Source organism: Sminthopsis crassicaudata, chromosome 3, assembly GCF_048593235.1.
Source record: "Sminthopsis crassicaudata isolate SCR6 chromosome 3, ASM4859323v1, whole genome shotgun sequence".
In the NCBI taxonomy this organism is placed as follows: Eukaryota; Metazoa; Chordata; class Mammalia; order Dasyuromorphia; family Dasyuridae; genus Sminthopsis; species Sminthopsis crassicaudata.
Window position 1 is genome coordinate 425,472,471 of NC_133619.1, and position 72,089 is coordinate 425,544,559.

At 32.7% G+C, this 72,089-nt stretch overlaps 1 pseudogene; it reads left to right on the forward strand.

Moving 5' to 3' along the window:
- Positions 1-14,635: 14,635 nt before the first annotated feature.
- Positions 14,636-44,065, forward strand: LOC141562205 (protein FRG1 pseudogene; annotated as a pseudogene).
- The last annotated feature ends 28,024 nt before the right edge of the window (positions 44,066-72,089 follow it).

Genomic DNA, 72,089 nt, shown 5'->3' on the forward strand with positions numbered 1-72,089 from the left:
CTTGCTGTTGCATTTTGTTGGTGATATATAAGAATGCTGAGGATTTATGTGGATTTATTTTGTATCCTGCCACTTTGCTAAAATTCTGAATTATTTCTAATAGCTTTTTAGCAGAGTTTTGGGATTCTCTAAGTATACCATCATGTCATCTGCAAAGAGTGATAGTTTGATTTCCTCATTTCCTACTCTAATTCCTTGAATCTCTTTCTTGGCTCTTATTGACGAGGCTAGCGTTTCTAGTACTATATTGAATAGTAATGGTGATAGTGGGCAACCTTGTTTCACTCCTGATCTTACTGGGAAAGGTTGCAGTATATTTCTATTGCATATTATGCTTACTGATGGTCTTAAATATATGCTCCTGATTATTCTAAGGAATAATCCATTTATTCCTATACTCTCAAGAGTTTTTAGTAGGAATGGATGTTGGATTTTGTCAAATGCTTTTTCTGCATCTATAGAGATGATCATATGGTTCTTATTAATTTGATTATTAATATGGTCAATTATATTAATAGTTTTCCTAATATTAAACCAGCCCTGCATTCCTGGTATGAATCCTACTTGATCATAGTGTATTATCCTGGAGATGATTTTCTGAAGTCTTTTTGCTAATATCTTATTTAATATTTTATCATCAATATTCATTAAGGAAATTGGTCTATAATTTTCTTTCTCAGTTTTTGATCGACCTGGTTTAGGTATCAGTATCATGTCTGTGTCATAAAAGGAGTTTGGTAGGACTCCTTCATTCCCTATTTTTTCAAATAGTTTATATAGCATTGGGGCTAATTGTTCTTTAAATGTTTGGTAGAATTCACATGTAAATCCATCTGGTCCTGGGGATTTTTTCCTGGGGAGTTGATTAATAGCTTGTTCTATTTCTTTTTCTGAAATGGGACTATTTAAGCAATTTATCTCCTCCTCTGTTAATCTAGGAAGCCTATATTTTTGGAGGAAGTCATCCATTTCACTTAAGTTATCAAATTTATTGGCATAAAGTTGGGCAAAGTAACTCCTTATTATTTCTCTAATTTCTTCTTCATTGGTGGAAAGATCCCCCTTTTCATTTGTAAGACTAACAATTTGACTTTCCTCTTTCTTTTTTTCTGATCAGATTTCCCAAAGGTTTATCTATTTTATTGGCTTTTTCATAAAACCAACACTTGGTTTTATTTATTAATTCAATAGTTTTTTTTTTTTACTTTCAATAATATTGATTTCTCCTTTTAATTTTTGTATTTAAAGTTTAATTTTTGGTTGGGGGTTTTTAATTTGGTCTTTTTCTAGCCTTTTAAGTTGCAAGCCCAATTTGTTAATCTTCTCTTTCTCTATTTTCTTCAAATAAGCCTCTAAAGATATAAAATTTCCCCTTGTTACTGCTTTAGCTGCATCCCAAAGATTTTGGTATGATGTCTCATGATTGTCATTATCTTGGGTGAAATTATTAATTGTTTCTATAATTTGCTCTTTCACCCAGTCATTCTTTAAGATGAGATTATTCAGTTTCCAATTACTTTTTGGTCTATTTATCCCTAACTTTTTACTGAATGTAGCTTTTATTGCGTTGTGGTCTGAGAAGAAGGCATTTATTATTTCTGCTTTCCTACATTTAATTTTGAGATCTTTATGTCCTAATATATGGTCAATTTTGTATAGGATCCATGAACTGCTGAGAAGAAAGTATATTCCTTTCTATTGCCATTCAGTTTTCTCCAAAGATCTATCATACCTAGTTTTTCTAATGTTCTATTTACTTTTTAAATTTCTTTCTTGTTTGTTTTGTGGTTTGATTTGTCTAAATCTGAGAGTGCAAGGTTGAGATCTCCCACTATTATAGTTTTACTGTCTATTTCTTCTTGCAACTCTCTTAACTTTTCCTTTAGAAAGTTAGATGCTATACCACTTGGTGCATATATGTTTAGTATCGATATGGCTTCATTATTTATGCTACCTTTCAGCAGGATATAGTTTCCTTCCTTATCTCTTTTAATTAATTAGATCAACTTCTGATTTTGCTTGATCTGAGATAAGGATAGCTACCCCTGCTTTATTGGCTTTACCTGAAGCATAATAGATTCTGCTCCAACCTTTTACCTTTACTCTATATGTATCTCCCTGCTTTAAGGGTGTTTCCTGTAAACAACATATTGTAGGGTTCTGATTTTTGATCCAGTCTGCTATCCGTTTCCGTTTGATGGGAGCATTCATCCCATTCACATTTATAGTTAAAATTACTAATTCTCTATTTCCTGCCATCATATTATCCCCAGATTATGCTTTTTCCCTTGACCACGCTGAACCCCTTCCCCAATATTCAATTTATAGACCCCCCCTTGTGACGCGCAGCCCTCCCTTTTTTTTTTTAGTATCCCTCCCCCTTCCCTCCGCGTCCCTTCCCTTATTCTCCTTTTCCGTTTCCCTTTTCCTCTCCCCCCTTTTAATGAGGTGAGAGAGAATTCTATGAAAAACAAATATGACAATTATTTACTCTTTGAGCCTCTTCTGATGAGAGTAAGATTTACACAATGATTCTCCCCCTCTCTAAATTCCGTCAGATATGGTGTATTTTCTATGCCTCTTCCTGGGATGTAGTTTCCCACTTTTTATCACTCCCTCCCCTTTTTCTGATACTACCCCCTTCCCTTTAGTACACCCCCTCCTTTTTTTTCTATTACATCAGTAAAATCAAATTATCCATGCGTACTTTCTATATACCCACAAGAGAGATATAGTTCTCAAGGATTCTGTGTACCTTTTTCTGTTTCTCTTCAGTCTTGTGGATGTAGATCAAATTTTTTTTGTTTAAGTCTGGTTTTTTTTCTTAGAAACATATGGAATTCCTCTATTTCATTGAATGACCATCTTCTTCCATGGAAAAAGATGCTAAACTTAGCTGGGTAGTTTATTCTTGGTTGCAATCCTTGATCTTTTGCCTTTCAGAATATCAGGTTCCAGGCCCTTCTATCTATTAATGTGGAGGCAGCCAGATCTTGTGTGACCCTTATTGTGGCACCTTGGTATTTAAATTGTTTTTTTTCTAGCTGCTTGCAGGATTTTCTCCTTTGTGTGGTAATTCTGCAGCTTAGCCACAATATTCTGTGGTGTTCTTTTTTTAGGGTCTATTTCAGAAGGAGTTTGATGAATTCTTTCAACATCTACTTTCCCCTCTGTTTCTATTATCTCTGGACAGTTCTCTTTGATAATTTCCTGTAAAATAGAATCTAGGCTCTTTTTTTGGTCATAGTTTTTGGGAAGTCCAATGATCCGCAGATTATCTCTCCTAGATCTATTTTCCAGGTCTATAGATTTTCCCAGTAAGTATTTGATGTTGTTCTCCAGCTTCTCATTTTTTTTGTTTTATTTGACTGATTCTTGGGTTCTCAATGAATCATTCATTTCTATTTGTTCCATCCTGACTTTTAAGGAGTTATTTTCTTCATTCACAGTTTTTAGTTCTTTTTGTAAACGCCCAATTTCATTTTTAAATGAGTTATTTTGCTCTATTGAATTTTTTTCCATTTCCCTAATTTTTTTTTTGAGAATTATTTTCTTTTTCCAATTCAGAAATCCTATTTTCTTGGGACTTTTTTATCTTCTCCAATTCAGAAATCCTATTTTCTTGAGACTTTTTTTATCTTCTCCAATTCAGAAATCCTACTTTCCTGTGATTTTTTTAACCATTTCTAATTCACTAATTTTGTTTCCCTGCATCTCCTGTGAATTCTTTATTTTTTCCAACTCTAATTTCATAGCTTCTCTTTCCTTTCCCCATTTTTCTTCAAACTCTCTTAACTTTTTAATAGTCTCTTCAAGGAGAGAGTTATGTGATGGGGGGCAGGAATCGTTCCCCTTTAGGTTGTTATCTACTGACTCTCTGCTGTTAACTTTCTCGGGGTTGGATACGCGCTCTTTCTCTGTATAGAAGGAATCTATAGTTTTTCTTGCTTTTTTGTTCATACTTAAAAAATCTTTTGGTGTCTGACCCTGCGTTAGGAAATTATTTATATACTTCTTTACCAGCTTCCTCCCAGACCGGATGGATGCAGTGGCCCCTGTGCCTGAACTAAGAGAGAGCTCTGGGAGAGAGTTCCTCACCCTCTCCCTGGAAGTGCCTCAGAGGTGACTAGCACTGCTGTGCTTTGAGGGCGCTGTGTTTTAGCGGCTTCCCTGAGGTTGAGACTGAACAGTAAAGGCGACTCAAAGCCTAGCCTATGCTTCCCGATGGGCCGTGGATGTCTGCAGCAGGTGACGTGAAAAGCCCCTGTGCTCAAATTGGAAGTGTCTGCCAGAAACCGCGGTCCCTAGTTCAAAGGTTCAGCTTCTCTGGGACTTCCGTTCCACTGCCTCCAGCTGAGCCAGGCACTATGAGTTACCGCCCCGCCCACTCTTCAATCTCTTAACTACCCAGAGGTAAAAGCCTGGATTGCCTATGTCAGCCACACCCCCAGTGCCGAGATCTGCTGAGTCACCCGGGAAGATCCAATCTGGTTTTAAATTTTAAAGTGGCTTAGATTCCTCTTCTGAATTGCTGTTTTATAAGCAGAGAAGAGCTAACAGCCTGTGCCAGATTCTTTTATCTCAGTGGATTCTCTGATCCCAGAGCCCTCCCCAGCGCGACTGGCGCAGTGTGCCACTACCCCACCATCTGCGCTGGCCTCTCTTCTTCCTCCCCTGGGAGTTGACCTTTCCTGCTGCAACTCCAGATTCTCTTCAGCTGGTAAGTCGTGCTTCCAGTCCTTGTGGATTCTATCAGTCCAAAGCTATTTCTGTGGCTGATTAAATCTAGTTGGTTGTGAGGGAAGAAAGGAGCTTACATAGTTGCATGTATCTTCTCCGCCATCTTGGCTTCGCCCCTCTCGTCACAAAATTTCTTATATGAGAAATGTCTTTTGATTGATTCTGAATCTGATTGTGATATTCTGCCATATACATGGCTTCTTTTGTTTTGTTTTGTTTTGTTTTTGCCTAAAATTCATAGATACTTAGCATGCTTTATCTAGTAATACATGTGTTGAGTAATTCTATACTCTTGTGCTTAGACCTCAAAGACCAGGATAGAAGTTATTATAATCATGTCCCTGCTTCTTTCTTTCAGACAATATCTGTCTCAACAAGGGAACTTAAGCTCTTATTTTATTGGGAATCTGGTTACTATATTCTGAAAATCTAAGTAAGCATTTGGCCTTATCATCTGCTTGTTTATAGATAAATATTTTTGTATAAGATAGAATCATTAAGTTTTTTCAGAAAGATATGTAAATTATTAAATGATGTTGCATGAGCTTATTAAAAATAATATTTTATTAATTTATCATACTTATATCAGAAACGCCTTCAATTTTGTTTTAATGAAAATAATTTAGTATAATCAGTTTTCTTAGAGGAGAACAATCTGTATATGTTGTGTTACCTGAAAGGAAAGGTTATTTAGTTTTATTATTTAATATGGAATCAATATCTATTTGAAGGACATGCTCTGTGGTGTATGTGGTTTACTCAAAAAACTTATTCCATATACATTGTTTTGAACTAGATTGCTTAGCATATTTGCATTTTCCATCCCACAACTTTATTGCTATATTTAAAATTAATTTGATAACTTTTAAGTAAATTTATGTATTACTGGTCTTCTTATAAAAATGTTGTTAATATTGTTTTTATGTAAGGATTAAATACTTATTAGTCTCTTTTCCTCTTATGGGAATAATTGAGTGTGAATTAAACTGTAATTGATAGAAGATCTAAAAGAAAAAATGAAATTGATTGAAAATTGTGTAATCCTACATAATATTTAAATAAAAAAGTAAAATTTTTGAATAAAATTTTGATAAACCAAAAAGATCAAACAGACATATGAGTGAATTTAAAAGGTTTGCAAATTCTAATTTCTGTGACATTTTAAAAATGATTTTGCTTTTGATCTTTAGCTTGTATTTATTTTTTATTATCATACCTTTTTTATTTTTAAAACATAAGCATGGGTAGTTTTTTGACATTGACCTTACAAAACCTTCTGTTCCAACTTTTTCACTGACTTCCCCACTCCCTCCCCTAGATGGCAGTTAGTCCAATACATGTTAAATAAGATAAAGTATATGTTAAATATAATATGTGTATACATATTTACATAATTATCTTGCTGCTCGAGAAAGATCAGATCTAGCAAAAAAATAAAAGAAATGCTATGTTGTGATCCACACTCATTTTGCATAATTCTCTCTCGGGGTATAGCTGAACAATTCTTCATTACTGAACAATTGGAACTAGTTTGGATCATCTCATTGTTAAAGAGACTACATTCATCAGAACTGATTATCATAAATATTGTTGTTGAAGTGTATAATGATCTCCTGGTTCTGCACATTTTGCTTACCTTCAGTTCACGTAAGTCTCTTCAGGCCTCTCTGAAATAATCTTGCTGGTAATTTCTTATAGAACAATAACATTACATAACATTCATATACCATAATTTATTCATTCATTCTCCACTTGATGGGCATCTATTCAATTTCCAGTTTCTAGGCACTACAAAAAGGGTTGCCACAAACATTTTTGCACATACTGGTCCCTTTCCATTCTTGAAGATCTCTTTGGGATATAAGCCCTGTAGTAACACTGCTGGATCAAAGCATATGCACAGTCTGATAACTCTTTAAGCTTAATTCCAAATTTCTCTCCATAATGATTGGATCCATCACAATTCAAGCAATAATGTATTAGTGTCCCAATTTTCACACCTCCCCTCCAAAATTCGTCATTGTATTTTACTGTCAGTCCTGAGTTGGAGCCCCTTTTCATATGACTAGAGATAGTTTCAATTTCTTCATCTGAAAAATGTCTGTTCATATCCTTTGACCATTTATCAATTGAAGAATGGCTTGATTTCTTAAAATTAGAGTCAATTCTCTCTATATTTTGGAAATAAGGCCTTTATCAGAACCTTTGACTGTAAAAATGTTTTCCCAGTTTATTTCCTCGCTTCTAAAACTGTCTGCATTAGTTTTGCTTGTTCAAAACCTTTTTAATTTGATATAATCAAAATTTTCTATTTTGTGGTCAATAGTGATTTCTAGTTCTTCTTTGGTCACAAATTCTTTCCTCCTCCACAGGTCTAAGAGGTAAATTGCCCTATGTTCTTCTAATTTATTTATAATCTCATTCTATATGCCTAAATCATGAACCCATTTTGCCCTTATCTTGGCGTGTGGTGCTAAGTGTGGGTCAATGCCCTACACACTTCTCAGATTGGCTAAGATGACAGGAACAGATAGTGATGATTGTTGGAGGGGATGTAGGGAAAGTGGGACACTGATGCATTATTGGAGGAGTTATGAATGGAACCAACCATTCTGGAGAGCAATTTGAAACTATGATCAACAATTTGTCATACTGTGCATACCCTTTGATCCAGCAGTTGTTAATACTGGGCTTGTATCCCAAAGAAATCTTCAAGAAGGGAAAGGGACTTGTATGTGCAAGAATGTTTGTGGCAGCCCTTTTTCTAGTGGCTACAAACTGGAAATTAAATGGATCCCCATTAATTGGAGAATGACTGAATAAATTGTGGTATATGAATGTTATGGAATATTATTTTTCTGTAAGAAATGAGCAACAGGATGATTTCAGAAAGGCCTGGAGAGACTTATATGAACTAATGCTGAGTGAAAGGAGCAGGACCAGGAGATCATTGTATACTTCAACAACAAACTATATGATGATCAATTCGGATGGATGTGGCCATTTTCAACAATGAGATGAACCAAATCAGTTCCAATAGAACATTAATGAAATGAACCAGCTACATCCAGTGAAAGAACTCTGAGAGATGACTATGAACCACTACATAGAAATCCCAATCCCTCTATTTTTGTTTGCTTGCATTTTGGATTTCCATCATAGGCTAATTGTACACTATTTCAAAGTCCAATTCTTTTTGTACAGCAAAACAACTGTTTTGACATGAAAATATTTTGTATTTAATTTATACTTTAATATATTTAACATGTATTAGTCAACCTCTATCTGCAGGGGGGGAAGGAGGGGAAAAATTAGAACAAAAGGTTTGGCAATTGTCAGTATTGTAAAATTTCCCATGCATATATCTGGTAAATAAAAACTATTAATAAAAGAAAGAAAGAAAGAAATGACCAGCAGGGTGAATACAGAGAGTCTTGGAGAGACTTCCATGAAATGGTGCTAAGTGAAATGAATAAGTGAAAGAGATCATTATACACTTCAACAACAATACTATATGAGGATCAATTCTGATGTAAGTGGCTATCTTCAACAATGAGAGGATCCAAATCAGTTCCAATTTTTCAGTAATGAATAGAACCAATTACACGCAGTGAAAGAACAATGGGAAATGAAGGTGGACCAAAACATAGCATTTAAATTCTTTCTGTTATTATTTGCTTGCATTTTTGTTTTTCTTCTCATGTTATTTTTATCTTCTTTCTAAATCCATTTTTTCTTGTGTAACAAGACAACTGTATAAATATGTATACATATATTGTATTTAACATATTTAACATGCATAGCACCACCTGCCATCTAGAGGAGATGGATGAAGGATGGAGAAGAAAAGTTGGAACAGAAGTTTTTGCAAGGGTCAATGTTGAAAAATTATGATTGCATATGTTTTGTCGATAAAAAAGCTGTAATAAAAAAGGTGTGGGTCAATGCCCAGATTCTGCCATACTAGTTTACAATTTTCCCCACAGTTTTTGTCAAATATTGAATTCTTATCCCAAGAGCTGGGTCTTTGGGTTTGTCAAACACTAGATTGCTATAATTATTGACTATTTTGTCCTGTGAATTGACCCTATTTCACTGATCAACTACTCTGTTTCTTAGCCAATACCAAATGGTTTTGGTGACTGCTGCTTTATAATATAGTATTAGAACTGGTACAGCTAGGCCACATTAATTTGCTTTTCTCTTCATTAATTCCTTTGAAATTATTGATTTTTTTGTTCTTCCAGATGAATTTTGTTATTTTTTTAGTTCAATAAAATAGTTTCTTGGGAGTTAAATTGATGTAGCATAAGTAAATATATTAATTTAGGAAGTATTATCATCTTTATTATATTTGCTTGACCTATCCAAGAGCAATCGATATTTTTCCAATTGCTTACATCCAATTTTATATTTTGGAAAGTGTTTTGTAGTTTTGCTTATATAGTTCCTAACTTTTCCTTGGCAGATAAATTCCCATATATTTTATATTATCAGCAGTTATTTCAAATGGGATTTCTCTTTGTATCTCTTATTGTTGGATATTGTTAGTGATATATAAGAATGCTGATGATTTATGTGGATTTATTTTGTATCCTGCAACTTTGGAAAAGTTGTGGCTTATTTCTAACAAATTTCTAGTTGATTTTAGTTGATTCTCTGGGGTTCTTTAAGTGTACAATCATATGATCTCCAAAGAGTAATAATGTGGTTTCCACATTATGTACTGTAATTCCTTTAATTTCTTTCATCCTCTCTTATTGCCAAGGCTAGCATTTCTAAGAAAATATAGAATAGCAATGGTGATAGTGGGCAACTCTGTTTCACCCCTGATCTTATTGGGGATGATTATAGTTTATCCCTATTGATATGATGCTTGCTGATAGTTTTAAATAAATGCTACTATTTTAAGGAAAAGTCCATTTATTCCTATATTCTCTAGTGTTTTTAAATGGAATGGATGTTTGATTTTATCAAATGCTTTATATGTAACTGTTGAGATGATTATATGTTTTTTTGTTAATTTGGTTATTCATATAGACAATTAGGTTAATAATTTTCCTAATATTGAACCAGCCCTGCATTTCTGGTATAAATCTGACTTGGTCATGGTGTATTATCCTGAGGATGATTATCTGTAATCTCATTGCTAATATTTTAATTAAGACTTTTGCATCAATATTCATGAGGGAGATTGGTCTATAATTTTATTTCTCTGTTTTCATCCTACCTGATTTAGGTATCAGCACCATGTCTGTATCATAAAAGGAATTTGGTAGGAGTCCTTCAATGCCCACTTTTTTTCAAATATATAGTATTGGAGTTAATTGATCTTTAAATGTTTAGAATTCACATATAAATCCATCTGGTTGTGGGGATTTTTTCTTAGGGCATTGATTAATAGCTTGTTTTACTTCTTTTTCTAAAATGGGACTATTAAAGTAATTTATTTCCTCTTCTGTTAAACTGGGCAATCAATATTTTTGTCCATTTCATTTAGGTTGTCGAATTTATTGGCAGAAAATTGGGCAGGACTTCTGACCAAGATGGCCGCATGGAGGCAGACAGCTGCTTGAGCTCCATGTTTTCTCTCAGGAATTACTTCATGACAAGCCTCAAAGTTAATGCTTGACAGGAAAAGAAACCCTCAAATAATCACCAACAAAAGACATTCTTGAAATTCGCCAGAAAAGGTCTGTGTTTGCTGGGGGAGGGTCAAACAGACTGGGCACAGACTGGAGGCAGGCAGCCAAAGCAAAACAGGCAGCTCACACAGCTTAGACCAGAGAATACAGGATGAAGGAGTCCTACCAAACTCCTTTTAGGACACAGACATGATACTGATACCTAAACCAGGTCGATCAAAAACTGAGAAAGAAAATTATAGACCAATCTCCTTAATGAATATTGATGCTACAATCTTAAATAAGATATTACAAAAAGACTTCAGAAAATCATACCCAGAATAATACACTGTGATCAAGAAAGAATTATACCAGGAATGCAGGGCTAGTTTAATATTAGGAAAACTATTAGTATAATTGATCATATTAATAATCAAATTAATAAAAAAACATATAATCATTTCAATAGATGCAGAAAAAGCATTTGATAAAATCCAACATCCATTCCTACTAAAAACACTTGAGAGTATAGGAATAAATGGACTATTCCTTAAAATTATAAGGAGCATATATTTAAAACCATCTGTAAACATCATATGTAATGGCGATAAACTGGAACCTTTCCTTGAAAGATCAGGAGTGAAACAAGGTTGCCCACTATCCCCATTACTATTCAATATAGTACTAGAAATGCTAGCTTCGGCAATAAGAGCCGAGAAAGATATTCAGGGAATTAGAGTAGGAAATGAGGAAATCAAACTATCACTCTTTGCAGATGACATGATGGTATACTTAGAGAACCCCAAAGACTCTGCTAAAAAGCTATTAGAAATAATTCAGAACTTTAGCAAAGTGGCAGGATACAAAATAAATCCACATAAATCCTCAGCATTTTTATACATTACCAACACAATCCAACAACAAGAGATACAAAGAGAAATTCCATTCCAAACAAATGTTGAGAGTATAAAATATTTGGGAATATATCTACCAAAGGAAAGTCAGGAATTATATGAGAAAAATTATAAAACACTTGCCACAAAAATAAAGTGAAATTTAAATAATTGGAAAGACATTCAGTGCTCTTGGATAGGCCGAGCGAATATAATAAAGATGACAATACTCCCTAAACTAATCTATTTATTTTAGTCCTATACCAGTCAAACTCCCAAGAAATTATTTTAATGACCTAGAAAAAATAACAACAGAATTCATATGGAACAACAAAAGGTAAAAAATTTCAAGGGAAGTAATAAAAAAAAAATCACAAGAAGGTGGTCTAGCTGTACCTGATATAGAACTATATTATAAAGCAACAGTCACCAAAACCATTTGGTATTGGCTAAGAAATAGACTAGTTGATCAGTGGAATAGATTAGGTTCACAGGGCAAGATAGTGAATGAAAATAGCAATCTTGTGTTTGACAAACTCAAAGATCCCAACATTTGGGATAAGAATTCAATATTTAACAAAAACTTCTGGAAAAACTGGAAATTAGTATGGCAGAAATTAGGCATGGACCCACATTTAACACCACATACCAAGATTAGATCAAAATGGGTTCAAGATTTAGGCATAAAGAACGAAATCATAAATAAGTTGGAGGAACATAGGATAGTTTACCTCTCAGACTTGTGGAGGAGGAAGGAGTTTGTGTCCAAAGGAGAATTAGAGATAATTATTAATCACAAAATAGAAAATTTTGATTACATCAAATTAAAAAGTTTTTCACAAACAAAACTAATGCAAACAAAATTAGAAGGGAAGTAACAAATTGGGAAAACATTTTTATAGTTAAAGGTTTTGATAAAGGCCTCATCTCCAAAATATACAGAGAATTGACTTTAATTTATAAAAAAATCAAGCCATTCTACAATTGATAAATGGTCAAAGGATATGAACAGACAATTTTCAGATGATGAAATTAAAACTATTTCTACTCATATGAAAGTGTTCCAAATCACTATTATTCAGAGAAATGTAAATTGAGACAATTCTGAGATACCACTATATACCTGTCAGATTGGTTAAGATGACATTAAAAAATAAAGATGAATATTTGAGGGGCTGTGGGAAAACTGGGATACTGATGTATTGTTGGTGGAGTTGTGAAAGAATCCCACCATTCTAGAGAGCAATTTGGAACTAAGCTCAAAAAGAAATTAAACTGTATATTCCCTTTGATCCAGCTGTGCTACTACTGGGCTTATATCCCAAAGAAATACTAAAGAAGGGAAATGGACCTCTATGTGCCAAAATGTTTGTGGCAGCCCTTTTTGTAGCGGCTAGAAACTGGAAAATGAATGGATATCTATCATTGGAGAAAGGTTGGGTAAATTATGGTATATGAATGTTTTGGAATATTCTTGCTCTGTAAGAAATGACCAGCAGGATGAATACAGAGAGGCTTGGCAAGATTTACATGAACTGATGCTGAGTGAAATGAGCAGAACCAGGAGATCATTGTATACTTCAACAAAGATACTGTATTAAGATGTATTCTTATTGAAGTGGATATCTTCAAAATAGAGAAGATTAAGTTCCAGTTGATCAGTGATGGATAGAATCAGCTACACTCAGAAAAGGAACACTGGGTATTGAGTTTGCACTATTGTCTTTCTTCCCAGGTTACTTTTACCTTCTGAATCCATTTTTTACTGTGCAATAAGAAATTCGGTTTTGCACATGTATATTGTATCCAGGATATACTATAACACATTTAACATGTATGGGATTGCTTGTCATCTATGGGAAGGCGTAGAGGGGAGGAGGGGAAAATTTGGAACAGAAGTGAATACACAGGATAATGTTGTAAAAAAAATTACCCATGCTTATGTACTGTCAAAATATTATAATTATAAAAGTAATTTAAAAAAATTAAAAAAACACTATCTTTTCTATATCTAGTTCCTTTTAATATAATAAAAGTAAAATCAAATTATACATGTACTCTTTATGTATACCCATAACAGAAATAAAGTTCTCAATAGTTTTTTTTTGTCTTTTTTTTTTGTTGTTGTTTTGTTTTTTTGTTTTTTTACTTTTTTATGCTTTTTTTTTTTGAGTCCTATATTTGGAGGTTAAATATTTTGTTTAGCTCTGTTTTTTTTTTTTTTTTTTTTTCATCACACATAAATGGAATATACCTGGTTCATTGAATGTCTATCCTCTTTCCTGGGAGAAAATCTCAGTTTAGCTGTATAATTTATTCTTGGTTGCATTCTAAGTTCCTTTGCCTTTGTGAATATCAGATTCCAGGCCCTTCTGTCCTTTAGTGTGGATGCTGCTAGATCCTGAGTAATCTTTATTTTGCCTTCTCACTATTTGAATTTTTTTTTTTTTCTGGATGCTTGTAGTATTTTTTTTCTTGGTCCCATAGTTCTGAAATTTAGCCACAATATTCCTTAGAATTTTGATTTTGGAGTCTCTTTCAGCCGGTATTTCAAGGCAGTTTTTCAATGGCTATTTTACCTTTATTCTATAACATCTAGGCATTTCTCTTTGATGATTTCCTGAAAAATAGTGTCTAGGTTCTTTTTTTCATCATGATTTTCTGGGAGTCCAATAATGCTTAGATTATCTCTCTTAGATCTATTTTCCAGGTCTGTTGGTTTCCCAACTAAATATTTAACGGCTTTTCATTGTTTTTTGGTGTTATTTGACTGTATCTTCTTGTCTTTCATTTCCTTTTGTTCAGTTCTTATTTTTAATGAATTAATTTCATTTACTTTTTAAAATTTCTTTTTGTATTTGTCCAATTTAATTTTTAAATGAGTTTTGTTCTATGGAATTTTTTTTTTCATTTTACCTTTTTTTCCAGGAGTTATTTTCTTTTCCCAATTCACAAATTCTGTTTTCCTGGGAGTTATTTACCTTTTCCAGTTAACAAATTCTTTTTATTTTTTTCAGGGAGTTGTTTCATTTTTCCATTCTGTCTTTTAATGTGTTCTATGAATTATCCAGATCCTCTTGCAAGGGTTTCCTTTCTTTCCCCATTCTTCTTCTAGCTCTCCTTTAAGATTTTTTTTCCATTTCTGTTATGAGAGTCTTGTGTGGTGAGGATCAGGTCATATTCCCCTTTGTGGCATCATTTGGAGACAATCTAATTTTAGTTTCCTCAAGGTTTGAAATTTGCTTTATTTCACTATAGAAGCTATATTTAGAGCCTGCTTTACCTGTTTACTCATTAAAAAAATGCTGGTGTTTGCTTTTGGGGTAATTTCCAAGCTTTCTCAATAGCAACAAGAAGTGGCAGTGAAGCAGCAGCAGAATGGCAGCTGCATTTGGATCAGCAGCTGTGCTGGGATTTCACTGTGTTACTCCAGGTGCTGGATGGGTGTGGTCAGTCTCTGTACAATTACAGCACTTTGGGGTTCATTTTTTACCTCCTGTGTTTATGTTAGAAGTTTTGTAACTTCTTTGCTCATCTACTAGCTTATAATCATAGAAGAGTAGATAACACTGCAGTAGAGTCCTCCCTGTAGATTCTGTACCCTGCGGAGACCACAACCCACCCTCTGTATGCTCAGTGTGTGCTGGCTTCCGTGCTCTGACTCCCTCTGTACTTGTGTCTGTGCCTGGCTCCTCCCATGCTTTTGACCCATCAAAACACACCTTTTCTGGTGATCTTTGAAATCATCTTCTGTTGGTAATGTGTTGTACTCCCATTATTTGTGTGTTATGACAATCCAGCAGTAATTCAGAGGCTGAATTTCATAAATATTTTGAGGGTAGTAGGGGAGCACAGAAAGAAGTGTGTATCTTCTCTGTCATCTTGGCTCTACCCTCTGTATTTCAATTTATTAAATAAAGCAATATAACACTTTGTTTGTCATATAAAGTTGAATATTAATGAAATCAATCATAATTTAGAAAAGCTCCCTTAGCTGTAGCTTATAAGTTCAATTTGATATATTTTAATAAGTCTTTATCAAGTTATATTCTCAGAAATTCTAAGATGTAATGTTTAAATATAAATTAAAAACAAAACAAAACAAAACAAAGGGATATTTGAAAGCTTAGGGCAGCTGGAATAGAGTGCCAGTTCTGGAGTTAGGAGGACCTAAGTTGGAATCTGTCTTTTGGCATTTACAAGCTGTGTGACAATAGGCAAGTCATTTAACCTTAATTGTCTCAGTTTTATATCTGTAAAATGAGCTAGAGAAGGAAATGGCAAACCACTTCAGTATCTTTGCCAAGAAAACCCTCAAAATAAGTTCACATAGAGTCAGACATGACTTGAATAAATTAACCAGAACAATTAAATTTGAAAACTAAAATTTCACATACTTTTAAGTGAAATAATTTAATGGTTTACTTATAACTCTATTAATTGTAAAACCAGAAACACAAAGTTTGGTGTCTGTTAAATGAATTACTAGGGCGTTTAAGAGATTCTACTAAATAGTTTTGAGATCTGTTTTATTAAAGATTTTAGCAAAAACATTCAAAATTTTCTGCAAGTAACTCTACTACTAAAGAGGACACCACTTTAAAGTTGCCATAAAAATAAACAAAACATATGTTTCCCAGACTTGACGACTATATTGGATATTTGAGATTCAAAATGAAATGTGTTGATAAAATGGACTTTAAGAATATGTTACCGGGATATTAATAGACTTAATGCTAATTAATATTGATAATCATATTCTATTATTTTGGCTTTTGTTACTCCTTATGTTTGCTGAATTTTTTCTTTGTCATGTCTAAATTTAGTCCATGATTTTAGATATTTTTACTATGGCTTTTACTATGATTGATCAGTCTTGCTAATTCTTCTTCAACTTTGTATTAGTGTTATAGCTCATTGTGAACTTTTCCCAGAGAAACTTGTGCTAGTGTGCCTTACTTTTGATAATGGTCATATTAAATCCCATATGTGTTTAGATTATGAATGTGATCTCTGAGACACTTAGATCTATCATTGATTAAATCAAAGGATTAATGAAGATTAAGATTAATGCTGTTTCATGTTCTTTTTATCCTATTCTATAACTCATAGGTTTTGTCTTATAACTGTTTATGTCATAGTTCTTTATCTCTAAACTTAGTTCAGAGTTCAGTTTGCCTGTAATGGGTTAAATGGGTTAAAAAATCCAACTTTTCTTCCTCAAGGAATTTAACTTACTGTTCATGTGAAGACAAAGGTAGTTTGAACCTTATAGTTTTACACCATCATGCTATTCTTGAAGCTAGCCACAGTAACAGCAAACTTAAATAGTTTTATAACCCAGTGATTCTATAATCCCTCTAGTCTTGGCCAGGAATCATATGATTCATTGTAACCTCCAAAGAATTTTGGCTTCCTTTGTCCACTTAGATATTATTTTTATTGTGAAAAAAGGTAAGGACAGATGTGTAGGAGTAGCCACATTATTATTTTTCAGCAAGGAATAATTATTGAGAGTTAATTTAAGAGACTGACAGTCTGTGGGTCTTCCTTGAATTCTTGGAATATTGTAGACACTTAATATATGCTTATTGGCTTGGCAAGTAATAGGCAGATAATAAATGTTACTTTTGTTGCAGGTTATGTTTTGTTTAGGAAATATTGAATTATAATATTTTTATTTAATTATAATTTTTTCCTTTTCTGAGAGAGGAAAAGATTGATCAAGCCTAACAAAGAGGACCAATTTTATTATGAGTATATTTTCTGTAGTCAAATTTAATCATAATCCATGAATAGGGTGGAGTAAAAATACATTTTCTAAGCATATATTATAGTTTATTTTAAATGTTAATTACCATTGTCAGCATTTTTGACATGATTAAAAGCCCAGGATTCATGACAATTTTGAATACCCTAACATAATCCATAAAAGATTCTGAATGAGTCTTTTTGGAACTTTTGGTGCCATTATAAATACAATTAACTTGAGCATGGAAAACATTTTTGATGAAGAATTTATATCTCACAGACATATTCTTAAGATAGTTGGTTACATGACTGATGATAGATTGAGACTAAATCCAAGGTACCTTTCTGAGGGATTTGGGTATGCTATATTGTAGAATAACATATTTTCTCTTTTACCATCTTTTTTGAAATAGTTTTTTTTTTAGGAAAATTTTTGGCGGAGTGCAGTTCTACTATATATATATATATATATATATATATATATATATATATATATATATATATATATATATATATATATATGAATAAAGGGATTAGAATAGTTAGGTTATTAAATTTGAACTTTGAAACACTGAATTAAAGTGTATAGAATTTGATCTAGTTCTTAAATTAGTGATTATTGAAAATTTACTGTATTTCCACTTAGATAATTAAAATTAGAGGAAAAAAAAACTTGTTCACTTTTGTTATAGTGATTTTTATAATAATAGATAACATTTATAGAACATTTTGTTTTCAAAGTACTTTTCATGGGGGTGGAGCCAAGATGGTGGAGAAGGCATCTGTGACTTTCTGAGCCTCTCTCATAGCCTCACTAATATTTATTAAATTCAGTCTCAAAAAAATAGTTCTTGACTGGTAAAATCTACGAAGATTGGAAGTGCAACTCACCAGCCAAAGATAATCTGGAAGATCACCAGAAAAGGTTTGTCCTGAGCTGGGGGAATAAACCAGCACAGGCAGGGATAGAACCAGAGGCTAACATTTGGAGTGAACCAGGAGTAGGGACAACCTCTGTGGTTGGAAGGTTTAACAAAGAGCTCTCTGCCATAGGCTGACTGCTGGGACCATCACATTTTGCTAGGAAACATAAGAATGACAATTAAAAGATATACCAAATAATTCACAGGAGAGGAATTCAGGACAAGGGTTTACCATAATATTCATCATCTCAGGTATTTACACAGAATTTTACAAAATACAAGAAATAAAAAGTGTAATTCTGAGAACATAAAAATATGAAAGCAATTTAATTACATATGTGTCACTGGATATGACATCATTGTTTAAAATAAAATTATATTTTAATTGTTTGCAGAAATAAGAAGACAGAGTAGAAAAATGAGCAAATGAAGGTTGAGTGACTTGCCCTTTAAATTTATTTTGTATTTGAAGTCTTTCTGACTTTAGACTAGCAATCTATTTTGCCATCTAGCTGCTTCCCAGCAAGCGTAGAAGGAATCATAGGAGAAATATTTTTATGTGACTAAAAATATAGAACAAGAGATAATAAAGTGAAATAGACCAGGTCCATTGGCCAATAGATTGTAAGCCTAATTAAAGACTGTGATATAGGTGATAAAAGCCTTTTTTTTTGTCAAACAAACAAACAAACAAAAAACCATATATTCCTGATTCACTTTAATGATAATTTCATTCTTCAAACTGAGGAGAAAATGACAAGGTAGACTTTTATCTAGCACATGATTCTATCCAAAGACAATTCTAAATCTACCTTTTGTAGCCTCCCATAATGTTAGTTTTGTCCTCTGAGAACACTCGAGATGTTTTTTTTGGGGGGGTCAGCATTTACATTTTTGTCTACCTTCCCAAGCATTCTTTTTCTCCAAGCTAGAAAACATGTCAAACCAAATTCTAATTGGGAAATACAAGAAAAAGTCACTGTGAGTCATTTTTTTCAAGCTCAGGACAACTTGGAAGACAGATGAAGAAGTCTGCAGATCCTGGAGTGGGGACAAAGCAGGAGTGTGGCACAATAGCAACAGCCACATCTAGCTAAAGAGCCACAAAAGACTGAAGTTATAGAAGCCTGTGGAAGCAGAATGAGATGCAAGGAAGCAGTACTATGCCCCACAAGAGTAAGGGGACTGAACACCTGCTCAAAAAGAGATTCTAGAATTATTCTTTGTGACTATTAATGACTCAAAATTACCAACATTATGCAAGGAAAAAAGAGAGTGCTGAACTCATACTTAGCAAGAGCTTGGGTATGAATCTCATTCACAACATTTCATAATGGACAAGACTTGGATAGAATCTGACAGGTAAAAACAATTGATTAAATCTCAGATGCAATTTAACAAGTGAGATTAAAAAGACTATGTTTGGATTCAATACAGCAACTTAATATGTACAATGTAAGCACATATACCTTGCCAATAATTCATGTGAAAAAATCTATAATTTTAGTAGACTTTCAATTTAATAGGAATAAACAATGGAAAGTGGTAACCAATAAAATTAATACAAAATTAGTCCACAAATGATGTAATTACTAAAATAGATAGTAGTTTTGTAGTGATCGTTAAATCATTTTGAGAATATTTTAGTCAATTTGTCAATTATATTTGAGAAAGAATGTTGACAATCATGAGAATACTCATGTAAGGTCCTGGTTGACCTTAGGAGGTCTAGATTATGCATTTATATACCATCTGTCTAAGTATTTGGTTTGTTCTGTTGGGCCCCCAAAGATGGAACTAATAGCAACGGGTGGGCATTGCAAAGTGATGTTTCCTAGCAAGAAGAACTATCTGAAAGTTCAATTATCCATATTTGGAAGGAGTGACTTCCTATTTATTACATAGCTTTACATGTTATAGAAGTTAATCTTGTCTTTGCACAAGTTGATTTGGCCTGGATTACCTATATCCTCTTCCAACACTGAAATTTAGACATCATTTTTATTTAAGTAAAATAAAAACAGTGATCATATTATATATTTAAACATATTAATCTCTCAGGAAAACATTTCTGTTCCATGAGTTCTATTTAGTTTACATCAAGATAAAAAGTATTAAAATAGACAGAAATAGACAATATTTAAAGTCTATACAGTATATAATGTATACATGCATATATTAATTACACATGCACATATATTTCACATATATATATAATTAATCCACACATATAATCATCTATATCCATATCCATACCTGTATACATAAACATATTTGTGTTAGAAATCAGGCCACTATTTAAACTAATTAGTATTCCCCAAAGTAGTTATTGTGGATAGAGGGTCTTGCTTGGATTTCAGGATATGGATTATATTCACTTTCTTAAAAATACTTTTTTATATGTAGACTTTTCAGCTTATACTGATCTAACTTAACAGGACCTGACTTTCAGTTAGGAAAGGCATTGTTTTGTATATCAGTAGGGCAGATAAATAGATCTTTAAGAGGACAATTTTTATTACTACAAAATTATTTGGGCTAATCCTTCACTCTAGATTTATTTCAATTTCATTTTATTTTATTTTAGTAATAACCAGCAGTGTTTATGATAGGTTGCTTAGTTTTTGTTTCATTTACATTTATAATTTTGAAGTTACTTTTAAAAATGTTGTGCATGCATAGTCTATATCCTGAGCTACAAGGAAAATGAAAATAAACTGATAAACACTCTGGATTTGGCAACCTGCCAATCTGAATAATTCGAGTTTAAAAATAAAAGTTGTTTTCACAAATCATGTAATCTCCAGTATCATCAGAAGTATTTACCACTTACAAAGAATTATAATAAGCTGCTAGAGTAAGAATGAGTTTCAATAGGTTCCTTATTTCTAAAACTATTACTATGTATGGATCTTAGCATTACCTTTTTCTTCCCCCTTCTGTTATATCTAGTAATAACTTTATAATTTAACTTAAAACATCTATACCAAAATTTAGTCCTTTATCATCTCCTACCTTAAATCATTGCTTTCTATTTGTTTTTGTCACTTGTAGAATATTTCCTTTCTCTAATATATTATCCTAGCTGACAATCCTTCCATCCTATCCTAGCTGACAATCCTTCCATCCATGGAAATTTTTCCCTCAATAATTTTAGAAACTCTCTATGCAAAGATAATATACTAATCCTCAGTGTGACATTTGAAATATTTCCCTAATCATCTCTCCAGTCTTGTTACGTATTATTCCCCTTCATTCACTTGTCATTTCAGTCAATCTGCCCCACTAATTGTATCCTATTTCTTGCCTCTATGCTTTGCAAATCTGGAATGTACTTTAGACTCTTTCAAAGGACAGTTCAGTTGCAATGTTCTACACAAGTTCTTTCCTGATCCTCCAAATACATTATCTTTTCCTATTGAAATTACATTTTATAGCTATGTAAATTCTTTGTTTCATTCATTGTGTCATATATGTCAGTCACCTTTAATAGACTTACCAAGGCCTGGCAAACAAGGAATTTTCTTTTTTCTTTTCTTTTCTTTTTTTTTTTTTCTTTCCCAGTCCCTAGTACAATTCATTGCACATTAGAGGCACAATAAACATTTCATTTTTTATTAAAGCTTTTTTTATTTAAATAGCATATGTATGGGTAATTTTTTCCAACATTAACCCCTGCATAACCTTTTGTTGCAATTTCCCCCCTTTATCTGCTAATAAATGTTTTTTGCACATCTGTTACCATTATCTATTTCTTTTGCATATAGACCTATTGGTGAAAAATTTAATGGTATTTACATTTACTGACACCGTTGGATAATTCTCAATTGATTTTGATAATAGTTGAATTGATTCACAGTGCCACCAATAAGACTTCAATGTGCATGTTTTACAAAGGCTACTCTAACATTTTCCTTTATAATTATCTTTTGAAGCCTGTTAGTGGAGAATTGAATCACAGAGTTGCTTGGAGAAAGTAATTTTGACCAGTCATCCTTATTTAACTTATTAGACCATCAACTATTCAAATTGCATTTAAATTTGCCAAAGTCCCTATCTATCAATCTGGGTCCTAATGCCATTGTAGTCACTTCTTCCAGGATCATTAAATTTTCCACTTCCACAATCACTGAACAAATTGTACTTCCTTTTTTTCTTACTTCTAGGAGAGCCAAAACTGCTGTATGCATTTTAGCAGATTTCTACCCCAAATGATCTTTATCACAGAATTCCTTAGAAGTGTCTGTGTTCCTTAAATATAGACAAATATAATACTCTTTGCTCATTATACTTCCTTCACTCTAATTATCTGAAGTAGTTTAGTATTTTATTGGGGGCTTTTAATTTGGTCTTTTTCTAGCTTTTTAAGTTGCAAGTCCAATTTAATGATCTTCTCTTTCTCTATTTTATTCAAGTAAGCTTCTAAAGATATAAAATTTCCCATTATTAATGTTTTGGCTGCATTCCATAGATTTTGGTATGATGTCTCATCATTGTCATTATCTTGAGTGGAATTATTAAATGTGTGTATAATTTGCTATTTCACCCAACCATTCTTTAAGATGAGATTATTTAGTTTCCAATTACATTATGGTCCATTTACCCTTAACTTTTTGTTGAATGTAGTTGTCATTGCATTGTGATCTGAAAAGAAAGTATTCCTACATTTAATTTTGAGTTTTGTATGGTCATTTTTTGTATAGGTTCCATGAATTGCTTAGAAAAAAATATACTCCTTTTTATCACCATTCAGTTTACTTCAAAGGTCTATGATACCTAATTTTTCTTATATTCTATTTACCTTTTTAATTTCTTTCTTATTTGTTTTGTGGTTTGATTTATCTAATTCTGAGAGTGCAAGGTTGAGATCTCCCACTATTATAGTTTTGTTGTCTCTTTCTTCTTGCAACCCTCTTACCTTCTTTAGGAAGTTAGATGCTATACCATTTGGTGCATATATATTTAGTATTGATATTGATTCATTGTCTATGCTACCCTTTAGTAGGATATAGTTTCCTTCCTTATCTCTTTCAATTAGATCAAATTTTGCTTTTGCTTGATCTGAGATAAGGATGGCTACCCCTGCTTTTCTGACTTCACTTGAAGCACAATAGATTCTGCTCCAGCTTTTTACCTTTACTCTGTATGTATCTCCCTGCTTTAAATGTGTTTCTTGTAAACAGAATATTGTAAGGTTCTGACTTTTGATCCAGTCTGCTATCTGCCTCTGCTTAACGGGAGAGTTCATCCCATTCACATTTACAGTTAAAATTACTAATTCTGTATTTCCTGCCATCATATTATCACCAGATTATTCTTTTTTTTTTCCTTGCCCAACCTTACCCCTTCCCTAATATTAAACTTATGGGCCTCACTTGTGTCACATAGCCTTCCCTCTATAGTATCCCTCCCTCTTCCCCTTAAATCCTTTCCCCTTTCTGTACCCTTCCCTTATTACTCTTTTCCTTTTCCCTTCTCTTCTCCATATAGGCGTGTAAGCATATAGGCATATATGAATAATTTATAATAATTTGTAATCATTTTTTACTGCTAAACCCCTTTACCCCCCTTACTAAATTTTATTGCTTCCATATTCTTAATAAGGTGAGAGAGAATTCTCTGTAAAACAAATATGTCAATTATTTTCTCTTTGAACCAACTCTGATGAGAGTAAGATTCACATAATGTTCCTCCCCCTCTCTAAATTCTCTCAGATATGATAGCTTTCCTTTGTCTCTTCGTGTGATGCAAATTCCCTCTTTTTATTTCCCCTTTTCCCTTATTCTGACACTATCCCCTTTCCATTTCTACTTCCCTTTTTATGTTATATCAGTAAAATAAAATTATTCATGTGGTCTTTATGTATATCCACAACAGAAATACAGTTCTCAAGAGTACCTTTTACCTTTTTCTGCTTCTCTTTAGCCCTATGATTGGAGATCAGATTTTTTGTTTAGGTCTGGTTTTTTCCTTAGAAACAAATGGAATTCATCTGTGTCATTAAATGTCCATCTTCTTCCATGGAAGAAAATGGTCAACTTAGTTGTGTAGTTCCTTCTTGACTGCATTCCAAGTTTTTTTTTTTTTTTTGTTTTGTTTTGTTTTGTTTTTTTTGTTTTTGTTTTTTTGCCTTTCATAATATCAGATTCCAGGCCCTCTGATCTTGAATGACCCTTATTGTCGGTATTTGAATTGTTTTTCTTGGCTGCTTGTAATATTTTTTCCTTAGTCTGATAATTCTGAAATTTGGCCACAATACTCCATGGAGTTGTTTTTTTAGGGTCTTTTTCAGAAGGTGTTTGATGAATTTTTTCAAAGCTACCTTTTTTACATTCTGGTTCTATTAGCTCTGTGTAGTTCTCTTTGATAATTTCCTGTAAAATAGATCTAGGCTCTTTTTTTCATCATAATTTTTAGGAAGTCCAATAATCTTCACATTATGTCTTCTAGATCTATTTTCCAGGTTGGTTGATTTTTCAAGTAGATATTTAATGTTTCTTTCTATTTTTTCTTTTCTTTTTCTTTTTCTTTTTTTGGGGGGGTTGCTTGACTGATTCTTGGTGTCTCAATGAATCACTCATTTTTATTTGTTCAGTTCTGATTTTTAATGAGTTATTTTCTTCATTAGTTTTTTTTTTTTAACTTCTTTTTATATGTGTCCAATTGAATGTTTAGATGAGTTGTTTTGCTCTATGAAATTTTTTTCCATTTCACTATTTTTTTTAGTAAATTATTTTCTTTTTCCAATTCACAAACCCTACTTTCCTGGGAGTTCTTTACCTTTTCCAATTCACAAATTCTGTTTCCCTGCATTTCCTGGGAGTTTTTAAACTTTTCCAATTCACATTTCAGAAAGTTGTTACTCTCTTGCATAGCTTCTCTTTCCTTTCTTCATTTTTGTTCTAGCTCTCTTTTAATATTTTTAGTAGTCTGTTCTAGGAGAGCCTTTTGTGTTGGAGACCAACAATTGTCTGGAGACTCTCTGCTATTAGTCTCCTTGGAGTTGAAAACCTGTTCTTTTTCTGTATAGAAGCTATTGATTGTCCCTTTGATTTTTTACTCATTTTTTAAAGTCTGTAGGGTCTGCCTTCAGGGTTAGGAGGTTACCAGCTTCCTCTGCAGAACAGAAATTGGTGTATGGACCACCTGCCAACCAGCTACAAAGAGTGGCCAAGAACTAGAGTGCTCTGGGAAATAGTTCCCCAAAGAAGTGACTGTGGCCTGTAAGGCTGAGCTGCAGGGGTGCACTGCAAAGAACCCCACTGTGCAGAGTAAGGCAAGAGGCTGAGCAGTGAAAGTGTCACTATCCCAAGCCAAAGCCTACTGTGGGGCTGTGAGTATTATCAGTTGCCCAGTGAATAGTCCCACAAGGCACTGGAAGTGGCTCTTCCCAAGGAAGCACAGTCATGCTGGGGAAGTTGTATTGCCCTAGACCAAGCCCTATATTGTGTAGATTAGAGGCTGCCCCGGGCTATGCCCTGGCTGCCTTGCAAATTTGCAACTGCCCTGGCTGTGCTGCAGAATGTAGTTGCATAGTTGTGCTAGTCTATTCTGAGTCACTTCTGGTTTGGGTGGGGGGAGGTACAGCCAGATCCTAGTAGGTTCTGGCATTTTTTAGAGTACCTTGTACCTCTGGCGCTAATCTCTCTGCTGATCCACTCCTTTACAATCAAGGCAAAGCTGTAAGCCTGTGGCAGAGTTGTTTCTACTACTTTTTTAGCCACTGAGGCTACCCTGGTCCCTGGTCCACTTAGGACGCAGTCTTTCCTATCTCCCTGCCTGCCACTCTTCTGTTCCCGCCACTCAGGACAAACCTGCTCTGGCGGTCCTCCAGATTATCTTCAGCTGGTAAATGGTTGTACCTTTAATCTTCATGAGTTTCGACAGTCAAGTGCTATTTTTGAGGCTGAATTCAAAGATTGGTATTGAAGGCATAAGAGAAGCTTACAGAGTCGCATGTGCCTTCTCTGCCATCTTGGCTCCACTAACTATGGATTATTTCTAATAGGTTTTTTGTTGTTTCTCTATTGGTGACTATCATCATATCATCTGGAAAAAGTGATAATTTGATTTATATATTATCTACTCTAATTCCTTCAATAACTTTTTATTCTCTTATTGTCAAAGTTAGCATTTCTAATACAATGTTGAATAATGGTGAGAGTGGGCAATCTTGTTTTACCGCTGATGTTACTGGGAATGAGTCCAGTTTACCCCCATTACATATGATGCTTCCTAATGGTTTTGAATAGATGCTACTGACTATTTTAAGGAAAAATCCATTTATTCCTATCCTCTTTAGTGTTTTTAAGAGGAATCAATGTTGGATTTTATCAAATACATTTTCTGTACATATTGAAATAATCATATGGTCTTTTTTTAGTTTAGTTATTGATAAAGCCAATTATACTAACACTTTTCCTAATATTTAACCAGACCTGCATTCCTAGTATAAATCCTACTTGGTCATGATGCATTAACCTTTGTGTAATCTCTTTACTAATATTTTATATAATATTTTTTCATCAATATTCATTAGGCAAAAGGATTTTTAACTTTCTATCTCTGTTTTTAATCTTACCTGGTTTAGATATTAGTACGATGTCTTTGTCACAAAAGGAAATTGTTAGGAGTCTAATTTTCTTTCTTTTTCAAATACTTTATATAGTATCGGAGTTAATTATTCTTTAAATGTTTGATAGAATTCACATGTCAATCCATGGGGCCCTGTTCTATTTGTTTTTCTAAAATGGAAATATTTAAGTAATTCATTTCCTCTTCTGTCAATCTGGACAATCTATATTTTTGTAGGTCCTTTATTGAATGTAATTTTTATTTCATTGTCATTAGGAAAAATGAATTTATTCTGTCTGCCTTTGTGCATTCAATTTTGAGGGTTTTATGCCCTAATATATGGTCAATTTTTGTATAGGTCCCATGAACTACAGAAAAAAAAACATACTCCTTTCTGGCTTCATTCAATTTTCTTCAAAGATCTATCATACCTAACTTTTTCTAGTATTCTATTTACCTCTTTAACTTCTTATTTATTTTGTGGTTCAATTTATCTAATTTTGAGAGACCAAAATTGACATCTCCCACTATTATACTTTTGGTGTCTATTTCTTCTTGCAGTTCTCTTAACTTCTCCTTTAAGATTTTAGATGTCATACCACTTGATACATATATGTTTATCATTGATATTGCTTCATCATCTATGGCCTTTAGCAAGATAGTTTTCTTACTTATATCTTTTATTTAGATCAATTTTTGTTTTTGCTTCACCTGAGATCATAATGGTTAACCCTGCTGCTTTTTTTTTTGCTTCACTTACAGCATAATAAATTCTGCTTCAGCCTTTTATTTTAACTCTGTATGTATCACTCTGCTTTAGATGTGTTCTTTGTGAACACCATATTATAAGTTCCTATCTTTTAATCAGTCTGCTATCCACTTTTTTTCTTTATGGGAGAGTTCACCCTATTCATGTTTACAGTTAAAATTACTAATGCTGTATTTCCCACCATCTAATTTATCCCAAATTATACTTTTCTTTTTCCTTTTTCCCCTTCCATCTTCCACAATATTTTAATTATGAGCACCACTTGTCTCATGTAGGCCTTCCTCTGTAGAGCCCCTTCCCCTTTCTTCTACCAAAGAAACAAAACACTTTCTGTTTTTTTTTTTCTTCTATTTGCCTACTCCATTCTTTTTCCCATTTCTTTTCTCATTTTCCTATAAAGTGAAAGAATTCTCTCTGTGTAACAAAATATATCTAATATTATCTCTTTAAGCCTAATCTAATGAGACTAAGATTCACACAATGTTAATCTCCCTCCCTTCTTTCCTTCAATTATAATGGATTTTCTTTGCTTCTTTTCCTCATTTTACCTAAAATTAAAAGGACAAATTAATCATATTGAAAGTAAAAAAAAAAACTTTTGAATTAATGAGTAAAACTAAAAGTTGGTTTTATGAAAAAACAATAAAATAGATAAAATATGATTAGAAAAAGGAAAGAGGAAAATCAAATTGTTAGTCCTAAAAATGAAAAGGGGGAACTTTCCACCAATGAAGAGGAAATTAGAGCAATTATAAGGAGTTACTTTGCCAAACTTTTTGCCAAAAAATTTGATGACCTAAGTGAAATATAGGCTTTTCCGATTAATAGAGGGGAAGTGAATTGCTTAAATAGTTCCATTTCAGAAAAAGAATTAGAACAAGTTATTAATCAGCTCCCTAAGAAAAAAATCCCAAGTACCATATAGATTTACATGTGAATTCTTCCAAACATTTAAAGATCAATTAGCCCCAATGCTATATAAACTATTTGAAAAGATAGGGAATGAAGGATTCCTAGCAAATTCCTTTTACGACACAGACATGGTACTAATACCTAAATCAGGTAGGTTGAAAACAGAGAAAGAAAACTATAGACCAATCTCCTTATTGAATATTGATGCTAAAATCTTAAGTAAGATATTAGCAAAAAGACTACACCGTGATCAAATAGGATTTACACCAGGAATGCAGTGATGCTTCAATATTGGGAAAACTATCAGTGTAATTGGGCATATTAACAACCAAATTAACAAAAATCATATGATCATCTCAATAAATGCAGAAAAAGCATTTGATAAAATCCAACATTCATTCCTATTAAAAATGCTTGAGAATATAGGAATAAATAGACTCTTCCTTAAAATAATTAGTAGCATCTATTTAAAACCATCACTAAGCATCATATGTAATAGGGATAAACTTGAACCATTCTCAATAAGATCAGGAGTGAAATAAGGTTGCCCACTATCACCATTACTATTCAATATTGTATTAGAAATGTTAGCTTTGGCAATAAAAGATGAAATAAATTAAAGAAATTAGAATAGGTAATGAGGAAACCAAACTATCACTCTTTGCAGATGATATGTTGGTATACTTAGAGAACCCCAGGGATTCTACTAAAAAAGTTATTAGAAATAATCCACACCTTTTGCAAAGTTGCAGGATATAAAATAAACCCACACAAATCATCAGCATTCTTATATATCACTAACAAAATCCAACAGTTAGAGCTACAAAGAGAAATTCCATTTAAAGTAACTACAGATAGTATAAAAAATTTAGAAATCTATCTGCCAAGGGAAAATCAGAGATTATATGAGCAAAACTACAAAATGCTTTCCACATAAAGTCATATCTAACCAATTGGAAAAATATTAAATGCTCTTGGATTAGTCAAGCAAATATAATAAAGATGTCAATATTACCTAAACTAATATATTTATTTAGCACTATACCAGACTTCCAAAAAACTATTTTAATGACTAAAAATAACAACAAAGTTCATATAGAAAAACAAAAGGTCAAGAATTTACAGGGAATTAATGAAAAAAAAATCAATTGAAGGTGGCCTAGCTGTACCAAATTTGAAATTAAATTATAAAGCAGTGGTTACCAAAACCATTTGGTATTGGCTAAGAAACAAACAAGTTGAGTAGTGAATAGATTAGGTTAAAATGAACAAAACAGCCAATAATTTCAATAATATAGTGTTTGACAAACCCAATGATCCCAGCTTTTGGGATAAGAACTCACTGTTTGACAAAATTTCTGGGAAAATTATAAATTTGTATGGCAGAAATTAGGCACTGACCCACACTTAACACCATACACCAAGCTCAGGTCAACATAAGTTAATGACCTAGGCATAAAGAATGAGATTATAAATAAATTAGAAGAGCATAGGATAGTTTAACTCTCAGACTTGTGGAAAAGAAAGAAATTCAAGAACTAGAAGTCATTATTGATCACAAATTAGAAAACTTTTATTATATCAAATTTAAAAGTTTTTCTACAAACAAAACTAATGCAGACATGATTAGAAGGAAAGTAATAAACTGGGAAAACATTTTTACAGTTAAAAGATTCTGATAAAGGCCTTATTTCTTAAAAAATATAGAGAAATGACTCTAATTACAAGAAATCAAGTCATTCTCCAATTGGTAAATGGTCAAAGGATATGAACAGACAATTCTCAGATGAAGAAATTGAAACTATTTCTAGCCATATGAAAATATGCTCCAAGTCATTATTAATCAGAGAAATGCAAATTAAGAGAACTCTGAGATACCACTACACACCTGTCAGATTAGCTAGAATGGCAGGGAAAGATAATTTAAAATGTTGGAGGGGATGTGGGGAAATTGGGACACACATTGTTGGTGGAATTGTGAATACATCCAGCCCTTCTGGAGAGCAATTTGGAACTATGCTCAAAGAATTATCAAACTGTGCATACCCTTTGATCCAGTAGCATTACTACTGGGTTTATATCCCAAAGAGATTTTAAAGAAGGGAAAGGGAGATGTATGTGCAAAAATGTTTGTGGCAGCCCTGTTTGTAGTGGCCAGAACTGGAAACTGAGTTGATGCCCATCAATTGGAGAATGGCTGAATAAATTGTGATATATGAATATTACGGAATATTATTGTTCTGTAAGAAATGACCAACAGGATGATTTCAGAAAGGCCTGGAGAGACTTATATGAACTGATGCTGAGTGAAATGAGCAGGACTAGGAGATCATTATATATTTCACAACAATACTATATGATGATCAATTCTGATGGACATGGCCTGCTTCAACAATGAAATGAACCAAATCAGTTTCCATAGAGCAGTAATGAACTTAACCAGCTACATCCAGTGAAAGAACTCTGGAAGATGACTAATCCCTCTATTTTTTGTCTTCCTGCAGTTTTGATTTCCTTCATGGTCTACTATTAGTCTAATAGTACACTATTTCAAAGTCTGATTCTTTTGTACAGCAAAATAACTGTTTGGACATGCACACATATATTTTAACTTATAATTTAACATATTTAATATATATGGGTCAACCTGCCATCTGGGGAAAGGGTGGAGGGAAGGAGGAAAAAAGTTGTAATGAAAAGTTTTGCAATTGTCAATGCTGAAAAATTCCCTGTGCATATATTTTGTAAATAAAAAGCTATAATAAAAATAATATAGAAATGTTAACAGAAATCAATAAAAATGAATGTGAATAAGAAAACCACTTTCAATTGTTTGGTGCTGTTTTAAGAGACCTTAAAGCTGTGAAGTAAATAAAATTAAAACCTTTATTTCACTTCCTCTACCTTGAAGAAAAAGGTACTATTTTAAAACATCTTCCATCAGGAGAAGCACCTCAGATTTAACCATGATTAAATTAAAAAAAAAAAAAGAAGCAAACAAACAAACAAACAAACAAAAAACTTCTCCTTCCTCTTTCTTTTCATCCAAAGGAAAGCGTATTAACTAAGGCTGATCTCAGGAGAGAAGAACTATATCTGTGGTGAAGGAATACTTAATCTGAAGAAAGAGAGAGTATGACCTAGAAGAGCAAATAAAGGTTGCCAATATGTAATATTCATAAATTCCTCTCATATATAGAGACCTAAAGTTCTGTTATTGTATGGTATAAGTTTCCATTTTACAGTATAGGGATAATTTAAGACTTTATAGAACACAGGGTATATTTTATCCTAAAGTTCCAGGTGCTTCTTTGGGCCAAAGTCAAGGAGATATTCAAAATTTCATTAACACAACAGTATACTGTAGAAAATCTAGATTTAGCATATTTCTGCCTTTATACATTTTTTTAAAAATCAGGAAAACTGTTCTTGAGGTTATTTCTCTTTTTTTTTTCTCTAAATCAATCTACTGAGATAATTTTATTCATGATTAGGAGGAGTAATGGTTACATTTGTGAGGGAAAAATGCCTGTTATTGCTGAACCTTGTCTTTTCTTCTCATTAACAAGGCGAAAATCTCTTACCAAACAATTAGAATTAGAATTAGCAGGGACATTGAATATCATTGAGGTCCGGTTTTTTCTTTTTAAATACAAGGAAACTGGGGCATAGAGAAGGCAAGTGACTTGCTCAGGATTTCTTATCAATGAATTATCTGGGGCAGGATTTGAACCTAGGTCTTCTTTCCAGTAATTCTAGTGCTCTCCCCTCAATCCACCACATTACTTCTTCTGTTTCCCAACAATGTATTTACAACTGCTCAGTCTACAAATTGCTTCTTGTTTTTCTTAGACTCAAATAAATCAATAGTATAAATAATGCAATTAGAAATATTAGTAGTTTTATGCGATTTTTCCCCTATAGGAACATTTTTTTTCTTTTAAAGATAACAAAATAAAAGAAAAGGGCAAAATATGACCCAAAATTTCATTCTCTACTGCAATGTCAGATAGAAGAGGAATGTTTGGATAATATTAGAGTACCTCAAGTCACACATATTAACCACAATCTACTATAGTTTAATTGAGTTGGGTATGCCAAAGAATTTTGAAGAGATTTAAATTGAATAAACTATAAATTTTCTGCTGGCAAAAATAAATCAATATATTTAGGATGCTTTTTGAGATGTTAGGATGTATGAAAGGAAATTAGTCACAGAGTCAGGAAGAAAAACCTACATTTAAATTGAGCAGCATACACTTATTAGCTATATTTTCTTGGGAAGGTCACTTAAACTATACCTGTCTCAATTTCCTCATCTTTAAAAGTGGAATAGAAATATCAATTACCTCTCAGGATTCTTATAAAAATAAAATGAAAAACATTTAAAAAGCACTTTGCAAACCTTAAAGTACAATATAAAGTTAGTTGTTACTAGAAATGAATTGAATAATCAAATTTGTATTTTGAAATTAAGTGATTAATTGATACATCTGATTACCAATCATTACTGATGATACAAAGACAATAAAAAACTCTTTACTTAAATCACAGCCAAAAACGATTAAATCCTGCACTTATATGCACTTCACATTAGAGTAGATCTGTAAATACATACTTTTTCTATTCCCCAAAATGATATGTGTTTAGCCACTTAGTAAAATATGATTTTGGTTTCCAGATGAATCTAATATTTGGAAGGAAAAATTGGATAAAATTCTTCCAACTTTTTTGTAATTATTCATTATGATGTCTTGTATCTATGCTCATGGCTTCTGAATTAAAAAAAAATAGCAAGTTAGGCCAAAACTAAGAAGAAAGGAGAAAGGAATCAATTTTATAATTAGAGAATAATTGTAACAGAGAACAGCAGCAAAGAAAGTAAAACACATTTGTTATAGTATTGGGTAGTGAATAAATGAATTCATGAGGAAAGGAAAGGATGATCCTTTCTATTCCAAACATTATTGCCATAAATTACAGTTATATATAATTTTGCTAAGTGAAATTTTAATCTGCTACTTCACCAGTGTTGTGCTTTTTTCCAACACTCTAGAAGTCAAAAGAAGCACAAAATTCCCCTTATTTATATAACTTCTTAGCTGGGGTAAAAGTCTAAGATCATATATAATTATGTTCTTAACTGCTGCATTTCATTTTAAATAATAACTATATTTTCAAAATATATGCAAAGATAGTTTTCGGCATTCATCATTACAAAACCTTGTGTTCCAAATATTTTCTCCCTCTCTTGGCCTAACCCCCCTTAGATGGCAACTAATCCAATATATGTTAAACATGTACAATTCTAATACACACATATATATGCATACATGTATATATATGCATATATATGTGTGTGTGTATATATATATACATATATATATATATAATTTTCACAGTTATCATGTTGCAACAAGAAAAATCAGACAAAAAAGACAAAAATGAAAAAGAAAACAAACAATAACAAAGAAAAAGAAAACAAACAATAACAAAGACAGGTGAAAGTACTATGTTGTTATTAATATTCTGTCCTGACACTCAGATTTGTGGATACATTTGAAGCTTTCCATTACAACTCTATTAGAATTGGACAGAATCATCTCATTGTTCTGTTTATTTATTTGATCACCTCATTGTTAAATAGAGCAACGTATATCAGAATTGATCATTGCATAATCTTGTATTTGCTATGTACAATATTCTCACAATTCTATTCATTTAATTTAGCATCACTTAATGTATGCCTCCCTAGGCTTTTCTGAAATCATCCTGCTAATCATTCATATACCATACACATTCACATACCACAACTTATTCAGCCATTCATCAACATATAGGCAACCACTCAGTTTCCACTTCCTTACCACTCCAAAAAAGGGCTGCTACAAACATTTTTGCACAAAAAAGTCCTTTTTAATGATCTCTTTGGGATACAGGCCCAGTAGAGACAAAGCTGGATCAAAGGGTATGCATAGTTTGCTAATCTTTTGGGCATAGTTGCAAACTTCTCTCCAGAATCTTTGAATAAGTTCACAACTCCACCAGCAATGTATTTGTGTTCAAGTTTTTTCACATCCCCTCCAACATTTATTGTTATCTTTTGGTTTCATATTAGCCAATCTTAGAGGTGTGCAGTGGTACTTCAATATTGTCTTAATTTTCATTTCTCTGATCAGTAGTGATTTAGAGCAATTTTTCATATGACTAGAAATGATTCTAATTTCATCTGAAAATTGCCTCTATATATGCTTTGATCTTCTTTCAGTACTCTTAACTTCTCCCTTAGGAATTTGCATGCTATACTACTTGGTGCATACGTGTTTCATGTTGACATTATTTTATTATATATAATACACTTTAGCAAGATATGGTTTACTTCCTTATCAGCTTTAATTAAAGTTATTTTGGTTATTTTGCTGTTCCCATTTCTTGTCCTTTTTCCTTTCGCATCCTACTTCCCTATAGAATGAGAGAAGTTTTTATTTTAAATTAAATATGTTTGATATTCTCTAGTTGAGCCAAATCCAATGAAATTAAGAGTCAAGCATCTCTCTTTCACTTAACTGTAATAAATCTGTTTTGTCTCTTTATGTGATGTAATTTACCCCATTTTACCTTCTCTTTCCTCTTTTTCCAGGAAAATTCCTCTAACATCACTAGTTTTTTTCTTTAATATCAATTATATCATTTATATCATTGACAATAAAATCAAAGTATACCTACATTTTAAGTAACAAAGATACAGTTCTCTAGAGTGAAACATATCATCTTCCCATATAAGGATATAAAAATTTGAACCTTTAAAAACCACAGTATTTTTGTCTTCCCTTTTTACCTTTTTATGATTTTCTTTAGTTCTGTATTTGGAGAACAAATTTTCTGTTCATCTCAGTTCTTTTTATCCAAAATAAATTAAAATCCCTATTTCATTTAATATCCATTTTTTCCCCTCAAAGATAATGCTTAATTTTGCAAGATGGTAGATTCTTTCCTGTACTCCAAGGGCAACTCCACAGTGTCTTATGATCTCCTCTAAAGAAGCATCTTTGTCTAATTCCTCATATAATTATCTTGCAAATCTCATTGGCATTTTCCTTAGCCAGATGTCTGGTCATTATTTCTGTAGCTGCATTTTCTCCAATAGTTCTTTTGACAGCAGTTTGCAGACGTCCCACAAAATCCGCAAAAGGTTCATTGGGACCTTGCTCTATTTTAGTGAAAGCCTCCCACCCGATCTTTCTGTCCGTGGAGGGAACCCCATGGTATATTTAATCTGTTCTGACTTCTTTCCATACTGACCTTCACTAGCTAATTGCTCAAAAGTGAATTGTGTGTTAATTCCTGTTTTCAAATTGCATCTGGCTTGGTTCTTACATAATTCATGAAACTCCCCAAGCCACAACAGATTTTGTCCAGGTTCTAAACATGTCCTTGCTATGGATTTTCAATCATTCAGGGTTAGGACTTCATAAGACAAACCATCTAGTAACATTTTAACATAAGTTGATATAATCCCATAAAGGGTACAACCTTTTTTCAAATCTTTAATTTTATTCAAATCTAAAGGTGTATATGCACAGTTTGATAACTTTTTTGGGCATAATTCCAGATTGCTCTCCAGAATGGTTGGATTCTTTCACAGCTCCACCAACAATGCATCAGTGTCCCAGTTTTCCCACATTCCTTATTATATTTTCCTGTCATCTTAGCCAACCTGACAGGTATGTAATGGTATCTCAGAGTTGTCTTAATTTGCATTTCTCTGATCAATAGTTGTCAAGGTCTGGGCTAGCTCCTTTGAAGGGCTCAGAATAAGTCCTTGCCAGGATAAGCAAAAGTTCTTGCCCCACATTGGGTGCCAAATTGTAAAGGTCCAGTCGTCTCTAAGTTATCCTTCCAGACCACTGTCTAAACTCAATCTCCCAGTCAGACTTTCCTCCAGGGCCAATGTTGTCTTTTTTATCCTCCCAGAGAATGAGCATGTGAGAACTCAGGGGCTTGTGGGAAAATTACTTCAACCAATGAACTTGCTCCTTTTAAAAGTTGTGTAAACTCCTTTTCAGAACTCCTTTTAAAGGTGTAAACTCCTTTAAATATGTAAACTCCTCTTCAGAAGTTCAAAAGGTGTAAACTCCCCCTAAAGGCTGGAACTAAAGGTATGAATTCTGAGCTAGAGAATTGTTTAGACAACCTGAGTTCTCACCTTGTAATTCTAACAAGAAGTATAAATTATCTTTATGTATAAGAATTTACCTCAGGTAATTAAATTTTATATATATATATATATATATATATATATATATATATATATATATATAGTTATAATTAATGTTATAGATTTAGAAAAAATCTAAAGAATGAAATAAATCATAAAAGATGCAACACCTGAGTTGTAACAGTTGCATTCTGAACTACTGAGTAGGCTGCTCATTCTGCAGTTTACACTTTTATTTTAAAATAATATTTTCTGCAATACTATTTAAAACATTAGAACATTTAAAAAAGAGAACATTTTAGCACATGGGTGTTTCTATATAGTTTAAATAGACATAGATAAATGAAATATACATTCAGATACCATATATATGCTACACATATATATATGATATATATATATACATGTATACGTAAACACAACTTCATATCAGCAACATTTCTAGCAGTATTTCTACCAACATTCCTCTTCTTATCTCCCATAGAATACTATACATTATAACAAAATATTTTAAAGAAAAAAAGAAGAGAAAAAAAATCTGACAATTAATCTATCTATCTATCTATCTATCTATCTATATATATATATAAAATTGAAGTATATGAACAATGTATCATATCCAAAAGTCTTACTCATCTCCAAAGAGGGAGCAATAGGTTTTTATTGAAAAAAAATTATACAATTTTATAATCCATTTTTATTTTATAAATACATTTTTTATTTTATAAATTTTATTTTTTATATTTTATAATTTTTATAAATCCATTTTTTGGTGTTTTTTCCTTTCATTTAATTTGTTGTAATCATCATATACATTGGTGTCCTGGTTCTGTTTACTTCATTCTGCAACATATCATGTAAAGTATTTGATTTTTCTCTGCATTCATCAAAATCATAATTTTTACATTATGTTAATGATTCATTACATTTACATACTATGATTTGGAATATTATTGTTCTTAAAAAAATGACCAGCAGGATGAATGCAGAGAGTCTTGGAGAGACTTACATGAACTGATGCTAAGTGAAATGAGCAGAACTAGGAGACCATTATACACTTCAACAAGAATACTATATGAGGATCAATTCTAATCGAAGTGGCTATCTTTAGCAATGAGAGGATTCAAATCAGTTACAGCTGATCAGTAATGAACAGAATCAACTACACCCAGTAAAAGAACACTGGGAAATGAGTGTGAACCACAACATAACACTCTTTCTGTTATTGTTTGCTTATATTTTTGTTTTTCTTCCCAAATGATTTTTACCTTGCTTCTAAATTCAATTTTTCTTGTCTAGCAAGATAACTGTATACATATGTATACATATATTTTACTTAACATATTATTTAACATATTTAACATGTATGGGAATACCTGCCATTTAGGGGAAGGGGTGGAGGGAAGGAGAGGATATGTTGGAACAGAAGTTTTTCCAAAGGTCAATTTTGAAAAATTACCCATGCATATGTTTTGTCAATAAAAAGCTGCATTAAAAAAAGTTTCCTAAAGTTCTGAAAGATTGATCTTTCCTTTCTTATCACATGAAAATAACTGATTTCTTTCTGGATATTGCACATTGTTTTAATTAGGCACTGTCCTAGATTTCTTCATAAAAAATTGAATGATTTGATATTTCCCTGTAATCTGAATTTCTTTGAACAATTTCAGTGTCTTTACATCACCTTAAACCTTCCTTTAAATTAATGCATTTCTCCCATTCAAGTTAATGTTTAAATTAAGTTGGCCTTTAAATAAGTAGTTAAAAACTTAGGAATATAATATATTTGGGGGGGTGGTCATTGTTTTTGTTCCTAAGTATAGCTACAATGATTTATTTTCTTATTGCAAACAATATTTGATGTTAGCCACCATTTAAAAAAAAACAAAATGAAATAAAACAAACAAATAAACAAACAAACAACAACAACAAAAAACACACAGAGTGCAGAACCCTTTCACATGTATATACTTTGAGTCTTTTCCATTCCAGGGTAACTCAATAAGTATTTATTAAATTGAATTTATACCTGTATTCTTTTTTTAAATTTTATTTATTTATAATTTTTTCACAGTATATATGCATGAGTAATTTTTTATGATATTATCCCTGGTATTCATTTTTCCAAATTATCCCCTCCCTCCCTCTACTCCCTCCCCTTGATGACAGGTAATCCCATACATTTTACATATGTTACAGTATAACCTAGATACAATATATGTGTGTAAATACCATTTTCTTGTTACACATTAAGTATTAGATTCCGAAGGTATAAGTAACCTGGGTAGATAGACAGTAGTGCTAACAGTTTACATTCAATTCCCAGTGTTCCTTCTCTGGGTATAGCTGTTTCTGTCCATCATTGATCAACTGGAAGTGAGTTGGATCTTCTTTATGTTGAAGATATCCACTTCCATCAGAATACATCTTCATACAACATTGAAGTGTACAGCGATCTTCTGGTTCTATTCATTTCAGTCAGCATCAGTTGGTGTAAGTCTCTCCAAGCCTCTCTTTTACCTGTACTCTTACTAAATATATAACATGGAAAATTTTGAGGAGTAAGAAATGAAGAATGCAATGTCTATAATTTATTATCTTGAGCTAATCATTTGTTCTAATATTATATATTTAAGAAAATGGCTCTTACTGTGTTCTTTGCATTTTGTTATTAATTTGCATACTTTAACACTTTAATGAATCTGTAATCTCACTGAAATAGAAACTTCTACCAATAGTGAAGATTATAGCTTATCTGCCCTTTCATATTCTATTCATGTCCTCCATAAATACTTCACAAGCAGATAAATATATAAGTGGAGAAGCAGGAGTCTTCCCTCAGAATATCTTGAAATTGAAAGGATACCAATGGAGCAAATTGACTTAAAATTTATTATTATCCATTTTGCATAAATCATCAAATACAACTTCTCTAATATAATTGATAACATTTGTTCCATTTTCCCCTGTTCTGTTCTTCACTAGGAATATGTTATGGATAATGTGTGCCTGTGATGTGCTTCTCCATTAAATTTGGGTGATGTACAAATGTAATTCTTCAGAAAGTGTGACATTCTGTTACTTGTTCTAGAAAATACCACTGAGAAAGTATTAATTTTCAAAGAAGAAACTTGGGGTTATTAAAAGCATGATAAAAATTACCTGGAAGGAAACATTTCTGTTTTCAGTTACAGAATTAACTTTTAGTTATTTGTGCTTTATTATCAAGATGAATAGGACAACTAGGTGGCACAGTGGAGACAATGCTGATTCTGGAGTCAGGAAGACTCATTTTTCCTGAGTTCAAATCTGGCCTCAGACACTTATAATTTTGGGGTCCTGGATAAGTCCTTTAATCTTGTTTGACTCAATTTCATTATCTATAAAATAAGTTGGAGAAAGAATTGGCAAGTTACTCTAATAACTTTGCCAAGAAAACTTAGATAAGGCCACAGAGTCAGACACAACTAAAAATGATTGAACAGCAATAACCAACCACCAAAATGAATTCAATGATTGAATTTGTTTAGTATTTATTCAAAGCATATTGCTGACTGGAAAATTAGACATTTTCTCTATTATGTCAATTCCCCCTCCCCCCAAAAATATTAGCCCACTGGGATCTTGTATTCTTTAAATCTTTTGGATGATTATGTGATATTAATGGTGTGATATACTATGCTATATCATTTGTAAATTTCTCTGTTTCCTTAATTTACATTTTCTCATAAAATTGTAGAATTGTGAAAGTCAACACTACTTTCACTTTATGCTATACATATCATGCATGTTCAGAGTTATTTGCACTTTTGTAATCCATATTTTAATATAAACCCCTTGAGACAGAAACTATGTATTAGTATATTTGAATCTTTAGTACTTAGTGAAATATCTGACACAGAATGGATATTAAAAATATTGATTGACTGACTGATATAGCATGCAGTAATTATTGATATTTTTGTAGGCTTGGAGCTTAATAATATTTTGAATTTCCTCCTTTCCTCCCAACATTGGACACTTTCCCCTCACATTCCTCAAGAGTTGATTTGTAAATATAGTCAGTAATGTTCCAGCGTCTATGCAATTCATTGGAAAATATTTGTCATAGTGCAGATGCTCATATGTTCTTTATTTTCTTTAGTTTGACTTTTATTTCTTCAAGGTACAAATCAGGCACTATGCTTTTATGTTTAGAAATGAGATTCTTCTATTTTTCTTAATGTAGAAAAGACTTTTATTGAAATATTTTACTGATATCTTTATTTTTATCTCCTTATTTTCTTCCCTTTAGATATACTCTTAAAATGGTTTTATTATGATCAGGATTAGTTGGGTCTTTTGTCAAGCTTTCTTTAAATTTTCTTTGTTTATTTAATGTTCCATATGTTTGCTTGTCTCATGAGATGAAACTGGTCCTATTTCTGCTCTTTTCTAGTCTCCTCTGTAAATACACACACATGCACATACACATGTGCACATGCACAAAGATTCATATATGTGTGTGTATGTGTGCATGTAGGTGTATTAATGTAATGACCCCTTTGTCTAATATGACTTTACTTGGAAAGGAGGTATATATTTTTCAGAAAACTGTTCTTCTTTTTATATGATTGATTTAGATTTACTCTTTCAGAAATGGAAATAGTCTATGTCCATCGTTCACTTTCCATTTTTCAATCTCAACAGCTTATTTAAATAGTTGACATTGGAGATGAATAAATTGCACTCAATAGCTTACTATTTTTCTTCCTTTAAAAGTGATTTTGACTTTACTCTCAACTTTAATATATAGATATAGATATATAAGCAAATAGATAGATAGATAATCTGATAATACAAAGGTAGCCAATTTTAAAATGCTTCCTCCATGACTAGCCAACTCTTTCTCTTCCACTAAAATATTATCAGATTTGTTTTCTCGTGTGATATGAATTTTGGTAAACACATCCAGCATATCATAACCCACTTTTTGGAGAAATAATTCATGGAAACCATATAAGGCTTCTGTTAATATAGTAGCCTAAAGTCTGTTTTATTTCCTATTTCTGAAACATGTTTTCAATTATGTTTCTTATTGTTTCTCCCCATCCACTTCTGAGTATTAAAGTACGTCTTTGTTAATTTGTAACAGCTGAGTCCCTTTTTGTATTGCTCTATTTTGCAGTCTTTGATAACTATGCTGGGACATAAAGATATAATTGGTAATATAGACCTAAGCTAACATGATCCTTAAAAATCATCTAGTCAATTGCCTTCTCCCTATCCCTGCCCCTCTTTTGGTTTATAGATAAGGAAAGCTTAGGAAAGGGAAATTCAGGAAAGAGAAGTTCAGAAAAGGGAAGCTCAGTGATCATACCAAGCTAATAAAGGTAAGAAAGATCATAGGCAGAATTTGAACTCATGTACTCTGAGTCCAGAACCCATGTTTTTTCTAGTATATGTCCCTCTCTTCTTTATGGAAGTATTTTTTCTTGTTATTTTTCTTTTTTCTTTTTTTGTTCTTTCCATCAACACTACAATTTATATTAAGCAATTCTGTCGTGAAGTAGTTTTATTTTTTGGCCTTTGCATGAATATTAACAATAATAAAATTGAACTCAAATCCTTTATTTACCACAAAACCAACTTCAACTTTTAAAAATGATCAAAAAAAAGGAAAAAGAGTTTTGGCCATAGATACCTATTATGGAGAGAGGGAAGAGCAGACTTCAAACTCTGAGGACATTAAAGGCAAGATGTCTTTAGATGGAGCCCCAAAGAGTGGCATAAGTTGGTCTCCAGCTGAAAAGGTTTGTGGAAGAATTAGAAAAGATATTAAAAGGGAATTGAGGAAAAATGGGGAAAGGAAACAAAAGCTTTGGAAAAGGAATGACTGCAATTGTCCAAAGGACTTCTTAAAATAGTTTGGTGTAATGGAAAAAGAAAACGATTCCTGGAAAAAACAGAATTTGTGAAATGAAAAAAAAAACAACAAAAAAACGAATGAACAAAGCCTTCATTTAAAACTTCAAATGGGCAAATGTAAAAGAGATAAAAAAGCTAACTAAAGAAAATAATTCACTAAAAATTAGAGTTGAACAAATAGAAGTAAGTGATGTCAATGAAAAATCAAGAATCATAATAAAAATTAGAAGAAAATGTAAAATACATGCTTGGAAAAACAACTGACCTGGAAAAAAATCCAGGAGAGAATATTATGTGAATCATTGGATTACCTGAAAATTATGATGAAAAAAAAAAGGGGGGGGGCTGGACAACATCTTTCAAGAAAACATCAAGGAAAACTGTTCTGATTTCCTAGAACCAGAGGGCTAAATAGTTATTGAAAAAATCCACAAAGGGGGCAGAGGCAAGATGGCAGAGAGGGCACATGTTTCTTTCTGCCCTTTTCCCTCAGACTAATTATCAAATCACCCTCTAAATTAGTTTTGGATCAGCAGAACTCACATATTTTGGGAATGTAACAAATTACCAGAAGGAGATACTTTCAAAAGTTTCAAAAAACATCTGTTTCACTCGGGCATTGCAGCAGGTGGGCCAAGAATGAGCAGAACAAGCACAGACTCCAGTGAAGGCAGCACACAGACACAGGGTAGTGTGAGCTCCCTGTGCTGGAGAATCTACAGGGAAGAATGAATAACAGTGTTGGTTACTCCACCTTGTATGCAATTTAGTACAACAGCAGAAAAGTTATAAAACATCCAACAAAAACACAAAAAGTAAATAGTACAAAATGCCAGAATTTCACAAGAACTAGTCATGCCCACCAAGCACTTGAAGTATGTCAGGGCAGCTGCTGCTGACTGTAGAAGAAGAGTGGACAATCTCCCTTGCTGTAAAAGCAGATCTCAGCTTTTTAAAAAAGTGAATAAAAAAAAAAAAAGAATTAGAACTCTGACTTGGATAGTGTTTTATGGCGAAAGAGAAGAACAGATTTTAAACGTGATGAGACAAAAAAAAAAAAAAGGTAAATTGAGCCAGAGTGGGCAATCACCCCTACCATGTAGTAGCTCCCTGGAGGAGGGAACCATGTGAACTCTGAATCAGCTCGGTGAAGAATCCCCCATCAGGAGCGGCTGTAAGGCAGGGTCCCTCCTGAGCAGCTAACAGCCGTCAAGCTGTCTGACACCAGGATCGTACTCAAGTCTGGCTATGAAAAGTACCTTGGAATAAATTCAGACGGCCTTGTGGTGGGGCGATCCGATGCCATTGGCCCCTGGGAGCAGTGGGAGCCAGTCTTTCAAGACGGGAAGATGGCTTTGCTGGCTTCAAACAGCTGCTTTATCAGGTGCAATGAAGGAGGCGATATAGAAGCCAAGAGCAAGACTCCAGGAGAAGAAGAAATGATCAAGATTCGCTCTTGTGCAGAAAGAGAAACTAAGAAGAAAGATGATATTCCCGAAGAAGACAAAGGAAATGTGAAGCAGTGTGAAATCAACTATGTAAAGAAATTCCAGAGCTTCCAAGACCACAAACTTAAAATAAGCAAAGAAGACAGCAGAATTCTTAAACAGGCCCGGAAAGACGGACTTTTTCACGAGACACTCCTGGACAGGAGAGTCAAGTTGAAAGCTGACAGATACTGCAAATGAGGACAGTGTTCTTCGTCCTGCTCTCCTTTTCATTGTTTCCCTGAATAAAATATTCAGCAGATGCGATGTTTTGTAAAGAAAAGTTGTTTCCTTTATGTTGGTGAGGGAGGCCACCCCCAGGACACCCATCAACCTTCCTCCCTGGGACTCAGGCTGTCAGGGGGCCTGGCTGGAAGAAGCACTTCAGACCAACAAGAGCCTGGAGACATCACCTGGAAAAGGAGCCACAGCCCTGAAGTTGCCCTCTGTGGGTGGGATAGGTGTCTCGGGGGCACCCCGAAGCTTTCCCTCTTTGGCAGCTGGATCCAAGGTTTTCAATAGATGGGGGGCCCAATTGGCTGAAGAGCAAAGATAATGAGAAACTGAAGCTGGATGCAGGTCAGGAAGGGAAGACTCCTACCCATGCCTTCAGAGTGTCTTCTGGGAGAGACCCCCACTTCTGAGGGGAGGCCAGTCTGCAGAAAGGCTTCTTGAAGTAGACCAAGGAGGCCCCTGCCTGAGCCTGATGGGGGATTCTTCACCGAGCTGATTCAGAGTTCACACGGTTCCCTCCTCCAGGGAGCTACTACATGGTAGCTCCACCCCTATTCAGGAGTGGTACTATAGAGAGTATAATCAAGATAATTGAGGAGCAGAGTTTATTTGTAACCTGGCTACAGATTGCTAAACTCTTGGCTGCATTAAGAAGCACATCCCCTTGGTTCTTAGAGGAAGAAAAGATAGATGTAGATAAATGGAAGCTAGTGGGATAATGCAAGGGTTTCTGGGAAGAACCACTTCAACCAATGAGCTTGCTCCTTCTAGGATTCCTAAGGTGTAAACTCCCTTTACAGGTCTGAGCCAGAGAACTGTCAAGTCAACCTGAGTTCTCACCTTGTAATTGTCTAGACAACCTGAGTTCTCACCTAGTAATCCTAACAGTAAATGAAGAAAATAATTCACTAAAAATCAAAATTGAACAAATGGAAATGAATGACTCAATCAGACATAAAGGATCAGTCAAGCAAAACCAAAAACAATGAAAAAAATAGAAGAAATATAATATATCTGCTTGAAAACAACTCACCTGAAAAATAGATCTAGGAGAAACAATCTAAGGATTACTGGATTTCCTTAAAACCATGATGAAAAAAAGAACCTAGACATTATTTTTCAGGAAATCCTTAAACAGAATTGCCCTGATGTCATAGAATCAGAAGGTAAAATAGTCATTGAAAGAATTCAATGAACACCTCCTGAAAGAAACTCCAAAATTAAAACTTCAAGTCTAAATTTCAGAACTTTCAAACCAAGAGAAAAAAATTTCAAATAGCCAGAAAAAAAATTAAATACTGAGGAGCCACAATAAGGATTTCCCAAGACCTAGCAGCTTCCACTTTAAAGATCAAAGAGTTTGGAATCTGATATTCTGAAAGCCAAAGATACTTGGAATGCAGCCAAGGATAAACTACCCAGGTAAACTGAGAATTTTCTTTCAGGGAAGAAGATGGACATTCATAGAAACAGATGAATTCTATTTAGTTCTGATGAAAAGACCAGAGCTTAACAAAAGTTTTGACGTCCAAATATGGAACTCAAGAGAAGCATAAAAAGGTAAAAAGAAAAAAAAACTCTTGAGAAGTATAGCTCTGTTATGGGTATACATAGATACTGCATCTATAATTTGATTTTACTGTTATAACATATAAAAGAAACTAGAAGTGGAAAGGTGATTATACCAGAAGGAGAAAGTGAAGATAAATGATGGAAATTACATCTCACAAAGTGGCAAAGAACACCTATTATAATTGAGGGAAAGAAGGGAAGGGGATGGATATTGTATGAATCTTACTCTCACCACATTAGGCTCCAGTAGAGAACATTAGATATATTTGGTTTCAAAGAGAAACTTCTCTCACCTAATAGGAAAGTGGGAGGGGAAAGGGGAAAAGGGAATGGTTAGGCTAATAGAAAAATAAAAAACAAAAGCAAACAAACAAACAAAACAACAGCAACAACAACAATAACAAAAGCAACCAGAAACAGCAGATGAAAAGCAAAAGAAAGGGGGAGAGGCTCTAAAGGGGAATGACTGCTTGAGGCAAGTGGTGCTCATGAGTAAAATGCTGGGGAAGAAGGAAAGGGGAAAAGGAAAGAGAAAACTATAATTCGGGGTTAATAAGATGGCAGGAAATATAGAATTAACAATTTTAACTGTAAATGTGAATGGGGTGAAGTTGCCCATAAAGTGAAAGCAGATAGTATACTGGATTAAAAGTCATAACCCTACAATATGTTGGTTACAAGAAACACATTGAACATTGAAAGCAGAGTGATACATACAAAGTAAAGGTAAAAGGCTGGAGCAGAATCTATTATGTTACTGGTGGGGGGAAAAAAAAAAAGCCAGGGTAGCCATCCTGATTTCAGAAGAAGCAAAAGTAAAAAATGATCAACATAAAAGAGATAAGAAAGGAAACTATTTCTTGCTAAAGAGTACCATAAATAATGAAGCAATATCAATAATAAACATATATGTACTAAATAGTGTAGCATCTAAACTCCAGAAGGAAAAGTTAATAGAACTTCAAGAAGAAGTGGAAGATTTCAACCCTGTTCTCTCAGAACTAGATAAACGAAACCACAAAATAAATTAAAAAAAAAAAGAAGAAGTTAAGGAGGTAAATATAATACTAGAAAAATTAAGTGTGATAGCTCTTTGGTGAAAATTGAATGGAGACAGAAAGGACCACGCTTTTCTTCTCAGCAGTTCATAGAAATCTTACAAAAATTGACCATATATTAGGGGATAAAAACCTCAAAATCAAATGCAGATAGGCAGAAATAGTAAATGCATTTTATAAGATCACAATGTAATAAAAATTGCATTCAATAAAAGGCCAGAGGAACACAGACTAAAAATTATTTAAAAATTAAATAATCTCATTCTAAAGAATTAATGTGTACAACAGAAAATTATAGACAACATTAATAATTTCATTCAAGAGAATGACAATAATGAGACAACATACCAAAAATGTGGGATACAGTTAAAGTGATATTAAGGGAAAATTTTATATCTCTATTTATATCTATAGATGCTTACTTGCATAAAATAGAGAAAGATTAATGAAATGGGCTTGCAACTAAAAAATCTAGGAAAAAAACATACAAAAAAACCTCCAATCAAATACTAAACTTGAAATTTTAAAAATAAAAGGAGAGATTAATAAACCTAAAAATTAAAAAAATATTGAATTAATAAATAAAACTAAGAGTTGGTTTTAAGAAAAAAAAAACAATAAGATAAATAAACCTTTGGTAAAACTGATTAGAAAAAGAAAAGAAAAAAATTCAAATTGTTAGTCTCAAAAATGAAAAGGGAGAACTGTCCATCAGTGCCCAACTTTATGTCATTAAATTTGATAACTTAAGTGAAATGTAGAAATACCTATAAAATGTATATACTTCCATATTATCAGAAGAGGAAATAAATTACTTATTAATCCCATTTTTAAAAAAATGAAATAGAATAAGCTACTAGTGAACTAAGAAAAAAATCTCCAGGGCCAGATTGATTTGCATGTGAATTCTACCAAAATTTTAAAGAACAATTAACTCCAATACTATATAAAGCATTTGAAAAAAAAAAAAAGGGAAATAAGGACTCATACCAAATTCCTTTTATGAAACAGATATGGTATTAATACCTAAACCAGGTAAAACAAAACAGGGAAAGAAAATTATAGGCCAATTTGCCTAATAAAAAATCTTATCAAGAAAAAAAAAACTGTGCAAGAAAACAAAATGCTATACTACTATGTGCATATATGTTTACTATTGATATTGCTTCATTATCTATGTTACCTTTAGCAAGATATAGTTTCCTTCCTTACCTTTTTTAATTTGATCAATTTTTGATTTTGCTTGATCTAAGATCAGGTTGACTAGTCTTGTTTTTGTTTGTTTGTTTGTTTGTTTGTTTGTATGTTTGTTTGTTTTTTTGTTTTTGTTTTTTACTTCACCTAAAGCATAATAAATGGTTATTAGCCCTTCACCTCTACTCTATATATCACTCTGCTTTAAATGTGTTTCTTGGAACTTCTTAGAAACAACATATTATAGAATTATAGAATTCTGGTTTTTATCTAGTGTGCTTTCTAGTTCTGTTTTATGGCACATTCACATTCATAATTAAAATAATTAATTGTGTATTCCCCACCATCTTATTTACCCCAAATTATGTTTTTTTCTTTCATTTCCCCTTTTCCCTCCTCCCCAGTATTTTGCTTCTGACCACCACTTCCCTCAAGCAGTCCTGTTCCTTTATAGCCTCTCTCCTTTTTCTTTTCCCTTCTATTTGTTTCCCCCTTTCTTTGCCCCTTTCCCCTTCTACTTCCCTATAAGGTGAGAGAAGTTTTCCTGTGAAACCATATTGTCCTCTCTTTCAGCCAAATTTAATGAGAGTGAGATTCACACAGTGTTTTCCTCTCTCCCTTCTTTCCCTCAATTATAATAGGTGTCGTTTCACTCTTCATGAGATGTAACTTCTCTGATTTTATTTCCATTTTAAATTTTTTTCGAGGACAATCCCCTTTTCACCTCTAATTTCTTTTTATATTATCACAGTAAAATCAAATTATACATGCATAATCTCTGCCACTAGAACTTAACAAAACTATTTCTAATTTTTATAAGAAATAAATGAAATTCAACTGTATCCTTGAATGTCTATGTTTTACCTGAAAAATAATGCTCAATTTAGCTGTATATTTTATTCGTCACTGCAATCTAAGTTGCTTTGCTTTTTAGTATATCAGCTGCCAGGTTCTTTGATCCTTTTAGGTGGAAGTTGCTCAGTTCTGGGTAATCCGGATTGTGGCTCCTTGGTATTTGAATTGTTTGTTTTCTGGCTGTTTGCAATATTTTTCCTTCATCTAATGATTTTGAAATTTAATGAATATTTTTCCTGGGAATTTTCATTTTCCTTGAGGATATGTTTGGTGAATTCTTTCAATGGCTATTTTAACTTCTGTTCTAGGATCTTAGGACATTTTTCCTTGACAAATTTCAGAAAGATATTGTCTAAGCTTTTTTTTTTTTTTTTTTTTTTTTTTTTTTTTTTTTTTAGCATCATGGTTTTCAGAAATTCCAATAATCCTTAAGTTGTCTCTCCTAGATCTATTTTCCAGGTCAGATGTTTTCAAAGGAGGTATTTTATATTTTCTTCTATTTTTATTTTTGTTTTTGTTTTTCTTTACTGATTCTTGATGTTTTATTAAGTCATTCATTTACATTTATTCAATTCTAATTTTAATGAATTTTTTTTAAATTAATGAGTTTAAGTTAAATTTGAAATTCTAAAAATAAAAGGGGAGATTAATAAAATTGAAAATAAGAAAACTATTGAATTATTAAATAAAACCAAGAGTTGGTTTTTATGGGGGGGAAAGCAATAGAATAGGTAAATGCTTATTTAATCTGATTAGAAAAAGGAAAGAGGAAAAACAAATATTCTCACAAATGAAAAGGGAGAACTTTCCAAAAATGAAGGAGAAATTACAGCAATAATTATGAATTATTTTGCCCAACTCCATGTCAAAATTTGATAATCTAAGTGAAATGGAGGTATAAGTGCAAAATTATGGATTTCCCAGTTAACAGAAGAGGAAATAAATTACTTCATTTTGTTTTTTATTTTTTAATTTTATTTTTTCCCTCAATGCAAGCTTTGGTAGAATTCAAATAAGTCCTAAGTGTTTGTTTGTTTGTTTGTTTGTTTTTCCCCCCAATATATGTATACCTATTTATACAATTATCTTGCTGCACAAGAAAAATCAGATCAAAAAAAAAAAACTGAGAAAGAAAACAAAATGAAATCAAACAACAGAAAGAATGAAAATGCTATATTGTGGTCCACACTCAGTTCCCACAGTCTTCTCTCTGGGTGTAGAGGGTTCTCTTCATCACTGAACAACTGTAACTAGTTTGAATCATCTTATTGTTGAACAGAGTCACATCCATCACAATTTATCGTTGCATAATCCTGTGGTTGCTGTGTGCAGTGATCTTCTGATTCTGCTCATTTCACTTAGCATCATTTCATGTAAGTCTCTTCAAGTCTCTTTGAAATCATCCTGCAGATTGTTTCTTACATATCAATAGTATTCCATAACATTCATATATCATAATTCACACAGCCATGCTACAATTGATAGCCATCCAATCAGTTACCGGTTTCATTTCACTACAAAAAAGGGCTGCCACAAACGTTTTTGCATATGTGGCTCTCTTAGTTCCAAATTGCTCTTCAGAATGGTTGGATCAATTCACAGTCCCACCAACAATGCATCAGTGTCCCAGTTTTCTCAATCCCATCCAATATTCATCATTATCTTTTCCTGTCATTTTAGCCAATCTGAAAGATGTGTAGTAGCATCAAAGAGTTGTCTTAATTTTCATTTATTTGATCAATAGTGAATTGGAGCACTTTTTCATATGACTAAAATTAATTTCAGTTCCTTCATCTGAATATTGTCTCTTCATATCCTTTGACCTAAGTAATCCCACTTCAGGAAAAAAAAATAAAGAAATAGAACAAGCTATTCAACTCCCTAAGATAAAATATCCAGAGCTAGATAAATTTATATGTGAATTCTATAAAATATTTAAAGAACAATTAATTCCAATACTATATTAACTATTTGAAAAAACATGAGAAGATCGACTGCTACCAAATTCCTTTTATGACACAGATATGGTGTTGATACCTAAGTCAGATAGGGTAAAGAGTAAAATCTTTTATAATATGCTTATTCTCAGGTAAACTTATTGATTTTTTTCTATTCTAAAACTAGTTTAATTTACTTGGTAATAAATTATTTTTGTCTTAAAATTTAAAGAATATTTAATTCCATTACACTTTAGAGGAAAAATAAATTAAAAGAACTATGAATTTTTTTATAGTGAGAAGATACTGGTTTGAATCTGCTGAGTTTGACCAGATCACTTTAATTTTTAGTACTCCAAGGATTTTTTTAAATTGAAACATTTTGCTTCCAAAACATATGCAAAGATAAGTTTTAAATATTGACCCATGCAAAACCTTGTGTTCCAATTTCCCTCCCTTTTGCCACAACTCCTCCCCTAGATGGCAAGTAATGCACTATATGTTAATCATGATAAAAGCATGTGTTAATAGAATATAGGCATACATATGTATGCAATTATTTTGCTGCAAAAAAAAAATCTGATCAAAACAAAAAGAAAAGAAAAATGAGAAAGAAAATAAAATTGAAGCAAACAACAGAAAAAATGAAAACACTCTGTTGTCATCCAGATTCAGTTCCCACAGTCCTCTCTCTGGGTGTAGATGGCTCTCATCATTACAAGTTCATTGCAATAGGTGAGAATCATTTCTTTGTTGAGAAGAGCCCTGTGCCTCAGAAGTGATGATCTTACAATCTTGCTGTTGCCTTGCAAAATGATCTTGATTCTGCTCATTTCATTTAGCATCAGTTCCTCCAGGCTTCTCTGAAATCATCCTACTGATTGCTTCTTATAGAACAATAATATTCCATAACATTCATATACTACAACTTAATCATCCTTTTTCCATCTGATAGGGATCCACTCATCCTCCAGTACCTTGCCACTACAAAAAGAGCTGCCACAAACATTTTACACATATGGGTCCCTTTCCATCCTTTAAGACCTCTTTGGGATATAAGCACAGTAGAAACACTGCTGATTCAAAGGGGATGCACAGTTTGATAGCCCTTTTGATAGTTCTAAATTATTCTCCAGAATGGTTGGATACATTAATAATTTCACCAGCAATGGATTAGTGTCCCACTTTTCCCACATCTTCTTCAACATTCCTCATTATCTTTTCCTGTCATTTTAGCCAATGTGAGAGGTTTATAGTAGTATCTTAATTTGCATTTCTCTGAACAATAGCAATTTAGAGCACCTTTTCAAACAACTAGAGATAGTTTCCATTTCTTCATCTGAAAATTGTTCATATTCTTTGACCATTTATCAATTAAAGAATGGCTTGAATTCTTGTGAACTTGAGTCATTTCTCTCTATATTTTAGAAATGAGGCCTTTATCAGAACCCTTGAATGGAAAAAAAAGTGTTTCCAAATTTATTGCTTCCTTTATAATCTTGTCTATATTAGTTTTGATTCTACAAAAACTTCTTTAACTTAATATAATTAAAAATACTGTGTGTTCAGTAATGAGCTCTAGGTCTTTGGTCAAAAATTCCTGTCTTCTCTGAGGATCTGAGAGGCAAATTATCCTATGTTCTTCTAATTTGCTTAAAACAGCATTCTTTATGTTTAAATCAAAAACCTTATCTTTGTATATGGTGTGAGAGGTGTAGGTCAAAGCCTAGCTTCTGTCATACATGTTTCCAATTTACCCAGCAGTTTATATCAAATAGTGAGTTCTTGTCCCAAAAGCTGGGGTCTTTGGGTTTGTCAAACACTAGATTGCTATAGTCATTGACTATTTTGTCCTTTGAAACTAACCTCTTCCACTACTCTATTTCTTACTAAGTCATTTTGATGACTGCTGCTTTATATTATACTGTTAGGTCTGACAAAGCTAGGCCACGTTATTTGGATTTTTTTTTCATTAATTCTTGATGTCAAAATTCTTGACATTTTGTTCTTCCAGATGAACTTTGAGATTATTTTTTCTAAATCTGGAAAATCATATCTTTGGAGTTTGGTATGGCACTACATAAGTAGAGTAATTTGGATAAATTGTTATTTTAATTATATTCACTTCACCTACCCAGGAACACTTAATATTTTTCCAACTGATTGGATCTGACTTTATTTGTGTAGAAAGTGTTTTGTAATTGTGTTCATATAGTTACTGATTTTCTCTTGGTAGATAGACTCCCATACATGTTATATTATTGATAGAATTTCTCTATTTACTTCTTGATGGTGGACTTTGTTCTTAATATATAAAAATGCTAATGATTTATATAGACTTATTTTGAATCCTTCAACTTTCTTAATGTTGTGAATTGTTTCTTGTATTTCTTTATTTGATTCTCTAAGATACTCTAAGTGTACCATCATGTCATTTGAAAAGAGTGATAATCTGGTTTCCTTGTTACCTACTCTAATGCTTTTAATGTCTTTATTCTTCTCATTGTCAAAGCTAGCATTTCTAATACAATATTGAATAGAAATGGTGATAGTGGGCAGCCTTGTTTCACTCCTGATTTTATTGGGAATGTTTCTAGTTTTTTCCCCATTACATTCTTTCTGATGGTTTTAGAAAAATGCTACTGATCATTTTAAGGAAAACTCCATATATTCCTACTCTCTAGTATTTTTAATAGCAATGGGTATTTAATTTCATCAAATGCTTTTTTTCTGCATTTATTGAGATGATCATACAATTTCTGTTAGTTTGGTTATTGATATAGTCAATTATGCTAAAAGTTTTCCAAATATTGTACCATCATTACATTCCTAGTATAAATCCTGCTTGTCATGGTATATTACCCTGGGAATAATGTTCTGTAATCTCTTTGCTGATATTTAATTTAAGCTTTTTGCATTAATATTCAGTAGGAAAGCAGTCTATAATTTTTTCTCTGTTTTCATCCTACATGGTTTAGATATCAGCATCATATCTGTGTCATAAAAGGAATTTAATAAGACTCTTCTTTTCCATGGCCTTTTATTGTAGGTAATTTTTATTGCTTTATGATCTGAAAAAAATGTGTTTATTATTTCTGCCTTCCTACATTTAATTTTGTGGTTGTTATACCCTAATACATGGTCACTTTTTGAATTGGTTCCATAAACTGCTGAGAAAAAATTGAAATTTTTTTCTCCATTCAACTTTCTCCAAAAATCTAACTTTTCTAAAACTCTATCTCCTTAATGTCTTTCTTATTTATTTTTTGGTTTGATTTATCTAGCTCTTAGAGAGCAAGAATGAGATCCCCCACTAGTATAGTTTTGTTGTCTATTTCTTCTTGCAGATATCTTAATTTCTCCTCTAGCAATTTGGATACTATACCACTTGGTGTACATGTTTAGTATTGATATTACTTCATTATCTATGGCTCCTTTTAGTAATATATAGTTTTCTTCCTTATCTCTTTTAATTAGATCATTTTCTGCTTTTGCTTGATTTGAGATAAAGATGGTTACTCCTGTGTTTTTTTTTAACTTCACCTGAAGCATAATAAATTCTGCTCCAGCCTTTTAACTTTATTCTGTATGTATCACTCTGCTTTAAATGTGTTTCTTGTAAAAGTGTCATTCAGATTGAAGTGTATTGCACAATTTTTCTAGGTATGTTATTGAAATATTCAGTACAATATTAAGGTACTGAGAAGTTTGAGGGTGTCCTAAGGAATAAATTAACAGAGTATTCAAGGTAATATGGCATTTGTACATAATTCCAAAACTGAGTTATTCAATTAACAAACACTTATTCAGTACCACTTAAATTACTATACTAAGGCAGAATACCTGCCTTCAAGAAGTCCATAGGCTAATGGGGAAAATGTAAATGTTGTAGAAATGTGCTTTTGACAGATTACATCAGAAGTAGCATTAAGAAGGATTGGTGAAGCCTTCTTCCAAAAGATGACGTTTTATTTTAGGTTTGAAGGGGACCAGGGAAGTTAGAAAGTTGGAGGTGATGAGGAAGAAAATTCTAGGAATGGGGGAAAGAGCGAAAAATTCAGATGCAAATAATTTTCCAGTTTTCTGCTCTGGTTTCCTTTTCTTTCTACCAAAATCATTTTTGTTTGTTTGTGTGTTTGTTTTAGTTATATACTTCTAGCATGTCCTCTAAGGTTATAGGAAGTTAAGAATTACAAATTGTTTACCAATTCACTTTAAAGTATTTTCTCTTAAAGGTCTTTGAAAAAGGAATAACATGATCTGTAGTTCTTACTTGCACATTTTGGTGTCACCAAAACAAAATCAAGAAAAAGCTTTCACATGACCCAAGCAAGGTTTAAAATTGTCCTCCTACATTTAAAAATTTTATATTTTCTGCTCACCAAATACTTTGAGGCTTTTCTATAGTACATGTGAAACGACATCACACAAATAATTACATGCTCTGAAAAGCAGGATTTCTGCTAGCAAAGATATGTGCATATACAGAAAGAATTTTTTGTAGATCACATACTAGATAGCAATTGAATAACTTGCCTGCTTTTGATTCTTAGAATATTCTCTTCCGTATTTTTGTCAGTAAAAAAATATAATTGTACTTTAATTTTTTTTCTTTAAATATATCTAATTTTGTTTTACTAGGATCCATGTTATTTGTTGTTGTTTTGTAAAGTTAGCAACTTTCCTGTAGTTATCATCCATAAAGAATGATCATCTTTGGTTTTTGTTTTTAATTTTCGGAAATATTGTTTAATGGAAAATGCCATGGTTGGAAAAAGATCCCATTCTATTATTGACTCAAAGTCATTATTTGATTTTATCTAAAGTCATATATTGCTTCATAAAATGAAAATTTCATGAGGGCTTAACGTTTCAAATATTACTTACATTTCTTTTTGAAAGCTTCAAAAGTGTATTTCTCTTCATTCATTTTTCATTTGTGTCTCACCCATCATATCACAATTAGGGATTTTCTTGGTAGATATACAGGAGTGGTTTGTCATTTCATTTCATTCATTTTCTAGATGAAAAAACTGAGGCCAACAGGGTTAAGTGACTTGCCTTGGATCATATAGCTAGTAAATGTCTGAGTCCAGATTTGAATTCAGGAATTTCTGATCCCAGGCCTCGCACTCTATCCAATGTGCCACCTAGCTGTCCACATGAATATGTCTGTTTTACACACATACACACACAGTTCAAAATATGTTATAATTGCACACACATACATATGACATGTATGCTTACATACATGTACGTGCCTGCATATATGTGTGTATACATGTATATATAAATCATGTATATATATATATATATATATATATACATTTCAATGCTACAATGAATCTATTATCTCATTTATATATATATATATATATAAGGTTTCCTATGTGATATAGGGAAAGGTGGCAGAATATGGAAGAATAAGTGCTAGATTTAAAGGCAGGACTCCTAAGTTCAATTGCAATTTCAACAGAATTGGTTATAACCATATCATGGTTATATGCCTATCATTTAATGATATCTATGGCAATAAACACTTCCACATCTGTAAAATAGATATAATAATAATTGCACTGCATACATGGCAGGGCTATTGTGAAGAAGAAATAGATCTGTTTTGTTATGTTTTTCTGCATTTAATATAAATCATGTATAGAGCATTTCTGGAAGGACAGAAGAAGAGTCATATGAATTTAACAGGCAAAAAAGATGGTTATATAGCAGTCTTCCAATTGAAAGTAGTACTCAGATCAGTATGATCATGGATTCATCAAATAACAGGAACAATTTAATTATTTCATTGATTGTTTTTGGATTTCCCTTTCTAACTTTAGATTTTCTTTGTCATAATAATAATATTTTTTTTCTTTTGCTGAGGCACTTGGGGTTAAGTGACTTGCCCAGGGTCATACAGCTAGAAAGTGTTAAGTATCTGAGACCAGATTTGAACTCAGGGCATCCTGACTTCAGGGTTGATGCTCTACCCATTGTGCCATCTAGCTGCCCCTGTTATAAGTATTATAGAAAGTTATTTGTTTTTTATTATGCTTTAAATAATTGTTTTTTTTTAATTCACTCACTTTATAATGAAAAGGTGTGTTCATTTTAAACTTTCAAAACTGTATTTCCTTGCCATTATTTTCAATGACACCTGACAATATAATTGTTATTAAGTCATCAGCATGGGTTAAAAATAAAACAAACAAACAAACAAAAACGAGATTCTCATATTGAGTTTTTAGTCAGAGTTGACAGAATACTTCTATTAAAGTTGTTTCCATTCTATTCTTAAAAAAAAAAGCTAATTGAGAGAAAAGTATATTCAATATTCAAATCAAAACAAAATCCCAAAAGGGAGAAAACCCCTTTTGGGATTTTGTTTTCATTTGAATATTGAATATACTTTTTCATGGAGAAAACCATGAAAAAGGAAAAAACAAGCAAACAAACAAACAGAAAGGTGAAGATGCTTTGTTTTGGCTCACTTTAGTTTTCATAGTTCTCTCTATGGATGAAAATGTCATTTTCCAGCTCAAGGAATTGTCTAGAATAGCCACACTTCTGAGAAGAGCAAAGTCTATCATGGTTTATCATCATAATCTTCCTGATATTGTGTACAATGTGTACAACACTTCACTCAGCATCTGTTCATGTAACTCTTTCTAGGCTTTTTTGAAATCAGCCTGCTTATCCTTTCTTAAATAATAACAATAATACATTACATTCATGTACCATAACTTATTCAACCATTCCCCAAGTGATGGGTTTTTATTCAACTTCCATTTCTTTACCACTACAAAGAATTGCTACAAACATATGTGCAAGAGGTCTTTTCCCTTCTTTTATTATCTCTTTGGGTTATCAATACAGTAGTTCCAAATTGTTCTTTAGAATGGTTTTATCATTTCATAACTACATCAACAATTTATTAGTGTCTCTGTTTTCCTACATCCCCTTCAACATTTTTCATTTTCTTTTCCTGTCATCTTAGCCAATCTTTCATTTTACTTTCTAACACATGCAATTTAAAAAGAAATTAGAATTAAAATGAAATGTAAGAAAATATAGGTAAAGATAATCCTATAGAGGACAGTGAAAGGAGAGGAGGATACAGAGAGAAGCAGAGAAGAAAGGTGGAGGAAAAATGAGAGAAAAGAAATGAATAAAGAGTAGAGGAAGGGACAAGAGAAGAAGGGTAGAAAAGGAGATAGATAAGAGAGACAGAAGGAAACCCATTCTATTAACTTACTCATGTGTAGCTCCGAAATGGTGAGGGATCACCATTTAATAAAAAAAGCTGGAGAGATCTCTAGAAGCAAAGCAAAGTATATTATCCATTCTCCAGAGAAGGGCGTCCCCACAGTGGAGCAGACTATAGAATGGAGGAAGCACTTCCTAGGGGCAGGGTTAACCCTTTAATTCCTAATGCAAATATCCCTCCCACCATTGACCCTCATCCTTATTGGCTGAGGGTCTTACATTCTAAATGTAGGAACTACCCAAGAAATTGAACTTGATAAATAAGTACATAGTTGCCCAATTGGATTGAAATAGGGAGGAAATGATGCCATGGGAGTATAGCAGGAAGGGGACTTAAGTGAATCAGTGCTCAAAAACCTTCAGGACTACTCAAATTCTTAAGTAGATGAAGCTTTACTCGATTTTCACATGTCTTGAAAGATCTCACCTCATCTCCTTCACTCAATAATATCATTAAGTATGTGCATTTCCCTATCAAAAAATGTATTTTATCAAGCTTCAAGTTAATCCTGACATGAATGGATCTGGAATTAATTAACTTTTCTTAAATCAAATGCTGCTCACCTGATGTATTGCTCTGCTTTTTTCTCACATGGCTGCTTAAAATGAGGCAAAAAAAGAAGTCCACCAAAAATTTCAGCATATGTTTTTAGTCATAAGGCTACTACTTTAATAAAATAGTACAGCTGACAGGTGTTATATAAGGCATCTAGCCCATGATTTTGTTGCCAGGCAATTACTTGTTAATGTTCAGCTTCTTCTGTTCTTTCTTCTCTGTAATATTGACAATCAGCAAATCAAAAACTCTTAACAACTACAAATGTCTTTTATCCTTCAAGTTTGCACATGCATCATACTACTTATTGTACAGAAGACAGCCTGTTTGAACCTGTTTTTTTAAGAGAAGACTTCCATGAAATGCTAATGAGGACTGATGAACAAAGCAAAACCCAGGTGATTAATCAGTTGACAAGATTAAAAGTGAACACATTAGTGGCTCTGTAATCCTAGGCATTCTTGGTGTAGGAGATGGATACACAGGAAAAGACACTTTGAGAACTTATCTTACAGTAGTTAAATTTATTAAAGGTTTTATACATTTTCAGTATTCCCTCAGCCATTATAGATTGCAATAACTCCTTTATTAAAGCACCGTTACAAATGTTGTTTGTCATAACTGCTCCTGTCTTTATTTTATCATAAATATTTCTGAGTACACACAATTTTGAAGGCTTTTTTTCTAGTTCTTTTTGGATCTCAAAGATAGCATTGTATTCAAAGTTGTAATTACACATTTTAGTTACTAGGGGGGGAAAGCATGAAATATGCCTCAGCAATCATCATAAAGCTAACTTTGTAATTCAAGACATAGAAATAACCCAAGAAGCAACAAAGATAAATGAACCTGAATGGGTAGAACTATCAATTAATCAATTGGCTTCTGTAGCAGATGGTGTACATGTTAATTTTTTTTGCTTGCTTTGCATTTTAGTACCTTGGAATAAAGTTCTTGTTTCACCACCATGTTTATGGATCTGATTTTATCATACAGGACATACAACCAATTTTAATTGTAAAATAATTAGCAATCTGCAATGTTTAGAAAACCTTCCTTTTACAGTGTTGTTGTTTTTTTGTTTGTTTTGTTTTGTTTTTTCCTATTGATTACCTTAATATTCTTGACCTTTCTTCTTCCACATGATTTAAAAAAAATTCTGGTTCAATAAGATAATACTTTGGCACTTTGATTGCTGTGGCATTAATAAATAAATTATTTTAAGTATAATTGTCACTTTTTATGATATTGACTCAGCCTACTTAACTAGTTAATATTTCTCTCATTGTTTTGATCTGGCTTTATTTGTGTGAAAAGCATTTTGCAATTTTCTTCATTTAGTCCCTGGGTTTGTTTTGCCAAACATTCTCCCAAGAATTTTATATTACCAAGTTATTTTAACTGGAATTTCCCTTTCTATTTCTTCTTCCTTGGTTTCATTCATAATATATAAACATATATATTCATAATATATAATGTATATATTCATAATATATAAATATATGTAATATATAATAATTATTTATAATATATACATATGTAATATATTAATAATATATAGATATATATGAATGTATAAATATTCTTAAATATATAATATATGACTCCTGTAACTATCTCTTGCAACTTTGCTAAAGCAGTCAATTGTTTCAACTAATTTTTCATTTTATTTTCTAGAGTTCTTTAAGTATACCATCATATCATCTGTAAAGAGCAGGTGCTTTATTTTCTCATTGTCATTTTTTTATTTCATTTCCTTTTTCTTGTCTCATTGCTATAGCTAATATTTCTACACAATGTGAAATACCATTGTTGATCATGGATTATCCTTGCTTCATTCTTTTTTTTATTGTAATAAATTTATTTTTATTACACATTGCTTTGTGAATCATGTTGATGGAGAAAGATCAGAGCAAAAGGGAAAAAAACATGGGAGAGATTAAAAAAAAACAGAAAAAAGAACATGTGTTTATTTGCTTTAAGTCTGCTTAAATCTTTTTCTAGATGCAGATGGCATTTTCTGTACAAAATTTATTGGGATTGCTTTTTATCACTGAATTATTGAAAAGAACCAAGCCTTTCATAGTTGATCACCACATATTCTTGCTATTTTTGTGTACAGTGTATATCTAGTTCTGTTTGTTTCACTTATCATCCATTCATGTAAATCTTTCCAGATCTTTCTATAATCAGCTTGCTCATCATTTTTATAGAACAAAAATATTCCATTAACTTCATGTACTTCATGAACTTCATTGTTTAGCCATTCCTCCATTTGATGGGCATCCATTCCTTTTTCAATTTTTTTGCTACCACAAAAGAGCTTTTACAAACATTTTAGCATATATGGATCCTTTTTTTTCCTTTATGATTTCCTTGGGACACAGACACAGTAATGGCACTGCTGGATCAAAGGGTTTGCACAGTTTTATAGTCCTTTAGGCATAATTCCAGATTGCTCTCCAGAATGGTTGGATTATTTCAGAACTCCACCAACAATGCATTAGTGTCCCAGATTTCCCATATCCCCTCCTACATTTATAATAATATTTTCCTGTCATTTTAGCCAACCTGAGATATGTGAGGCATTAGCTCAGAGTTCTTTTAATTTGCACTTCTCTAATCAATAGTGATTTATTCTTGCTTCATTCTTGATCTTATTGGGAAGGCTGCAAGTTCATTCCCTTTACAAATAATGCTTGCTCTTAGTTTTAGATAGACACTACTTATTTTTTTAAGAAAGATTCCATTGATTTCTATGTTTTGCAGTCATTTTAACTGTGTTGGAAGCCGCAATCTCTAAGCTGATTGGCAAAGCCCAGCACTGAGATCAAATGTGCACAGCACTCATGCAGGAACAACATTTCCTTCTATAATTCTCATTAGGTGGATTACTATTTCCTATATTATTTATAATTGGCTTCATTACAGCACTAAACATTAGCTAAAAAATCTCGTGACAAGGGGAATTTGGGCAAGTTAATTAGAAATGATTCCACACGCATATTCTGTTCTAATAAAACTAATCTCTCACTCAGACAAATGATAAAGGAGAGAACACCATGGAAAGCATTGTCACTATAGGAGAGAATCCAAAGGTGTAGGAAATAATAGTGTTTATTAATTTAGACTGAAAATACCATTATGTCTAGGAACCAAAAGATGGTTAAATTATAACTAGGAATTGCCCAAAATGACTATGTACATGGTTCCAAGTCAGGGAAATTGAAGAATCAAACAATCTATAGGATTGACAAAGAAGACATTAGTAAATTACAAAATTCACTGACATTTAACCTTACATAACATTTACCTTCCATTATTAGCTTCACGTAATGTAATCAATAATTAACATTTTATCATAAAATACTTAAACAGTAAATGCCAAATATAGTAACACATAAAGGTCAATAAGTCAGACACATGTCTGAAGACTAGGTTGACCTAAAGAAAAGTATATGATCATGATATAGTATAAAAATAAAGCCTGAAGGAGCCTGAGAGAAGTGGGAGCATAACTCAAATTATCCCATGAGTCCTGTCTTCCTTTGACACCAACCCTATTCCTCCTCTTCAGCTCCCTGGACCTCCTTGCAGAGTTTGGAGCCTTGCATAACTGGAATGGGTATTGTATTTAGTCAAAAGCTTTGTCTGCTTTTATTAATGTATTCATAATAGTTTACTTGTTTTAGCTATTGATATAATTTATTGTTGCTAGTAGTTTTCTTATAATGAATTATTCTTTCATTCCTTCTATAGATTATAACTTATCATAATGTATGATCTTTGTGATATATACTTCAATATCCATGCTGATATTTTTGGATCTATATTCATAATGGAAATTAGTATATACAGTTTCATTAGTCTTTATTTATTTTATCTTTTAATTTATTTATTGCCACCTCTGGATTAGCTATTAGAAACATATTTGTGCCATAAAAGGCAGGACCCTGGATGATGGGTGTAACGATAATTAGGGCTCACATTTAGGTAGATCAAACCACATTCAGACTGTATTAATTTTATATTATATAGAGAGATATTAAGCAATGGGCAAAAATATTAATAATGATATTTAATTTTCTTTTGATTCTTATTCTCTGGATCGATCTTTGCATCTAGAGTACTTTTTTGTGAACAAATGACCATAAAACTGTCTTAATTATTTGACTACCCCTCAAAAAGGTATACATACAAATTATTTTGAAAACTCCTAACATTCCTAGGTTAGAAGATGAGAAGGTGTTTCTGCTTCAAAATAATTTATGGTTTCTTTGCAGTTACAATATTTTATGTGAGAACATGTACCTTGTTTCTTGTTTGTATTCAAATTTATTTTGTTATTTTGACTGATAGTGTTTGAAGTAAACTGTACCTTCAGAAAAAAGAAGGGTTTTTGTTTGTTTGTTTGTTTCTTTGTGTCTAAAATTTAATGATGATTTCTTATTTTGCATTATCTTTTAAAAGACCCTAAGGCCTTCAAACATATGTTCAAAAGAAAAAATTGCAAGTTTGAAAATTGCATTTAGGAGTTCTCATTAAAAATACTTTTGCATACTCATCTTTATTGATGAATAATCAAACATGGTTAGGGGAAAATTACATGCAGCAACTATTTCTCACTCTTATTAGACAAACATTTGCAGCAGTTTTTCATTTTGCCAAATGGAAAAATAGAAATTTCTTTCTAGAATGCCTCTATATATTTTATTCTACTGAGTTAGTAAGTTTATTTGTCTACATTCATCAAATTAAATAGATAATCATCAGGATTACACTTTGTAGGCAGGCATAAGGGTTTGCACCCCCAAAATGAAAAAAAAATACATGTGACCTTCGATAATATATTCTATACTCATATGCGAATGGCTAACCTTTGGGAAAACACAAAGTAGCAAACTAAGCACACCTTTAGACCTCTTCTCAATTCAGAATTGATATTATATAATTGATATTCATTGTAGTTTAAGTATGATTTGTGTAATGATATATGCATGTGTTTGTAAACAAATAAATGTATGCATACAGAAATACCCATGCATGCACATGTACACATATGTCTGTGTGTATAATGTATAATGCCTATAGTCATATGCATACATCCATGCATTTATTATTCATATGGAAGAAATACTGAAGACAAGTTGAAAAGACATCAATCAGGCAAAGGATCAAATATATGTGAAGAAGTCTGAATATTGCCCCCTTTAATATTGACAACACTAGTAGTTGTAGTAATAGTAGTAATTATAATTAAGATTTATATAGTACTTCCAATTTTGTGAAGAACTTTACAGATTTACCTTACTTTACTCTCATGATAACCTTGAAAAGAAGACACTACTAATTATCCCAATTTTATGATTGAGTAAACTGAAATAAAATGATTTTCAGAATGATGTAGACAATACCTAAAGCAGCATTCAAAATCAGGTCTTCCTTACTCCATATCCAATACTCTATTCAACATACTATCTATCTGACCATTTATGTAAAAGTATAAATCATATTATCTTATTTCTGTCATTTCTGTAGCATGTTTAAATGAAGTAGTTGTCTGTCTCTGTTTTTCTGACTCTTTCTCTTTGTCTATTTCTCTATCTCTCTCTGTCTTTGCCTATCTCTCTGTCTTTCTCTTTCTGTTTCTCTCTTTCTTTTTTTTCATATTAATAATTTTTTATTATATATATATATTTTAAATAATATTATCCATTGTATTCATTTTTCCAAATTATCCCCCTCTCCCTCTATTCCCTACCCCCGATGACAGGCAATCCCATACATTTTACATGTGTTACAATATAATCTAGATACAATACATGTGTGTAAATACCATTTTCTTGTTGCACAATAAGCATTAGATTCCGAAGGTATATGTAACCTGGGCAGACAGATATTAGTGCTAACAATTTACATTCACTTCCCTGTGTTTTTTCTCTGGGTGTAGCTACCTCTGTCCATCATTGATCAACTGGAAGTGAGTTGGCTTTTCTTTATGTTGAAGATTTCCACTTCCATCAGAATACATCCTCATACAGTATTGTTATTGAAGTGTATAGTGATCTTCTGGTTCTGCTCATTTCACTCAGCATCAGTTGATGTAAGTCTCTCCAAGCCTCTCTGTATTCCTCCTGCTGGTCATTTCTTACAGAGCAATAATATTCCATAACCTTCATATACCATAATTTACCCAACTATTCTCCAATTGATGGAATCCATTCATCTTCCAGTTTCTAGCTACAACAAAAAGAGCTGCCACAAACATTTTGGCACATATAGGTCTCTTTCTGCTCTTTAGTATTTCTTTGGGATATAAGCCCAGTAGTAGCACTGCAGGGTCAAAGGGTATGCACAGTTTGATAGCTTTTTGGGCATAATTCCAGATTGCTCTCCAGAATGGCTGGATTCTTTCGCAACTCCACCAACAATGCATTAGTGTCCCAGTTTCCCCACATCCCCTCCAACATTCATCATTATTTGTTCCTGTCATCTTAGCCAATCTGACAGGTGTGTAGTGGTATCTCAGAGTTGTCTTAATTTGCATTTCTCTGATCAGTAGTGATTTGGAACACTCTTTCATGTGAGTGGATATAGTTTCAATTTCTTCATCTGAGAATTGTCTGTTCATATCCTTTGACCATTTATCAATTGGAGAATGGTTCGGTTTCTTATAAATTAGGGTCAGTTCTCTATATATTTTGGAAATGAGACCTTTGTCAGAATCTTTGCTTTTAAAAATATTTTCCCAATTTGTTACTTCCCTTCTAATCTTGTTTGCATTAGTATTATTTGTACAGAAACTTTTTAGTTTGATGTAATCAAAATCTTCTATTTTGTGATGAATAATGATCTCTAGTTCTCCTCTGGTCATAAATTCCTTCCTCCTCCACAAGTCTGAGAGGTAGACTATCCTCTGTTCCTCTAATCTATTTATTATCTCCCTCTTTATGCCTAAATCATGGACCCATTTTGATCTTATCTTGGTATATGGTGTTAAGTGTGGGTCCATATCTAATTTCTGCCATATTAATTTCCAGTTTTCCCAACAGTTTTTTTTCCAAATAATGAATTTTTATCCCTGATGTTGGTATCTTTGGGTTTGTCAAAGATTAGATTGCTATAGATGTACCCTTTTTTGTCCTTTGTAGCTAATCTGTTCCACTGATCTACCGGTCTATTTCTTAGCCAATACCAAATGGTTTTGGTGACTGCTGCTATATCATATAGCTTTAGATCAGGTACACTTAGAACACCTTCCTCTGAGTTTTTTTTTTTTTTTTTTTTTTTATTAGTTCCCTTGCAATTCTCGACCTTTTATTCTTCCATATGAATTTTGTTGTTATTTTGCCTAGATCATTGAAATAGTTTCTTGGGAGTCTGATTGGTATAGCACTAAATAAATAGATTAGTTTGGGGAGTATTGTCATCTTTATTATATTCGCTCGGCCTATCCAAGAGCACTGAATGTCTTTCCAATTATTTAAATCTGACTTTATTTTTGTGGCAAGTGTTTTGTAATTTTGCTCATATAATTCCTGACTTTTATTTGGTAGATGGATTCCCAAATACTTTATACTCTCAACATTTGTTTGGAATGGAATTTCTCTTTGTATCTTTTGCTGTTGCATTTTGTTAGTGATATATAAAAATGCCGAGGATTTATGTGGATTTATTTTGTATCCTGCCACTTTGCTAAAATTTTGAATTATTTCTAGTAGCTTTTTAGCAGAGTCTTTGGGGTTCTCTAAGTATACCATCATGTCATCTGCAAAAAGTGATATTTTGATTTTCTCATTTCCTACTCTAATTCCTTGAATCTCTTTCTCGGCTCTTATTGCCGAGGCTAGCGTTTCTAGTACTATATTGAATAGTAATGGTGATAGTGGGCAACCTTGTTTCACTCCTGATCTTACTGGGAAAGGTTGTAGTTTATTTCTATTGCATATTATGCTTACTGACGATCTTAAATATATGCTCCTGATTATTCTAAGGAATAGTCCATTTATTCCTATATTCTCAAGAGTTTTTAGTAGGAATGGATGTTGGATTTTGTCAAATGCTTTTTCTGCATCTATTGAGATGATCATATGGTTCTTATTAATTTGATTATTAATATAGTCAATTATATTAATAGTTTTCCTAATATTAAACCAGCCCTGCATTCCTGGAATAAATCCTACTTGATCATAGTGTATTATCCTGGAGATGATTTTCTGAAGTCTTTTTGCTAATATCTTATTTAAGATTTTAGCATCAATATTCATTAAGGAGATTGGTCTATAATTTTCTTTCTCAGTTTTCGATCTACCTGGTTTAGGTATCAGTCCCATGTCTGTGTCATAAAAGGAGTTTGGTAGGACTCCTTCATCCCCTATTTTTTCAAATAATTTATATAACATTGGGGCTAATTGTTCTTTAAATGTTTGGTAGAATTCACATGTGAATCCATCTGGCCCTGGGGATTTTTTCCTGGGGAGTTGATTAATAGCTTGTTCTATTTCTTTTTCTGAAATGGGACTATTTAAGCAATTTATCTCCTCCTCTGTTAATCTAGGGAGCCTATATTTTTGGAGGAAGTCATCCATTTCACTTAAGTTATCAAATTTATTGGCATAAAGCTGGGCAAAGTAACTCATTATTTCTCTAATTTCCTCTTCATTGGTGGAAAGATCCCCCTTTTCATTTGTAAGACTAACAATTTGATTTTCCACTTTCTTTTTTCTGATCAAATTTACCAAAGGTTTATCTATTTTATTGGCTTTTTCATAAAACCAAATCTTGGTTTTATTTATTAATTCAATAGTTTTTTTTACTTTCAATATTATTGATTTCTCCTTTTAATTTTTGTATTTCAAGTTTAATTTTTGGTTGGGGGTTTTTAATTTGGTCTTTTTCTAGCCTTTTAAGTTGTAAGCCCAATTCGTTAATCTTCTCTTTCTCTATTTTCTTCAAATAAGCCTCTAAAGATACAAAATTTCCCCTTATTACTGCTTTAGCTGCATCCCACAGATTTTGGTATGAAGTCTCATGATTGTCATTATCTTGGGTGAAATTATTAATTGTTTCTATAATTTGCTCTTTCACCCAGTCATTCTTTAAGATGAGATTATTCAGTTTCCAATTACTTTTTGATCTATTTACCCCTAACTTTTTACTGAATGTAGCTTTTATTGCATTGTGATCTGAGAAGAAGGCATTTATTATTTCTGCCTTCCTACATTTAATTTTGAGATCTTTATATCCTAATATATGGTCTATTTTTGTATAAGATCCATGAACTGCTGAGAAGAAAGTATATTCCTTTCTATTGCCATTCAGTTTTCTCCAAAGGTCTATCATACCTAGTTTTTCTAATGTTCTATTTACTTTTTAAATTTCTTTCTTGTTTGTTTTGTGGTTTGATTTGTCTAAATCTGAGAGTGCAAGGTTGAGACCTCCCACTATTATAGTTTTACTGTCTATTTCTTTTTGCAATTCTCTTAACTTTTCCTTTAGAAAGTTAGATGCTATACCGCTTGGTGCATATATGTTTAGTATTGATATGGCTTCATTATTTATGCTACCTTTCAGCAGGATAGAGTTTCCTTCCTTATCTTTTTTAACTAGATCAACTTCTGCTTTTGCTTGATCTGAGATAAGGATAGCTACCCCTGCTTTTATGGCTTTACCTGAAGCATAATAGGCTCTGTTCCAACCTTTTACCTTTACTCTGTATGTATCTCGCTGCTTTAAGTGTGTTTCCTGCAGACAACATATTGTAGGGTTCTGATTTTTGATCCAATCTGCTATCCGTCTCCATTTGATGGGAGCGTTCATCCCATTCACATTTACAGTTAAAATTATTAATTCTGTATTTCCTGCCATCATATTATCCCCAGATTATGCTTTTTCCCTTGACCCCCCTGATCCCCCTCCCCGATATTTAATTTACAGACCCCCCCTTGTGACGCGCAACCCTCCCTTTTTTTTTTTTAGTATCCCTCCCCCCTCCCTCCAAGTCCCTTCAGTTATTCTCCTTTTCCTTTTCCCTTTTCCTCTCCCCCCTTTTAATGAGGTGAGAGAAAATTCTCTGAAAAACAAATATGTTAATTATTTACTCTTTGAGCCTCTCCTGATGAGAGTAAGATTCACACAATGATTCTCCCCCTCACTAAATTCCCTCAGATATGGTGTATTTTCTATGCCTCTTCCTGGGATGTAGTTTCCCTCTTTTTATCATTCCTTCCCCTTTTTCTGAAACGACCTCCTTCCCTTTGCTACACCCCCCTTTTTTTCTTTTATATCACTAAAATCAAATTATCCTTGAGTACTTTTTATATACCCACAACAGAGTTACAGTTCTCAAGGGTTCTGTGTACCTTTTTCTGTTTCTCTTCAGTCTTGTGGATGTAGATCAAATTTTTTGTTTAAGTCTGTTTTTTTTCTTAGAAACATATAGAATTCCTCTATTTCATGGAATGACCATCTTCTTCCATGGAAAAAGATGCTAAACTTAGCTGGGTAGTTCATTCTTGGTTGCTGTCCTTGATCTTTTGCCTTACGGAATATCAGGTTCCAAGCCCTTCTATCTTTTAATGTGGAGGCAGCCAGAACTTGAGTGACCCTTATTGTGGCACCTTGGTATTTAAATTGTTTTTTTCTAGCTGCTTGCAAGATTTTCTCCTTTGTGTGGTAATTCTGCAGCTTAGCCACAATATTCCATGGTGTTCTTTTTTTAGGGTCTATTTCAGAAGGAGTTCGATGAATTCTTTCCACATCTACTTTCCCTTCTGTTTCTATTATCTCTGGACAGTTTTCTTTGATAATTTCCTGTAAAATAGAATGTAGGCTCTTTTTTTGGTCATAGTTTTCTGGAAGTCCAATGATCCGCAGATTATCTCTCCTAGATCTATTTTCCAGGTCTATAGATTTTCCCAGTAAGTATTTGACGTTGTTCTCTAGCTTCTCATTTTTTTTTTTTTGTTTTGTTTGACTGATTCTTGGGTTCTCTGTGAATCATTCATTTCTATTTGTTCCATCCTGACTTTTAAGGAGTTATTTTCTTCTTTCACAGTTTTTAGTTCTTTTTGTAAATGCCCAATTTCGTTTTTAAATGAATTATTTTGCCCTATTGAATTTTTTTCCATTTCCCTAATTTTTTCTTTTTCCAATTCAGAAATTCTATTTTCTTGAGACTTTTTTATCTTTTCCAATTCAGAAATCCTACTTTCCTGTGATTTTTTAACCTTTTCTAATTCACAAATTTTGTTTCCCTGCATCTCCTGTGAATTCTTTATTTTTTCCAACTCCAATTTCAGGACATTGTTATTCTCTATCATAGCTTCCCTTTCCTTTCCCCTTTTTCTTCAAGCTCTCTTAACTTTTTAATAGTCTCTTCTAGGAGAGAGTTATGTGATGGGGGGCAGGAATCATTCCCCTTTAGGTTGTTATCTGCTGTCTCTCTGCTGTTAACTTCCTCGGGGTTGGATACCCGCTCTTTCTCTGTGTAGAAGGAATCTATAGTTTTTCTGGCTTTTTTGTTCATATTTAAAAAATCTTTTCGGATCTGTCCCTGGGGTAGGAAACTATTTATTTACTTCTTTACCAGCTTTCTCCCAGACCGGATGGATGCAGCGGCTCTTGTGCCTGAGCTAAGAGAGAGCTCTGGGAGAGAGTTCCCCACCCCCTCCCTGGAAGTGCCTCAGAGGTGACTAGCACTGCTGTGCCCCAAGGGCACTGTGTTTTAGTGGCTTCCCTGAGATTGAGATTGAACAGTAAATATGGCACAAAGCCTAGCCTATGAGTCCCAGTGGAGCGTGTATGTCTGCAGCAGGTGACGTGAAAAGCCCCTGTGCTCAAACTGGAAGTGTCTGCCAGAAACCATGGTCCCTAGTTCAAAGGTTCTGCTTCTCTGGGACTTCTGGAGCTGAGTTCCACTGCTTCCAGCTAAGCTAGGCAGTGTGTGTTGCCTTGGGCCGTATCCACCCACTTGTCAATCTCTTAACTATTCTCAGGTGGGAGCTGAGGCCACACCCCCTGGTGCTGAGATCTGCTGAGTCACCCCCAGGGTCCTGGAAAATCTAATCTATCTGAGTTTTTAAAGTATTTTAGCTTTCTCTTCTGAACTGCTATATTATAAGCAGAGAAGAGCTAATAGCCTGTGCCAGATTCCTTTATCTCAGTGGCTTCTCTGATCCCAGAGCCCTTACCAGCTTGATCGGCGCAGTATGCTAGCACCCAGCCATCTGTGCTGGCCTCTCTTCTTCCTCCCCTGGGAACTGACCTTTTCTGTTGAAACTCCAGATTCTCTTCAGCTGGTAAGTCGCGCTTCCAGTCCTTGTGGTATCTATCAGTCCAGCGCTTTTTCTGAGGCTGATTCATCTAATTGGTTGTGAGGGAGTGAGGACGTTCACAGAGTCGTGTGTTTCTTCTCCGCTATCTTGGCTTCCCCCCCTCTCTCTTTCTTTATAGACAGATACACTAATATATGTATATGTGTATATAGACATATTTATATGTATTCTTCACATATATTCATATATTATATATCTGTATATATATAGAGAGAGAGACATATATATATATATATATATATACCTATAAATCATATAAAAATGTAATTATATAGGCATTTTGGTGTTTCTGTGCAGTCAGGGGGAACAATGGATACATAATTGAGCTTGAAATCAGGAAAACATCTTCCTGAGTTCAAAGCCAGCCTCATACATTTGTTAGTTGTGTGACTTGAGAAAGTCACTTGACCCTATTTGTCTCAGGTTCCTATCTCTGAAATGAAATAGAAAAGGGAATGTTAAACAACTCTTTCATCTTTGCAATGCCAACTATAAATGGGATAATGAAGAGTTGTGCAAAACGGAAACAATTGAATTACAGCAATATTATACAAATACATACATACAAATACATATGCATATATGTGTTTATGCACACAATCTTCATACAGTGCATGTACATTTGTGCATATAACAGGTATGCATGTATATGATGTATGTATATAGCTGCATTTGTATAGAGATCTATATTAATGTATATATATATATATATATATATATATATATATATATATATATATATGATGCCTCCAAGATGTTTGCAGCTCTATTAATATCACAAAATAGCTAAACTTCTACTCTATACCTAATTTTTCTCCTAATTTCTCTATTTCTGTTGATGACACCATTATACTCTTAATCCCTCTAGATCTAAAGATTTGAATTAACTTTTATTTTTCTTTCTCTCATAACACCCTTTTACCTACCATAGATCTAGTGAATTGCTTGTTCTGTATATTTGCTTCTATTGCATTTATTTATATTGCTCATTTTGTCTTTATTTAGCACATATCTTGCTAGTTAATCCTCTGATATATTTTAACACTTCTGATGTCTCCTTGTCCAGACAATTGTTCCTCTAGTCTGAGTTTCGCATTTGTATTTAATTGATCTTTTTAAGAACTGTTCTGTTTTAATTTCTTGCCTTCAAAAGTATAGTCATTTTTTTATTCTTTAGGATAAAATAAAATGTGTTAGATTAAAATTAGAAACCGCATTTATCTGCATTGAATTTACAATGCCAACTTTATTTCAATTTATTTTTTTTCCTTCCTATATTCTGCAACA